At 35.8% G+C, this 72,089-nt stretch overlaps 1 protein-coding gene across 1 annotated transcript; it reads right to left on the bottom strand.

Annotated features, from left to right (window-relative positions):
• Positions 1–38,080: 38,080 nt before the first annotated feature.
• On the bottom strand, positions 38,081–55,558 carry FGF6 (fibroblast growth factor 6). Its single transcript, XM_051961062.1, has 3 exons — positions 55,181–55,558; positions 53,000–53,103; positions 38,081–41,264 (listed from the first exon to the last, which is right to left on the bottom strand). Exons 1-3 carry the CDS (start codon positions 55,527–55,529, stop codon positions 41,088–41,090), a joined length of 630 nt encoding a protein of 209 aa, XP_051817022.1. The 5' UTR covers positions 55,530–55,558; the 3' UTR covers positions 38,081–41,087.
• Between the last annotated feature and the right edge of the window lie 16,531 nt (positions 55,559–72,089).

Below are 72,089 nucleotides of genomic sequence, written 5' to 3'. Positions count from 1 at the left end.
AAGTAGGAAACTTCTAGAAAATTAGAATAGTAAAAAGAAACTCGGTGTCTATAATACAATAAGAAACATTAAAAACAAATCAAAACATCAGGGCTTGGGGGTGGGGGGAGGACCAACTGAAAATGTAAGGTATCTATTATTAAGAACAACTTACCTGAAAAATAGACCAAGGAGAAAATAAACAGACTGTATTTCAAGAAATCAGAAGTGAAAGCTGCACAGATTTGCTAGAACCAGAAAGCAAAATTTAACAAAATCCATAGTCACCTCTTGAAAGAAACCTCCATATGAAAACTTCTAGTAATGTCATAACCAAAATCTAGAATTTGTAGGTCCGAGCAAAAGAGACAGCCAGAAAGAATTAAATACCAAAGAACCAGTCATATTCATACAAGATTTGTCAACAATCATCTTAGAGGAGAGAAAGTTTTAGAATACACGATTTCACAAAGCAAAGCATAAAATCATACAAGCAAGAATAATTTACTTTGTAAGACTGAGTATAATTTTATAGAAGGAAAAAATCAAAGGGTCTTTATTAGAATAGAGAACTTTCTAGAATTTGTGAGGAAAAGATCATAGCTGAATAGGCAGACATACAGATAGATAGAAAGAATAAAGCATTTTACATTTGTATTATGTGTGCTCAGCATTTCGCTAATTTCTAAGGAGGAAAAGCAAACACAAAAACAAAACCTAGGAAAAAACGAGATTGTCTTTACATTTGAGGAACATATATCAAGAAGGCCACAAGGTGGCCTCATGCTTGGGGTCTGGGGGGAGGAGAAGGGAGCTGGTAATGCAGCTAAGTTTGAAATACAACAGACCAAAAAAAAAAAAAATTAAAATTAAAATTAAAAAAAAAAAAGAAATACAACAGACCAGAAAGAGTGGGTCAGGAGGAATTATAAAAACTTCGAATTGTAAATATAGAAATCAAGAAAAATTTAAAAAGGTATATCTGTTATTGTTCAGTTTCAGTCATAGCTGACTCTTCATGACTAGAATGGTTTTCCATTTCCTTCTAGTACTCATTGTACATATGAAGAAACTGAGTCAAGGAGAGTTAAATAATATGCCTGAGTTCACACAACTAGTAAGTGTCTGAGGCCATATTAAAACTCATCTTTCTGTCCTTCAGTGCCTCAAGCTTCCTCAAGAAAGATAATGACATTTGAAGAATTGGAAGGGATTAAATGATAATGACATATTTATAATCCAATTGGAAGAAAAAAGGCAAAAGTCAGTTCAAAATCCTAATATTCAAGGATCAAAGAAGAAAAGACCAGCAGAGATCTACTGATAGTTTTCTTTTGTTTTCATAGTCTTGAAAAGGGATAAAAAGGAATAAACTGGGGGGGAGGTGGATGAAAAAGAAAAGAGTAGAACATACTATATGTAATAATTAGGGTCCATGAAAAGAAGAATATGTATAAGGAAAAGATTGAAGGAGTAATTAACCAGGACCTAATCTCTTTTTTCTTTAGGTTAAACATGAACAATCATTTTAAAATATATTTCCATATTTGTTATGTTGTACAGGAAAAATCAGACCAAAGGGGGTAAAAACAGGAGGAAGAAAAAACAAATAAACAAAAAAATAGTGAAAATACGCTGCTTTGATCCACATAGAGTTCTCTCTCTGCATGTAAGTGGCATTTTTCATTCCAAGTCTATTGGAATTGTCTTGGATCGCTGCATTGCTGAGAAGAACTAAGTCTATTATCGTTGATCATCATATAATCTTGCTGTTACTGTGTACAGTGTTCTGATTCTACTCACTTCCCTCTGCATAAGTCCATGTAAGTCTTTTCAGACTTTTTTGAAATCAGCCTGCTCATCATTTCTTTCTTTCTTTTTTTTTTTAATATCTTTTTATTGATAGAACACATTCCAGGGTAATTTTTTACAGCATTATCCCTTGCATTCATTTCTGTTCCGATTTTTCCCCTCCCTCCCTCCACCCCTTCCCCCAGATGGCAAGCAGTCCTTTACATGTTGAACAGGTTGCAGTATATCCTGGATACAATATATGTGTGCAGAACCGAACAATTTTCTTGTTGCACAGGGAGAATTGAATTCAGAAGGTATAAATAACCCGGGAAGAAAAACAAAAATGCAAGCACTTTATATTCATTTCCCAGTGTTCTTTCTCTGGGTGTAGCTGCTTCTGTCCATCTTTGATCAATTAAGGCTCTCTTTATCGAAGAGATCCACTTCCATCAGAATACATCCTCAAACAGTATCGTTGTTGAGGTATATGATGATCTCCTGGTCCTGCTCATTTCACTCAGCATCAATTCATGTAAGTCTCGCCAGTCCTCTCTGTATTCATCCTGCTGGTCATTCCTTACAGAACAATAATATTCCATAACATTCACATACTACAATTTACTCAACCATTCTCCAATTGATGGGCATCCATTCATTTTCCAGCTTCTAGCCACTACAAACAGGGCTGCCACAAACATTTTGGCACATACAGGTCCCTTTCCTTTCTTTAGTATCTCTTTGGGGTATAAGCTCAGTAGAAACACTGCTGGATCAAAGGGTATGCACAGTTTGATAACTTTTTGCTGCTCATCATTTCTTATAGAACAATAATATTCCATTACATTCATATACCATAACTTATTCAACCATTCCCCAAATGACGGTCATTTGTTCAATTTCCAATTCCATGCCACTACCAAAAAGAGCTACTACAAACATTTTTGTACATATGGGTAAGGAATCAAAGGTTTATCTGAATAGATTAACAGGAGGGTTGAACACTATACATAAATATTGTAAGATATTAAACTCCAAAAGGAAAGGGAGAAATTTAAGATGGAGGAAGGTAATAATCACAAAGCAAACTTCTACCTTAGAGAATGCGTCACAAATTGGAAATTAAAATAGAAAGTAAACCACTGATTGGGATCTAGATGAGGGGAAGGGAAGAAGGTAAACGCAATGGAAACAAATTATGTTATTTTCAGATCACTGATGTTGATCACATTCCTATTCTTGTGAAGCAGGATCATAAGACCAAAAAAGCAGGGGGGGGAGGGAGTTGATAAGGGAATATTATGGAGGGAAATATAAAATCATGACTATGAATAGGATAAAATGGAATAGCAAAATGGATTTAAAAACACAGTAGAATTCAACAATATTTTGTTTACAAGAAATATATTTTAAAATATGAAAAATTCACAGAACTAAAATAAGTGATTACATCAGAATATATCATGCTTCAAGTGAACTAAAAAAATGAATAAGGATACTAATAATGATTTTAGACAAGGAAACAATAAAGATAAACCTGACCTAAAGATAAAAAAAGAGAAACTACACTATATTTTAAGGCACAATTAATAACAAAATAATATCAGGACTTAATACATAAACCTTGAATGACATAGCATCTAAACATTAAAAGGAAAAGTTGACTGATTTTTAGGAAACATACTTTCCATAATTAAAATTATAATAGTTGGGTACCCTCAACATGTCCTAGTGGGGCTTAGACAAAACTAAGAAATAAGAATGAAGTTAAGAACCTGAATAGAATATCAGAAAAGTTAAATACAACATATCTCTACTAATTACAGAATGGCAACATAAAAGAATATATACTTATTTTCTTAGCTGTGCATAGCACCTCTATAAAAATCACCCACATATTATAGAAATCTGATAAGCAAATGCATAAGCTTGTGCCAGAGTAGGAAAGGTATGGCAAATCTGGGTTAGCATATTAAAAAGCAGAGATATCACCTTTCTGACAAAGGTCTATAAAGTCAAAGCTATGATTTTCCTACTAATAATGTATGGCTATGAGAATAGGAGTCTAAGAAAAGCTGAGCGCTGCAGAATTGATGCTTTTGAGTTGTGGTTCTTAAGAAGGCTTTTGAGAGTCCCTTAGGGAGCAAGGAAATAAAATCAATTAATATTTAAAGAATTAATTCAGACTGTTTATTGGAAGGTCAAATACTAAAGCAGATGCTTAAATATTTTGGCTACATCATAAGAAGACAGGAGTGTGGCAAAGATTGATGTTGGGAAAAATTGAAAGCAAAAGGAGAAGGGAATGGCAGAGGATGAGATGGATATATAGAGTAATAGAAGCAATAAATATGAGTCTCAACAGACTTTGGGAGAAGGATAGAAGGATCTGGCATACTATGATTCATGGGATCACAAAAAGTTAGACATAATGGAATGACTGAACAGTAATGACAATAACAGGCAAATGCAGAAAAGCAGAAATATTAAACATCCTTTACACACCATAACAAAATTAAATTAAAACTAGTAAAGGACTTTTGAAAAATAATTCAAATTTAAACACAGACCAATTAATTTAATCCAAAGAATTGGTTAATTGAAGAAGAAAGCATAGAAATAATAGGAAATTTCATCAAAAATTACAATAATAAGATGATTTCATAAATCTTTTGGGATGCAAGCAAAGAAGTCTTTCAGGGGAAGTCGATATCCTTAAAACAAAGAGAAAAATAACATATCAATGAATTGATCATGCAATTAAAAGAATTAGAAGAGTAACAACAAAAGCAACAATAGCAACAACAACAATAAAAACCAAACTAAACAATAAATACAAATCCTGAAAATCAAAAAAGAAAAACAGAAGACCAAAAAGCCCATGATTTACAAATACAATTAAAAGTCAATCTTTTGAAAACAATAAGGACAATGAAATATTTAAACAATTAGCTAACCTGATTTTTAAGCAAAAAGAACCCCAATTTTCAATGTCAGAAATAGCAAAGGAGAATTCACAACAAATGAAGACAAAATAAAAGAAATTATTAGAAGCAGTTTTGTCGAATTATAGTCCAAAATAAATAACAAGTGAAAAAATATAAATATTTGAAAATAAAGTAAAATACACAGGTTAACAGAACAAGAAATAGCGGATTAAGATACCATCTCAGAAGAAGACACTAAAAAAATTCAGAAATTGTTACTCAAATGAAAAACAACAACAACCACTTCAGGATCCTATGAGTTAATAATTTAATTAAAAATATTCAGAGAATAATTAATGCCAACATTACATCAAAATATTAGGAAAAATAAGAAGAGATAGTGCCAAGTTTTTCTGTAGTATGAATACATAAAATGAAAAGTGAAAGATAAGAGAAATGAAAGTATTGACTAATATAATAAATATCCTCTCCATTTACTCTCTTTAATTCTCTGCAATCTGGCTTTCAACCTTTTTATTTAAATGAAACTACTCTCTCCAAAGTTATCAATCATTTCTCAAATTGGCAAATCTAACAATTTTTATTCTAATCCTCATCCTTCTAGATCTCTCTGCAGTCTTTGACACTTTAGAAACAAATAGAAACAACTTCTACAAGCAGCATATTGACATAGCACACTACACATTAACATTAGTTATGTTATATTGTATTTTAATTTTATTTATTTTATTAAACATTTCCCAATTACATTTCCATCTGGTTCAAGTGCAGGGGAGTCTTTCAGGTCACGTGCTTGTGCAATTGACACCTCTGTCATAGATCACATTCCCCATATTCATTTGTAGTCCTCTCCTGGTTTTCCTCTCACTTGTCTGACCATCCATTATTAGACTTATTTTCTGGATTTTCATCCAAGTCCTGCCTCCTATTCATAGGTGTCTTCCACAAAAGTCTGACTGGGTTTTCTTTTTTTCCTCCCTTTTTCTAATTACACATAAAGATAGTTTCAAGATTTACTTTTATAAGGTGTTGATTTCCATTTTTTTCTTTCTTCTTCCCTTCCCTCCCCCTCCTCCAAGGCAGCAGGCAATCTATTATATTTGTACAATTATATTAAATACATTTCCACATTAGTTATGTTGTGAAAGAAGAATCAAAACAAAAATGGAAAAACTATGAGAAAAAAAGAAAAACAAAAATCATGTGTTTCAATCTGCATTCAGACTCTATCATTTTTCATACTTTTTTTTGAATTATCTTAGATCATTGTATTGCTGAGAAGACCTAAATCCATCAAAGTCTATCATTGCACAATGTTGTTGTTACCATGTACAATGTCCTCCTAATTCTGCTTGCTTCACTCAACATCAATTTATATAAGTCCAGGTTTTTCTGAATTCCACCTGCTTATCAATTTCTTGTAGAACAATAGTATTCCATTATATTTATATAACACAACTTGTTCAGCCATTTTCTTGATTTCCAATTCTTTGCCACCACAAAGGGAGCTGCTATAAATATTTCTGCAATGTGGGTCCTTTCCCCTTTTTTATGATCTTTTTGGAATACAGACCTAATAGTGATATTGCTGGATCAAAGGATATACCAGCTTTATAGCTCTTTGGGCATCATTCCAAATTGCTGCTCAGAATGGTTGGATTAGTTCACAGTTCTATCAGCAATGCATTAGTGTTTCAACTTTCTTACATCCTTTCCAACATTTATCATTTATCATTTTCCATTTTTGTCACATTAGTCAATCTAATAGGTGTGAAGTGGTACCTCAGAGTTGTTTTATTTCATTTCTCTAATCAGTAGTAATTTAGATAAGCCCTTTTGATTCTACCTTCATAACAAATCTCTAATATATCCTTTCCTATCTTCTAACACTGCCATCATCATATCTCTCTCTCTCTCTCTATATATCTATTATCTATCTATCTACTCTATAAAAAAGTTTTACATTTTATATTTGTGATTTCTTTATTCTTGTGCTGTTCTTATTTGTATATGCAAAAAATAGGTTGTGTAAGTAATTTTTTCTTGTCTGAATATTCACATCACTCTAGATGTTACCTTTTTTGATTCTAATTTGTAGCATAAAACCTCTCTATAAAATCTATGGTAAGTAGTTCTTTGGATGCTCCTTGACAACTTCCAATATAATGAGAACATATCACTTATCAAAGCATTGACAGCATTTTAAGGTCTGTAGAGTTATTGACATATGTGATACCATTTGATCCTAGTGACAACCTTATAAAATAGGGGATATTATTATGATTATTTTACAGGTGGAAAAAACTGAGTTTAACTAAATTTCCCAGGATCAAAATTGAACATAATATCTTCTCATTCACATTTTATTTTACTCCTCTAATTTGGTTTTGATTTTGGCCTTTTCTTTAAAATGTTAGTGATATAACTAGACACTGACATCTATTTGAGACATGACTCTTATTGTGGTAACAGTGATTTCTTGTTTAATAAAATATAAAGTCATTGCAAATAGGGAGTTATTCCTTTCTTTGTGTTTGTACCCCCAGTCTGTATTGCCCTCCCCAAGTTAAGCAGTCTTATTCAGTTGGAGATCTTGGTCAAATCACCTTCCATTGAATCTTTTGGGGATGGCCTGGATCCCCTTCAGGAAATTCACAGACTTTTTTATGGGAGAGTTCGTCCCATTCACATTCATAGTTAAAATGACTAATTCTATATTTCCTGCCATCTTATTTACCCCAAGTTATGCTTTTCTCTTTTCTTTTCTCCTTTCCTTCCTCTCCAGTATTTTGCTTTTAACCACCACCTCCCTCAAACAGCCCTCCCCTTTTATAGTCCCTCCTCTTTCTTATACCTTTTCCCTACTACTTCTCTTTTCCCTTCTATTAGCATTTTCCTTTCCTTTCCCCTTTCCGCTCTCACTTTTTTATAAGATGGAGAAGTTTCTCTGTAAAAACAAATATGTCTGATATTCTCTTTTTGAGTGAAATCTGATGAGAGTAAGATTCACACAATGCTCATTCCCCTTCCTTTCTTTCCCCTCAATTATAATAGTCTTCTTTGCCTCTTCATGACATGTAATTTCCCTCATTTTACCTTCATTTTCCTCTTTTTCCAATACAATCCCCTTTCTACCTCCAGTTTCTTTTTCATATTATGACAATAAAGTCAAATTGTAATCTTTAAGTATACCCATAACAAAGATGTAGTTCTCAAGAGTTCTTTCCTTTTTACCTTTTTTTTTTGCTGAAGCAATTAGGGTTAGATGACTTGCCCAGGATCACACAGCTAGGAAGTGTTAAATGTTCCTTTTTACCTTTTTATGCTTCTCTTGAGTTCTATATTGGGAGATCAAATATTTTGTTAAGCTCTAGTCTTTTCATCAGAAATAAATGAAATTCACCTGTATCATTGAATGTTCATCTTCTTCCCTGAAAGATAATACTCAATTTAGCTCATAGATAATTCTTTGCTGCTATCCAAATTCCTTTGCCTTTCAGAATATCAGATTCCAGGCCTTCGATCCTTTAAGATGGAAACTGCTAGGTCTTGAGCAAGCCTGATTGTGGCTCCTTGATATTTGAATTGTTTCTTTCTGGCTGCCTACAATGTTTTTTCCTTGATCCGATAATTCTGAAATTTAGCTACAATATTCCTTGGAGTTTTCATTTTTGGGTCTTTTTCAGGAGGTGCTTGATGGATCCTTCCTTCCTTCCTTCCTTCCTTCCTTCCTTCCTTCCTTCCTTCCTTCCTTCCTTCCTTTCTTTCTTTTTTCTTTCTTTCTTTCTTTCTTTCTTTCTATCTTTCTTTCTTTCTTTCTTTCTTTCTTTCTTTCTTTCTTTCTTTCTTTCTTTCTTTTTTCTTTCTTTCTGGTGAGGCAGTTAAGGTTAAGTGACTTGCTTAGGGTCACACAGCTAGGAAGTATTAAGTGTCTGAGGCCAAGTTTGAATTCAGGTCCTCCTGACTTCAGAGCTGATGCTCTATCCACTGTGACACCTAGATGCCCTCCGTGAATTCTTTCAATGACTATTTTACCTTCTGGTTCTAAACATCAGGGCAGTTTTTCTTGACAATTTCCTGAAAGATGATGTCTAGGCTCTTTTTTTCATCATGGTTTACAGGAAGTTCCAATAATCTTTAGCTTGTCTCTCCTAGATCTATTTTCCAGCTCAGTTGTTTTTCCAATGAGGTATTTTACATTTTCTTCTATTTTTTCTTTTTTCTTTTGGTTTTGTTTGACTGATTTTTGATATCTCATTGAATTATTCATTTCCATTTGTTACATTCTAATTTTTAGTGAATTAGTCAGTTATCTTTTTTACTTCCTTTTGTATTTGGCCAATTGAATTTTTAACGAGTTGTTTTGTTCATTTTTTTTTTTTTTCATTTCACAAATTCTGTTTTTCAGTGAATTGGTTTCTTTTTCATATACATTTTGTAAGGAGTTTTCTTTAGATAGTTTTTGGTTTTCCTTCTCCATACCATCTTGCAAAGATCTCATTTCCTTTCCCCATTTTTCTTCTAATCCTCTTTTAAGATCCTTTTGGAATTCTTCCAAGAGAGCCTTGTGAAATGGGGACCAACTCATATCATCCTTTGGGACTTCATCTGGAGCTGGTTTTCCTTTAGGAATTTCAGGGTTTGAGGTCTGTTCTTCTCTCTCTCTCTCCATAAAAGCTGTCTATGGTCAGAGTTCTTTTAGTTTTTTTGCTCATTTTTTAAAAAAAGGTTGATGTTTGCTCTTGAGGCAAAGGAGTGACAGCTTCTTTAGTTTGCTCTGGGGCCAGTGTTTCTTTTATTATTATTATTATAGCTTTTTATTTACAAAATATATGCACAGGTAATTTTTCAGTATTGACAATTGCAAAACCTTTTGTTCCAATTTTTCCCCTCCTTTCTCCCACCCCCCTCCCTGAGATGGCAGCTTGACCAATACATGTTAAATATGTTAAAGTTTAAGTTAAATACAATATATGTATACATGTCCATACAGTTATTTGCTGTACAAAAAGAATAGGACTTTGAAATAGTGTACAATTAACCTGTAAAGGAAATAAAAAATGCAGGCGGACTAAAATAGAGGGATTGGGAATTCTATGTAGTGGTTCACAAGTAACCTCCCAGAGTTCTTTCACTGGTTGTAGCTGATTCAATTAATTACTGCTCTATTGGAACTGATTTGGTTCATCACCTTGTTGAAGACAGCCATGTTCATCAGAATTGATCATCATATAGTATTGTTGAAGTATATAATGATTTCCTGGTCCTGCTCATTTCACTCAGCATCAGTTCATGTAAGCCTCTCCAGGCTTTCTGAAATCATCCTGTTGGTCATTTCTTACAGAACAATAATATTCCATAATATTCTTTTTTTTTCTTTTTATATTCCATAATATTCATATACCACAATATATTCAACCATTCTCCAATTGATGGGCATCCCCTCAGATTCCAGTTTCTGGCCACTACAAAGAGGGCTGCTACAAACATTCTTGCACATACAGGTCTCTTTCTCTTCTTTAAAATCTTTTTGGGACATAAGCCCAGTAGTAACACTGCTGGATCAAAGGGTATGCACAGTTTGCTAACTTTTTGAACATAATTTCAAATTGCTCTCCAGAATGGCTGGATTTATTCACAATTCCACCAACAATGCATCAATATCCCAGTTTTCCCAATCCCCTCCAGCATTCCACATTATCTTTCCCTGTCATTCTAGCCAATCTGACAGGTGTGTAGTGGTATCTCAGTGTTGTCTTAATTTGCATTTCTCTGATTAATAATGACTTGGAGCATCTTTTCATATGGCTAGAAATAGTTTCAATATCTTCATCTGAGAATTGTCTGTTCATATTCTTTGACCATTTAGCAATTGGGGCCAGTGTTTCTAATCGACTTCCAATGCTGGATAATTGTGGTCAGGTGGCTAGGTCCCACATTCTTCCAGGGCTCAGTGGCTTACAATTTACTTTTTGTATTTGCTTTTTGGTGTCTCATAGCAAATCTGCTAAACCACCAGCTTGCAATCAACACACAGTAGCAAGATTCCCTGGTGCACTGACACTGCAATGTTCTGGCTCCCTGTCCCAGCTCTTTGCCCCAGACTCCCTGTACTTCAGATTGGTCTCGGTAACTTCTCTCCTTGCCCAATTGAAACAGATGTTTCCTGAAATTCTTCCAAAGTATGTTCTTCTGGAAATTTGTTATATTCCAGATATTTGTGGGTTCTGTTACTTCAAAACCAGGCTTAATCTACTGTTGATTTAAGGGAAGGTCGAAGGAGGTTACATAAAGCCATGTCTGCTCTCTGCCATCTTGGCTCTGCCCCACTATGTTAAGTAATAATGCAAATAATTGTTATCCTTGCTTTATCCTAATATTATTGGAAAATCCTTTATCTTATTCCAATTACATACAAGTCTAGCTCTTTGTTTAGAGAGATTCTATTTACTTGAGGAAAGATTTATTTATTTCTATGCTTTCTAATGTTTTTGAACAGAAATAGTTACTTTTTCTCTATTTAGTTGCTATATTCATGTGTTTTATTGTTTTTCTTATTAATATGGACTTTTGTATTTATGGTTTTAATAATATTGCATTCCTAGTTTGACTCCTATCTGATCATACCATGTATTCTTTTTGATGTATTGTTGTGTCCTCCTTGCTAATATTTCATTCATTTTTTTGCATTAATATTCATTATGAATACTTGTCCACTGCTTTTCTATCTGACTTGTTTCTCTCTAGGTATCAAAATCTTAGAAAAGGATTTGGCATGATCCTTTCTTTTCAAAGTTTTGTAAACATTTCATGTAACATTGGGATTGATTTTTGAATATTTGATAGAAATAAATTGCAAATTCACCTTCTATGGAGACTTTTTCTCTTTAGGAGTTCATTTATATCTTATTTAATTTCTTTTTCTGAGATGGAGCTATTTAAGTTCTTTACTTCTTTTTCTATTTAGTTATTTTGTACTTTATTTTTTAGCTACTTACCTGCTTCATTTAAATTTTCTTTTCTTTTCTTTTTTCTTTCCTTTCCCTTTTCTAGGTCAACATTGGGTATAATACTCTTCCCTGTGAGTGCTCTACAAAGGAATGTAAATTTTGATCACTGAAACTTCAAAAGATTTCTTGGGGTTTATGGGCTAGATTTCTTTCTTAAGGATCATATCTTAAATCCAAATCACTCTGGTTCTCTTTGATTGACCAATAATATACTCTAATCTAAACCCTATTTGGTCATTGTGTAGACCCAGTTTGTCTTGGAGTGAATATAATAAATAGCAATTGTTTTGTTTTGGCTAGAAACCCTAAAGTTCTTCCTTTTTCAGACTGATTTTTTTTTTTTTGACTAGGTAAAAGAGGCCATTCTCTGTCTCATTTCTTACCTACAGTAATCTCTGATTGGATGTTGTCTCTGTCAAACTGAGACCTGTTAAAGACCTTAGCTTAAAAATACCAAGGTCTTGCCTGGCATCCACAGCCATTTCCACTCATCCTGATTCATCATCATAGATAGACCATATCTGTATATCTTGTCACTGGACTCAGGTGGCTCCAGAGAGAAAGGGAGGCTGATGACTTTTCATAGCCCTCTCTCACTTCAATCCAATTCACTGGAATGTCATAGCATCACTTCCCTGATGTCATGATTCTCCAACTTTCTCCCTCCCCTAGTTAGCCCTGTCAATTCTCCACCCAGGAGTTTAGATTCTGAGAATTCCCAGAGAGCTATGGAGCTATGTCTAAAAGTGGGAAGTGTCCTTGGCACAATAATGAAAAAGAGAGACCAGTTTATGGAAATCTTTACTTGCTAAACTGAGTAGAAGACTCTCAGTTATCCATACGAATAAAGGGAAATTATGATATAAATAAAGCAGAATGACAGATAAACTTTGGACAAAGCAGAATGGCAAATAAAATCACTTCTACTGGATTCCAAATACAACATGACATTTTTTTCTCCAGGAGAAAAATTTAGTCTTCTTAGAAAAAAGCAACTGACAACAAAAGGATGCATACTACTAAAGTGAACATAGCATGTATTCAATAATTGTTTCTTACACAAATGAGGCTTTATATAAAAGGCCAAAAAAGTAAGTTTTACAAATTTATTGAAGAATCAGTAAAAATTAGGCATTTGGAATCACTGTTTCAAATTTGTATAGCTTTACAGTTTGCAAAACACCTTCCCATACATAGGAAAGGTAATTATAATTCCAATTTTATAGCTGTAGAAATTGAAGTTCATTAAGTGATCCAAAGCAATCCCAATAGTTTTTGTTTGTTGTTGTTTTTGTTTTTTGCTGAGGCAATTGGGGTTAATTGGGGTCACATAGCTAGGAAGTGTCAAATGTCTGAGACCAGATTTGAACTCAGGTCCTCCTGACTTCAGAGCACAGGGCTGGTGCTCTATCCACTGCACCACCTACCTGCCCCTAAAAATAAATTTTAAAAATTATCCAAATTAAAAAAAAATCCTCTAAGGCTGGGGAAAGATATCTGTTTTCTTTTCAATATTAATCAAAATAAGTAATATAGTGATTGACATAAGAAAAGTATTTGATAACTGTTAATCAAATGAATGGAAGATAGTTTATAAAAATTAGCAATAGCAACACAGTTGAATGAAATAAAATGCTATTTATCTATCTTTCCTTATCATCTATCAATCTATGTAGTTGTCTATCAATTCATGTCTTGAAGCATTTGGTTAATTATTTCTTTCTCCCTCTTCCTTACAATATGGAATGTCATTATTAGAAACTTTGCAGGATTGCATTTGCCTTATACCTTATACCTTAACAGTAACCTCATTACTTCTCTCTACCCCTATCCCCCTTGGAGAGCAGAGCAAAAATCTCCCAATAGGGCCTTTCACCATCTCATTGCTCTCTTTTAGATACTGTCTAGCTCATCTAAGTCGTTTCTTAATAATGTATAATCCATCAAAGAACTGGAAATTGAGGGGATGCCCATTAATTGAGGAACTGCTGAACAAGTTGTGGCATATGATTGTTATTTGAGTACTGGTGTGCTATAAGAATGACAAGCAGGATGGTTTCAGAAAAACCTGGGGAAAACATATGAGCTAATGCAAAGTGAAGTGAACAGAACCAGGTGAACATTGTACACTGTAAAATAGTAATATTTTCAGAATGATCAATTGTGAAAGACTTAGCTACTCTGATCAAGACAATAATCCAAGACAATTCAAAAAGACTCTTGATGAAAAATGATATCTACCTCCAGAGAGAGTGAGAACTGATAAAAGCTGGATGCAGATTGAAGCACACTTTTTAAAACTTTCTATATTTGTTTGATTTGTGTGTGTATTTTCTTTTGAAACATGATTCATATGGAATTAAAATTTTAATATCTTCACATGTATAATTAATTTCATATAGCTTGCTTTCTCAGAGGGTAAGGGAAGGATAGAAGGGAGGAAGAAAATTTGGAACTTAATTTTTTTTTCAAATGAATGTTAACTTTTTTTTACATGTAATTGGGAAATATTTTATGATATAAATAAAATTTAAAAAAATATGTTGTCCAGAAATATGTGCTTCAGAAGCAGTTTTCTTAGGGTAGCAAATTCATTAATGGAAAAGAACATGAATTTGTTATGTAGCAAGTGTAAAGGATAAGATGAATTAGCCTGAATGTTGAACTGATAAACATAAAGTGCAGTTGGGTAAATCTTCTGGAGAGAATTTCCAAGAAGCCAAGAATGGACAAGTATCCCTTGGGATGAAAAGGCATGGATAAACAACTATCTGTTGCAAGGAGTCAAAAATCCTTGGTCTTTGACTTAATGGTAGCAATACCACAACTTGCCTCTTATCATTCCTTCACTATTCTCAATATTTTCCAAGATTTCTGGAATTTCAAGTTAGTTATTGGGAATCAGAATGGAAAATGCAAATGGGTATAAATATTCCCAGATTTAAAAAGACAGTCTGCACTCAGAAATAGGGGACAAGGGAATGGAATTAAATGGTCCTAATTTAATGGGTGCAGGAACTAGGTATCTTACATAGAACTCAAATTATTATAGTTTCAGCTACTTAGGTAGCCCTTTTGTGTGCTATCCAGGGTAGGCTGTGGGGCCAGGTAAGAAAAGAGTTAATGTGTTAAATAGCATGTTGTTTCAAATAGTCTTTCTCTAAAAGAGTGATTGCATTTTTTTGGATAAGCAGAATCAATGGATGATAGTCATGAAGGCAGAATGAAGTAACAGAATGGAACATCTCTTCATCATCAGTGAATAGTATCCACTGAATAAAGATACTGTGAAATTTGGATTAGAGAAGTAGCAAGGGGCCATAGTCAATCACAGGAAGATGGAACTGTGAGAACCTAGACCTGAGAGACATGATAACTGAGAAGCTCTAATAATTCTTTGCTTTCAAGCATGATTTTCCTAGGTATTAGTTTAGAGAAAAGGTTATATACCCATTAGTTTGTGAATCTCTTTGAAAATTATTCATTTCTGCAAGGAGAAGAGAATGATTGTATTGCTTAATATCCCTCTATATTTTGTTTTATGGTTTTCCTTCAGTTAATTACTTTCTTTTATTTGTGGTTCCTTCCTGGTATGTTAGTAGAGTAAGCACTTGATCAAAGTTCAAGACAAGTATTATCTCTAATTGAATCCAGTAATACACAGAATGCCAGAATTACTGGAAATACATGCTAAAAAACATTTTTTTTTTGCAGTTGTATTCTTAAGATTATTCTTTTTAAAAATTATTTATTTTTAACATTTTTTTAAAATTTTGAGTTCTAAATTCTCTGTTTGTTCAGTGCATCTCCTTACCCCTGCATTTAGAAGACAAGCAATATGATATCAACTACACATATTAAATCTTGCAATATATATTTCCATATTAACCATATCATAGCTTTTTATTTTGAAGGGATCTTAGGAATCTAATGTAGTACAAAGTCCTTATTTCAGTAGCAAGGGCTAGAATAAGAAACCAGGTCTTATGATGACCTTATATCAAATACTCTTTGAGGAAACTGAGGCTTAGAAAATTTAATGTAATGCTAGAATGAGGATATGAATCCAAATTTCATCTCTCCTGACTTTCAACTCTTTCCATTAAACCATAGTGGGTACAATAATGACATACCTGGTATTCACTGTGACCTGTAAAATCCCATCTTGATACCTTTTATCAACATTATCCCCTTTTCTAGAGTGTCTTCCCCTTTATGTATGGGAATCTATGGATTCCCATCCATCTTTGAAGGCCTATTTCAGGTTGTATCTTCATCATGAACCCTTTCATGATCAACTCAACCTACAAGAACTGTTTCTTCTTTTGACCCTACTACATGGCCTTGTAATAAAATTTCTTCTGTTTGTTACTAAACTTTTTATTGTAATCCAAAAATACTCATGTGTATGACCCTCAACTAGAGTTTAAGCTTACTGAGGGCAGGTTTATTTATAAGAATTACTATGAACTCATTCAAGAGCTAGGCTCCAAATATGCTCATTAAATACTAGTTTTATGGCTAAATCAGTGAATTAATGGTACTTTTTTTTTCCCATTTTTGCTATGAAAGATGAAAAAGACACCAAAAATATTCTCTTAACAAATAATTTATTGAGTTTGGGTTTTTTTGGCATGCTGTACTTTCTCCTAGTTCTTCATAAAGTTTTATTTTTTATTTTTATTTCATTTTATTTTTTGGTAGATTTTTGAAATTTATTTAAAACTAAATATAAAGTAAGAAAAAACAAAGTAGAAAAAGACAGAAAAAGGAAAAACAAAAACAAAAACAAAACATTGTCATGTACCCTACCAGGAAGGATTCAAAATATGTAACAATAAATTCCCATTTCAAGAAAGCACATATAATTATAGAAAACATATTTATAACTGTCCATCTTTTCTTTGCTTTCTTGTAGGTTTTTCTTTTGTTTTCTGCTATGAAGTTTTAAATTTATTCTTTTTTCCCCTTTTGATCCCCTTACTGTCCTTAAGCAGGCTACAGTTAAGCAAGGACATATTTATACACACACACACACACACACACACACACACACACACATACACACACACATACACATACACACAGGTTCACACTCACCCTCCCTCCAATACATATATCTATATGCACACACACATATACCTATATGCATACATATACACATATTTACACATATAGATATACACAAGCATTTATACATACATAGACATACATTTAAAGCAATTTTAATATTGCTGAGATATAATGCAGATTTCTCTCTTGATTGAATCTTTAAGTTTGACTTTGAGATCAATGATTACTAACTCTACTTTTTTTCTAAGTTCTACTCTTAATGCTTGTTATGTTTGTGTATATTTGTTATTTCCTATCCCTGCTACTTCAGTTCTACTCCTTAACTTACCTTGCTGTTATTTAACCTCCTCCACTCATGGATCCCTCCTTTATTTCCCCACCCACCCACCCACCCACCCTTTCCCTCTCTCTTTATTTTTTTTCCATTAATCTATACACTTTGTCCACTTCAATAAATCTATACATATTTCTATTGTCCCTCTTATCCTATTTCTTCCCCCCCCTTTTTTTAATAGTTTGTAGGGTGCTATGCCCTTCATGGAATCTATATCTATATCTATATCTATCTATCTATATTTCCTCCCCTCTCATTATCTTTAACCTGTTCCTGATGAGTAGATTTGCAGAACAACCAGGCCTTCTCCCCTATTTAATGCCTCTGTTTCATTTCTTCCCCTGCATTTCATTCATATGGCACAATTATATTCTAATTATAGTTCCAGCATATTTGAATTTTTGTTGTTGTTGTTTGTTTTGTTTTATTTCTTGTAAAATTTTCTCTTTGATCTGGAGTTTTGAAATTTGGCAATAATGTTCCTATGTGTTTTCCTTAGAATTTCTTTGAGGTGGTGATTGGTGGATTTTTTTTCTATTTCTACTTTCTTGTATTATTGTGTCAAAGTTCTTTTTTTCATCATAGCTTTCAGGTAGTCCAATTATATTTTATATAATTTTCTCTTATATATTTTCTCTTATTGATCTGTTTTTCATATCTGTTGTTTTTATTATAAGATGTTTCACATTCTCTTCTATTTTTTCATTCTTTATATTTTGTTTTGTTATTTCTTGATCTATTATGCCTTCACTGGCTTCCTCTTGCCCAATTCCAATTTTCAAAGAATATTTTTCTTCTTCAAGAATCTATATCTTCTTTTCTAATTGGTTGACTTTCTTTTCATAATCTTCTTGTTTTTCTTGGATGGTTTTTATTTGTTTATTCATTAATTTACTTATTTTTTCCTCAATCTCTCTCACTTGATTTCTAAAGTCTTTTTTTTTTTGAGTTTTTCTGTAAATTCTTTCTGAGCAGTTAGCCATTTTATATTACTCTTTGGGATAGGAGAAGTGTTTTTTTTTTTTTAACAGCCTTGCTTTTTTGAAGATGAATCCTTGTCTCCCCTATTCCCATAGTAAGTTTTTATGGTTGCATTCTTTCTCCTTTGCCTGCTCATTAAAAAAAAAAGAGAGAGAGAACTTATTAGTTTTAAGAAACTCTAATCCTGGAGGAGTGCCTCTAGCTTCACTTCAGGTCTTACCTCAGACCTGGAACCCCAAGTGCCCACATCCCCGCCCCACTGTTTCTGTATTCTCTAGGTGTACTTATTTCTTCTTGCTCCAGGTCTACATCTCTGCAGCACAGCAGGGCTTGGCTTTAGATTCTTTCAATCTTCCTAGAGTTAGAACCTCAACTCCCCTCACTTTCCAGGAAGTGCAAATTCCTATGGCTTAGGCTGAGACTGCCTTCCAGCTAGCCCTAGGGTTTTCTGCTTGCTATTTCCTCAGAGATAGTGGGAAGGTTCATACTAGTTAAATCCTTGTCCTGAGGTCTTTTGAATCTTCTTGGGTTGTGCCAGGGGGATCCCTATTCTGCCCCAAGTCCTATTTGTTTTTCACTAATCCATGTCCACCCTAAGGTACAATTTTGTTTTGTTTGTGGGAGAAATCTGAGGAGTTTGAATTTTCTGACCTAATCTGTCATCTTCCCAGATTCTTCCTCTCTTCATAAAGTTTTAGAGCTATATAGAATCTTAGAGATGATCAAGTCCCAATCCTTGATTTTACACATGATAAAACTGAGACCAAGTGATTTTATCAAAGTCTCACAGCTCGTAAATGGCAAAACTGGAATGAGAACCTAGGTTTCCTGATGAAAATTCATTCATTTTTTCAATTAATTTAGCTAAAAAAGGACTTTATAAAATTTTCATAAATTTATTACATTAAGCATCTACTGTATGGAAAATATGATGCTTGGACCTGGGGTTGATACAAAATTTATAGAAGACATGATTTATTCCCGTCATGACATTTCCAGGCAAGAAATAAATTAAATTGCAAACATAGATAATGATACTATACAACATCACATGATAAGAGCAACTGAGAAATATAAAAAACAATGTCATATTATGTTTGTGGGAGGTCATTACTAACCAGGAGATGAAGAAGGGTTTTATGTGGGAGATGGCATTTCAGTTGGGCTCCAAGGATGGAAAGTTTTCAATAGGTTTAAGGTTATGTTCTTTCTACCACACTACACCATTCTCAAATCACTCATGCATTAAATGTCCACAGAATACACATTACTTTACTAAAAACTATAGATTTATCTGCAGCCCCTATTCTCATGGAACTTGTGATCTACATCATAGAATGTCCCCAGAATTGAACAGGGAAGTCAGAATCATCATCTCTCAGAGTTACAAAGAAGAAATGCAAAAGCCTTCCAGCTCTACATAAACCTCTACCTTTTGTAATATTTTTAACAAGTGGTCATCCAGAATCCTCTTAAAGTCCACAAGAAAAGGGGAATCCACACCTCTTGGTGCAGCAATTCAATTCTTGAATAGCTTTAATTGTTAAGAAATTTTTCTTTATCTGAGCTTAAATCTGCTCCTCTGCAACTTCCTTTATTTTAATTTCTGCCCTCTGGGACCAAGCAAAACAAATCTAATTCATCTTCTAGCATAACTCTTAAAATATTTTATAGACAGCTATTATAACTTCTAACTCATCTCTTCATGAGGATAAAAATTCCTATTTCTTTTTATTTTTTTCTCATAAAGCATGATTTGCCATCTTCATCAAGATGTTCTCTTGGAAATAAATTCAGTACTCCAGGTGTTGTTTTCAAGGTATAAGGTATCAATGAGCTACATTTCTTTTATTCAGACACATTCAAGACACATCCCAATGTTTACTCTGGTCACATTAAATTCAGCCTATTCAGTATTATAATCTGGCAAGACCTTTTTGAATTTTTATTCTGTCATTCTACATGTAAGCTACATTTCCTTTGTGCCATGAGCAAATTTGATTACATGTCATTTATGTCTTCATCCAAGACCTTGACAAAAATGTTAAATAGTGTAGGACCAAGGACAGATCCCTGGGATACTCCAGTGGAGACCTTATCTAAGTTGATAGATTTTTAATGATCACTCTTTGGACCAGGTTACTCAACTGGTCCTAAATCTATCTGATATTGTCTAGTCCACATCTCTCTATCTTATTCACAAAAGCATAAAAAATCTAGCAAACTGTATAATTGCAAATCTAGGAAACTATATAAACTATTATATAACTATAGCATTCTTCTGATTTCTGAAATGAGGAAATCTAGGGGGAAAATAAATAAGTTTAGTCTGACATGAACTGTGTAACCTTCAGAAATCAATACTTATTTGATTCTGCCTGAAGGTAGGATAAAACCATTAATATAGCAGGCATGAACTACAGGAGTTTGAATGGCAGATCAAGAAATCTAGTGCTACACCTCTCAGATTGGTTAAAATGACAGGAAAAAATAATGACGAATTTGAAAGGGATGTGGGAAAACTGGGACACTAATACATCATTGGTGGAGTTGTGAAGTGATCCAACTTCTGGAGAGCAATTTGGAACTATGCCCAAAGGGATATCAAACTGTGAATACTCTTTGATCTAGCAGTGTTTCTACTAGACTTGGATCCCAAATAGATCATAAAGGAGAGAAAGAGACCTACCTATACAAAAATGTTTGTGGCAGCCTTTTTTGTAGTGGCAAGAACCTGGAAATGGAATGGATGCCTATCATTTGGAGAATGGCTGAAAAAAGTTATGGTATATGAATGTTATGGAATATAATTGTTGTGACCAGCAGGATGAATACAGAGAGGCCTGGAGAGACTTACATGAACTGATGCTGAGTGAAATAAGTAGAACCAGGAGATCATTATACACAGTAACAACAAGATTATATGATGATCAATTCTGATGGACATGGCTCTCTTCAGCAATGAGATTACTCAGGTCAGTTTCAATGATCTTGTGATAAAGAGAGCTATCTGCATCCAGAGAGAGGACTATGGGGACTGAGTATGGATCACAACAGTATTTTCACTCTTTTTGTGGTTGTTTGCTTGCCCATTTTTTCCTTTTTGATCTGATTTTTCTTGTACAACATGATATTTGTAGAAATATATATAGTAGAATTGTACATGTTTAACATATATTAGATTACTTGCCATCTAGGGGAGGAAGTGGACGGAAGGGAGGAAAAAAATTTGGAACACAAGATTTTGCAAGGGTAAATATTGAAAATTGTCCACATATATATTTTGAAAATAAAAAGCTTTAATTAAAAAAACTGAAACCTAGTTCTAATGTTCCTAATTACATAAGTAACCTTGGAAAAATCACAAATCACTTTATTTCTCTGTATCTCAGTTTTCTTTTAAGAAAAGTGAGTGAATTGGACTAAAAGATCTCTAAGGATCTTTCTGGTCTCTTTCTTTTTTCACTTTCTACTTCTTTGAATAACATTTATTTGTTTCAAAGAAGCTACCCTTCTCTGCCTAAATAGATTGTATACTCCATGAGAGTAGAGTCATTGATTTAATGCTACAAGGGATCTTAAAGATTCTTAATTTCTAAATTTGACTTAACTTCAAATAAGTTAAATGACTTACCCATGATCACTCAGATAAATAGTAAATAAGACCTTGAGAATCAAGGTCAAAAAATTTGAGCAAATTCAGCATTCTTACAACTGCATCACACTAACACTTATACTTCTTTAGTTCTCTCAGATTTTGTCACAAATGTTTCATACCATAGTACAAATTCAGTGAAGTACTTGTTGACTTACTATTTGCTGTAATGCTAGTTCTGAATTCAGTAGCTAATATATATGTATATTAAGAGATTCACTAAGCTCAACAACTCTATGCAATAAATACTGAGTTGTTCTTGCCCTCTGTGGCTGAGAAGTCTGGAGACAATTGCCACTTGGCTTCATGAAGCCAGGCTGTGCTGGCATGGCCTGTCCTATCATTGTACTCTAGACCCACCTCATTATAACAGACCTCTCCTGCCAACCTTCCAAGCTGCCTTTGGATGAAAAACTATCATAAATAGAAGGAAGATTAGACTTCATCTAGTCCAATTCCTTTCCTCCCATCTTCCCCCTCAAGTTTATTATTCTTTTGGTTTTTCATCACATTTCATCACTCTTTTCATCATAATTCATTCCTGAATATATTTCACTTCACCCTAGCAAGACTTGTCTTGTGCAAAAGTTAACCAAAAAATCAGCAAAACCAGTCAACATCATCTATATTGTAGACAAATGCAACATCCCAGGCTTATAGTTGCCCCCTCTTCTCTCACCATGAGGGGAGAATTGGGTATTTCTCAATTTCTCCAGGAACAAGATTGCCCATTAAAATTTCAATGTTTAGTTTATTTTTATTTATATTCTTATCTAATTGTTCTAGTCATCATGTATGGTGTATTGTTTATCTGGATCTGCTCATTTAATTATGTATCACTTCCTGTAAGTCACTCATGCTTTTCCTGGATTCTTCTTATTCTTTGTTTCATACAGTACAATACTATTTTATTACATTTCCATGCTACAGGTCGATTAGTCATACCACAGGTGATGAGTATCCACCCAATGTTCAGTTCTTTGCTCTTATAAAAACTGCTATTATAAAAATTTTTTTCCACAAAATTCCACATTGGTTTTTTTCATAATGTCATTCCTCTTATTTTATTGAGGTTGAAAGTAAGATCCAGGGAGAAAAACCAACTTATATCAGGACACATAGTAAATGGAAAAACTCAAACTAAAATATAGGTCTTCTCTTTTAAAATCTAATGGTCTTAGCTCCCCTTCCCCTAACCCCAGCCCCAATTTGCTCCATCAATACTCTCCATATTTTTTCAAGGTCAGAGCATATTGTACAGCTAGACTCAGTTTTGATTGCTTCTTTTAAGGAATTAAACTTTGGTCATTTACTTTTTAATACACTGATAATACCTTGGGGAAAAAAATCTAGTGGTTTTTCCATTCTACCATCCAGAATTTAAATGAACCAAACTTTGCTGGGCGTGAGTTTCCTCTTCTGTAGAATGAGGGAGTAATACTGGATATTGTCTTAAGAGCCCTTTCAGGTCCTGAAACAAAGTGAATTGATTTGAAATGGACTTAAGTTTCAAAAGAAGGAATTTCAGTTAGGCATGGGGATGAATTCTATTTAAAACTGCTGTCACAAAATACAAGATATCACTATGTCTTAGAGATATGTCCCAGAAATTTTTTAAAAATTTAAAAAATCTAAAGGATTTGCACTAAGAGCAACTGGTAGAGGTTGTTGGGAGAACAGCAGCAACTTTGGCTGTAAGCTTTCTTAGGAAGGGTCCATACTGACCTACTTGAGAGTTGGTGACCTTTAATCTGCTTTATAGAAATTGATGAGGTTATAGAGAGATAAAAGAAAATGACCTTTGGAAGTTCTCAGCTTTAAAGATGTAGAAGGAGAAGAAGAGAAATTTGAATGAAAGATTTTCACCATCTCTTCATTAATAAACACAACACTAAAAGATATTTTCAGTGCTATTAACTTCTGTATTTTTTCTTGTTAAATATTTGCTCAAAATGCTTCATTTAGATGTTTTTATATTAGTATATGTATTAATTAATTGAGTTACTTCTATATAGACTATTCTGTATAAGGATCTTAACTGGGATAAATGCATCTTGACTGTCAAATTTGGCTACATAAATGAGTGAACCTTAGTTTTATATTTGGCCTGGGAATCTGGGATCTTTGGACTGTTTTCATTTTTGACGGTGGTCATTTTCTGTTAACTTTATGTAAATGAAAATTACCTCAAAGTTTACATAGTACACTAAAAAAATCATACTTTAGAAATGGTCATGAGTGACCAAAATGGAATATGTGCAGAAAGATTTGTCTGTATAATTTCTACATGGTAAGATCTGTATAATTTTAATTTGGCCTATTACAAAGCCAGATATGATTTCTCAGTCAACATGGCTTTTAATATGTGTATATTCATATCTATATATGTGTGTGTCTGTCTATAGCTGTATCTATCTTATCTACACACATGTGTAGTTACTGATTAGGACTCCATTTATCAATATTTTTCTTTAACCTACACTGCCAAAATGTAAAAATTTATTTTTGGTTAAAATAAATCAATCATTATATTTTAAAAATTTATAGTATATCTTAATACAAATGAAGACACATGTAACAAATAAAACCTCTATTATTTTATTAAGCAAAAAAAGGAAACACACAAAAAAGAATTGGTTTAGGATTAAGTCCATCTCGTCTCAAGATAGGGGAATGGAACTGTTGACTTCTGAAGATTCCTTCCAGTTCTAGGATTCAGGAATTCTTTGATTCCTAGAATTGTTGGCTGGAAGAGTCATGCTTACAATAAATTGTTGTATGTAGGGAACTAAAGGTAACAGGAATCATGTTTTTGGCTTGATGTTTATCTTGTTGGCTAGCCAGAGACAGCTGTCTGTTTGCCAACATCTCATCAGCTGCCCGTGCTTTCTCTTCTCCACTTCCTTTGCCGTTTCTCAAAACTACAGTAAATTGGCAATGAGGAAGTGAAGGCACAATGGGCCAGGGATTTGGCCAGATCCCTACATCAGTGTAGAGACCAAATGGAAGACAATGTCCCTCCTGCCTGGGAAGCCACTGCTGCCTTTTTGTCTGTGACCCCTAACCCAGCAGAGACAGTGAGTACAGTGAAGGACAAAGAACACTGGATCTGTTTGAAGGCTCTGCTGCTCAACTACCAATGGGACTTTGGCCAAATCACTTCATTCCCTGACTTTGCTTTTCTCATTTATAAAATGATGGGGCACTACTCCTCTGAGATCTTTTTCCTCCACTACAGTCTATGATATAGGAATTCTTTTTTTCCCCCTTCCTATATATTTAGTAAATAATTTTAATAGCCCACTATGTACATAGTATGGAGCTCAGTTCCAAAATACTAGCTGTGTCTGAATTATTTATTTTCCCTTCAAATTGGCCTTATGGGTCTCTAGTCAACAAAATAAAAAATGTTCTGGTAGAAACAGGCCATAAACAATAAAAGAAGAAAACAGGATAACTGATTTAGAGTTAGAAGAGACCACAAATGCTTAAATGGAGTGGTCACTTCTTCCCAGGGTTCTCATCATTTTCAGCTCAGCAACCAGCTCTTCTCTTAGTAAAATTGAGATATAAAATTGAATTCCTACTTTTTTGGTCCCTCTATCTTTGGAGGGTGAAATTATCCTAAGAAATGTCAAGGATTTATTTGTTGTTGTTGTTGTTGTTGTTGTTTTTGGATACTTACTATATGCTCATCACTATGCTAGACAATTTAGTTATTAGGATAAAAATAAATAATTTTTGCTTTTAAGAAGGTTATTTTCTATTGTAGGTGGTAATTTACATCCAAAAGTATATAAAAATAAATATGTGCAGAATAAACACAAAATAAATGCAAGGTAGTTAAACACAAAAGGAGGATACTAGCAATTGAAGTGGTTTTGTGTAAGAGAGATCTATGTCTTGAGGGAAGTGGGGGATTCATTGACACAAGGGCAAGGAGGGAATATTCCAGGCAAAGGAAAGAGTCGATGATATGTGAAATGACACATGAAATGTGAAAAGGCATATGTGAAAAACAGCAAGTTTGGCTGTGCCATTGAAACAGACAAAAAAGAGAGAAGCAAGCAAGAATTTGCTAAGTACCTACTCGTTGCCAGGCACTGTGCTAAGCACTTTGTAAATATTATTTTATTTGACCCTCACAATAACCTTGTGAGACAAGTGCTATTATTAATCCCATTTTACAATTGAGAAAATTGCGACAGAGGTTAAGTGATTTGCCCAAAGTCACACTGCCAAAAAAGTCACCTAAAGTCATCTTTAGACTCAGATCCTCCTTACTCCATACCCAATGCTCTATCTACTGTGCCACCTGGCTTAGAAAACAGGAAGATGGATTGGGGGGGGTGGAGAGTGTCAAGTTTTGAAGAGCTTTGAAAGCCAACCAATAGAGCTTATGTTTTGTCCTAAAGGAAATAGAAGGTCATAGGAATTTTTTAAAATTGAAAACATTTTGTCCAGTGAAAAAGTATTTTTTTTCTTTCCCTCTCATTTCCTCTAGTCCCATTGAAAAATAAAAGGGAAAAAAGTCTTCTAACAAATATAGATTATTACTATGCCCAAAGGGCTATCAAATCATGTATACCCTTTGATTCAGCAGTGTTTCTACTGGGCTTATATCCCAAAGAGATCAAAAAGGAGGGAAAAGGACCCACATGTGCAATAGTGTTTGTGGCAGCCCTTTTTATAGTGGCTAGAAACTGGAAACTGAATGGATACCTATCAGTTGGGGAATGGCTGAATAAGTTATGGTCTATGAATGTTATGAAATATTGTTCTATAAGAAATGATCAGCAGGATGATTTCAAAGAGGCCTGAAGAAACTTACATGAACTGACACTAAGTGAAGTGAGCAGAACCATGAACTCATTTTTCATGGCAACAATAATATTATATGACAATCAATTCTGATAGATGACTCTTTTCAGCAAGGAAATTATTCAGGCTAGTTCCAATGGTGTTGCGATGAAGAGAGCCATCTGCACCCAGAGAGAGAACTGTGGGGACTAAGTGTGAATCACACTATAGTATTTTCACTCTTCTTGTTGTTTGCTTGCATTTTGTTTTCTTCTTCATTTTTTTTTCTTTTTGTTCTGATTTTTCTTGAACAATATGATAATTGTGGAAATATGTATAGATAAACTACACATGTTTAATATATGTTGGATTACTTGTCCTCTAGGGGAGGGGTTGGAGAAAAGGGATTGAAAAAATTGGGCACAAGAGTTTGCAAGGGTAAATGTTGAAAATTATTCATACATATGTTTTGAGAATAAAAAGCTTTAACAAAAAATAAAAACAAACCAAAAAACCAAATATACATCATTAAGCATGTCCAAAAAAATGTATGATACATTCAGTGTCTTGAGTCCATCACTTCTTTAGAAGGTGAGTAACATCTTTCATTGTAGTTGGCCACTACATTGATCAGAGTCCTTAAGTCTTCTGGAGTTGTTTTTACAATGTTGTCATTGTATAAATTATTTTCCTCATTTTCCTACTTCAATCTATATCATGTCAGACAGCTTCCCAAAAGTATTCCTTTTTACATTTCTTTCTTTTTTTGCTGAGGCAATTGGGTTTAAGTGACATAGCCAGGGTCACACAGCCAGGAAGTGTTAAGTGTCTAAGGCCAGATTTGAACTTAGGTTTTCCTGACTTCAGGGCTGGTGCTCTATCCACCCTTTTGACATTTCTAATGTAAAAATAGTATTCCATTGCATTTACATAGCATAATCTTTTCAATCATTCCCCAACTTATGGGTACCCTTTAATTTCCAGTTTTTCACCCTTACAGAAAGAATTGTTATAAATATTTTCATACATATGATTACTCCCTCTCTCTGTATAGTCTTAGTATTAGTATCAAAAACTAAATAGTGCTCTATCCACTTTGCCATCTAGCTGCCCCCAAAATGCTTTTCCTTAAGGAGACACTTGATTAAATCATTTCCCTACTGAATAAATTCCACTGAGAAAAATAAAAAATGACAGATGCTGGAGGTGCTGCAAAATAGACACATTGATGCATTGTTGATGGAATTGTGAATTGATTCAGTCATTATGGAAACCAGTTTGGATCTATATATGCCCCTAAAGTTACTAAAATGGTGTGTATTGCGAGTTGATGGAAATTACTATTGATTAATTGATATAATAATCGATTAATAATAACCATTAAAATAGAAAGCAAGAAGACATATGAAACTCTCTTTTGTAGGTTTGCGATTTGAGCAGTTGTAACTTCTCTGTTTTTAATCATCATTTTTCCATCTGTTCCCAGCAAGAAACTTGTTCCTTCTTTGATTCTCTTTTTTCCTAATTATGTGAAGGTCTCTATTTGGATGACAAAGGAGTTCCTAGGTGACTAGCAAACCTAATAAAAAGACTTAAAACTAAAAACAATTAAAGGTGGGGGTAAGGCAATGTATATTAACAAAGCTAGATACTATGAAGAATAGCCACAAAGAAGGCAGGAGAACAGATAGCTGAAATACCCAGAAATTCATCAGTTAACCCAAAAAAGGAACTGATAGTAACAGCCATTGTGATGGGAGTGAACCCTGAAATTGTTCCCCTTGACTTTGGCGGGGAAGCAATGAGGGTGAACTCTGAAACTGTGTCCCCTTTGATTTGTAAAAGAAAGGCGATTCGGAATCTCAGACTTCAAAAAGTCTGGGAAAGCATTTGTTCCCAGATAAATTAAGTGGCTTTATTCAATTGGAGATCTTGGTCAAATCATGCTCCATTAATCTTTTGGGGGTAGCCCAATCCTCTTCAGGAAATTCCAGGCTTTGGAAAAAAACCTTCAAAATGATTTAATTCAGTTGGAGATGTGGGCCTGTTGAGTGGCTTGAAACTCCAAGATAAGTATCTAGGCTTGGGGACACGGATTTTCTTTTCAACTGGAACCAAGCCACAGACCCCTAATAAAAAGATAGTTTTGAACCCTGAATCTTTGTATAAGTCTGAAGTAGGATTATGCTTTGCCAAGAGACCTCTCTTCTTGTCACAGCTGCCTACTAGGACTCTTGCCTACTGTGAAGACGTTCTTTTCTCAGTGATAACCTTTATTTCTTTGACAGGACCTCTTGCCATTGAGGAGTCTGTCTTCCTAGCAAAGCTGGCTTCTTAGCCAACAATAACCTGACTTTTGCCAGTCAGACTTTTTAGGTTCATGAATTCTTTCACATTGGACCTGTATCTCTGACCAGAGGGGATTCTCACATCAATTCTCTACCACTAGACCCGCATCAATTGCATCAAGTGACTATCTTAAATTTAAGTTAAGTTTAGGTGAGAAACAAGAACAACTAATGCAAAAAGACACATTTGATCCCATAGGTAGAACTGAAATTTATTAAGATAAAATTCATGACTGGAATAGGGCTCTTGATAGCTATATCTTAAGGAGAGGTGAAGAGAACTTTGTGTTTAACAAAGTATACTTGTGAGAGAAAATCCAAGAAGCATAGTGGAAAGACATGATACAGGGTATTTGGGTCAAAGGAGGGAATAATAGAAATCGTTTTGTTACTAGAAAACACCCAAACAGAATGAAGAAATAAACAAAAAGTTTGAGAAACATCATAAACCTCTCACAGAGGTATGAGGTGATGGGAACTTTAGTTATCCAGACATCTGCCAGAGATCTTTGCTAAAAGCAGAACAGCTAATAATTTCTTGACTTAGCTTAGAGAAAATTTCATAGTGAAAGGACCAACAGGGGTCATTCTATTATGGATATGACACTAACAAGGAGAAATTTATTGCTTGGGTAGAAATCATGGAAAACCCAGAGTAAAGTGACTCTTTAGTCCTAGAGTTGTGATACAAAAGAGGACATAGAAATGACTTGATATATACCCTAGCTTTGAGAAAAGCAGATTTTAAAAGACTAAGAGGAATGATAAGTAAAGTTATAATAAAAAGCTTCAAGAAAATTCAACCCAAGCAGTATAGATCTTCTTTAAAATAATATTCTGAAACCACAAAGAGACAATTCCAGTGAGGAAGAAAATTGGGAAATCAATGGAGATATACAAGGAATTCAACAACCAACTTAAATTTTTAAAAGAAATGTATAGAAGATGGAAGACCAATAACTGAGGATGGATGTAAGCTTGTGACACAGTCCTATGAAAACAATATCTGAAATGCTAAATTTAACATAAAGATGGAAAGTGAGGACAAATAAAAGGGGGTTTTAGCTATATTTGGGAGACAGGGGTCAAAGAAAGAACAAGTTCCTTTTTGGGAGTCAATGGGATAGTGATAATTAAAAACACAGAGAAGATAGAATTACTCAACTCTTAAATCCTAAAATGGAGAATGACCTTCACAATGGAAATGGTAGAACAAAAATGATACCTAATGCTTTTCTTTAATGCGGAGAGCTCCAATTCCATCCTGGTGTGATCTCCCCAATCTTAGCTGTCATCGCTCAGCATCCCCTTTCCACTTGACCACTTAACATCAATCAGCCTTTATAAAAGGATATTTACTTTGAGGAATATTTACTAGAAGTCTTAGATGAATTCAAGTCACAAAGTCTATAAGAACTGGTAGATATGATTCCTGAATAATATCTGTCAGTAATATCTGAAAGGTAATAGAAAACAGGAGTGGTATTAAAAGATTGGAAAAGGGCAAATATTGTCAAAAATTTTTTTTAAATGAGATCATTTTTAAAAGTGTTTAAAGTTTCTCTTGTTATAACTTCTTCTTGAACAATCAAGAGTTAAAGGAGTAGAGTCCATGTTTTTACAGTTTGTGGTTTACATCCTAGAGATTCAGCTCTATTTTCAATCTCCTATAGCCAGATTGGATATATTACTCTCTCAGGATTCTAAGAGTACTCCTAAGAAGTTGGAGTATTCTCTTCTAATGTTATCAGATCAAATCCCATCCTGATGTATTTTCCCTATTATTATTCTAATATCCTAGTTTCATTCAACTAGTTAACATCAATTTTTTTTTTTTTTTTTTACAAAAAGATAGTTCTTTTCAAGAAATAGAAAAAAGTATACTATTTTCTTCCCAACTCTTTGGGCGGGGGGGTACACATTCTCTCCTATTCCACTTTAGTCTCTGGGAAAGCTGACTCATACTTAATCCATAGCATTGGTCCCATCAAGTTCATATCCAAATGTAGCCTTGCTGTTGAATGAATCATGTTTTGGCTACTACTGGATAGGTCCTTAGGTAAAAGTCATCCCTCATTCCTCAAGGTCCTAAAACTTAACAAACTAATTTCAAATTCTCTCATGAACTCTACTTTTGAGTCTTTTGGTGGTTTGTTCTTCTAACCTTTCAAAACTCACAGTGAAGTCGACTCTGATTTACTTTGTCTATAACAAAAGAAGAAATGTTGTGGCAAAGAACCAAGACACATGTCATAGTCTACGTAAGACTTTGATAGAGTCTAAGGTCCAAGGCCTCCTCTTAATATTGTCTCTTTTCTCTTCCAAGAACACCACCAGACTAGAAGTCATATTCAGAGAAAAGCAAAATTCTGATCATCTAATGCCTTTTGAATACAAACCCAGAATCCTTTACATCACATGGCTAAGCAACTGGAACCAGTTACAGAATGTCTACACATGATAAGAAATCACCTGAGAATTCTATGCATGCTCATGCTTCATTGTTTCCTTTGAACAATACATAGAAGATGGATTTTTATTTGTTTATTATCTCCAGTTTATTCTGTATATATCTTATTTGTGCATAGTTGTTTGTATGTTTACCGGCCCCCCTTAGAATGAGTTCTTTGAGAGCAAAAATGATGAAATAATCTTTTGCCTTCCTTTGTAACCCTAGTGTCTGGCCAGACATGTAAAAGGCACTTAATAAGTGCTATTGATTAATCTTTTATTTCTCAAAATACATTGCTATCATTTGTTTAGTTTTACAAAGTACCCTTTTGGTTATTGTTTGTCCTTTGGTCTGAAAAAAAGACCAATGGCATCAAGAAGATGATGTCTTAACTTGCAAGTGAATTGCATTTAAGTGAGGAATGGCTGTGCAAAGTCATCAACCTCCCTCTCACCTCCAGTCTTTGGAGTCCAGTGGAAACACATAGATTAGGACAACAGGAGATATCCCTAAGTGCAGTGGGAGACTTTGGCCTTTTTAAGCTAAGGTTTTTCCCAGGTCTCAGTTTGTCAGAAATAACACCCATTTAGTGATTAAAGGCTAGGTAAGAATTGAGGTAAAAGAATTTGCTTTCCCAAAGAATCAATCTGAGAGGTGAAATCCCTCAAGATTTCAGGCCAGAACTGAAACAACTGCCATTTATATTCACTGTGAGCCATCAAAACCTAGACAAAGAGCAAGTGAGGTTTGGGCTGGGCCTATTATTGGCCAATCAGTGAGAGCTTTGGGTTTAAAGGAATAGTCAAGTAGCTCCATTTGAATGATTATGGGCTTTAACAGTCTGATTTTTTATAGCTATTTTTCCAGAAATCATAAATAAAAACTATATGAGGCAAAAGAACTAATTGTTCTGATTTAAGAAAAAAGGTATAGAACATATAAGTGGGGAAGAGGAAAAAAAACGAATAAAAGAAAAAAAATCTGTCCTTAGCATTTATTAAGTGTTTTTTTCGGTATATCTGGCACAATGCTAAGCACTAGGGCTACAAAGGAAGGCAAAAAATAGTTTCTGCTCTCAAAGAATTCACACTCTACGGGGGGAGAAAACATAAAGCAACTATGCACAAATAATATATATACAGAAAAATTGGAGATAATAAACAAAGGAAGACATTGGCTTTCAAAGGAAACAATGAAGTGTATTCATTGAGTGTGTGGGCTAGACAATGTGAACAGAGGGAGAGGAAGAGGTTGAAAGGAGGAGGCAGAATCTTAGGATTAGGTAGCATAATTGATAAAGTACATATAGTGTCTGTATAGTGAAAATATAAATTGATATAAATAGTATAAAAAATTTTATTACATAGGTAAGCTCTTACTAAAAATAGTGAATAGGTCTGCAATTTAATCCTTTATTTTTATAAAGAATGTTGTTTATTGTTACACTTTTTTTTTCAGTCATGTCATTCTCTTTGTGACCCCATTTAGGGTTTTCTTGACAAATATACTGGAATCAGCTCATTTTATAAATGAGGAAATTGAGGTCAACAAGGCTAAGTGACTTGCCCAGGGTCACACAGCTGGTAAGTGTCTGAGGACACTTTTGAACTTGTGAAAATGAGTCTGACTCCAAATCTGGCACTCTAACCACTGCCCCACAAAGAGTATGCTGTTGATATACTTATGTACATCTAGATGAGTTTTGTGAAACTTGCTCTCAAATGTTTAATGCATTTAAAAACTATTTTGAATGGAATTCCTTCATCTAGCTCTTTTTTGTTTTGTTTTATTTTGTTAGTGATATTCAGAATGGTTGGTGTTGTTTGTGAATTTATTTTGTCTCTTGTTATTTTGTTATATTTTAATCATTTTTATTGAATCTCTGTGTTCTTTAAGTAAATCACAATATTGTCTGCGAAGAAAGATATTTTCCTCTGTGCTTCTGCTAACTATTAATCCCACAGTTAATTATTTTTAAAAAATTTATTAGCATATTAAGCACTGTATCAATAATAGTGGAAATAATGGTCATCTGCACTTTAGCTTGATCTTATTAGGAAAGCTTCTAGTGCTTGTCCATAGCAACTAATGCTGATAATTGGTTTTAAGTACAAACTTTGGATCATACTTTAAAAAAATTCTTTCATTTCTATGCTGTGTTTATAACATAAAAGAGGGCTTCATTTTGTCAAAGGCTTTTCCTGAACCTATATAGAGATTTTTTTCCCATTTGTCTTGTGATTTCATGATAATCAAAACTTTCTTTTAAAATTAATTTTTCCCCCCAGAGCTTCCTTTAACAATATTGTTGATAATATTTAACATGTATAAGACTGCCTGCCATCTAGGAGAGGAGGTGGAGGGAGGGAAGGGAAAAGTCGAAACAGAAGTGAGAATAATGTTGTAAAAAAATTATCCATGCATGTGTTCTGTCAATAAAAAGTTATAATAAAAAATATTGTTGATACCTTCACTGCTACTTATTGTTCTATTTGCCTGAATATTAAAAGGTTAAGTTATTTGCCCCAAATCACACAGCTATTATAAGTCAGAGATGGAACTTGAAAGTGTTTCTTCCTGATTCTAATTCATAGTTACATGTTCTTTATTATTTTTGTTTGTTAACATATGTTGTGACATTTGTAGCTTTCCTGATGTTGAAACATTATTACAATAATGAATCCAATCAGATCATAGTGAATAACTTTTTAAAATGTTGCTGTAGTTTCTTTGTTCATATTTTAATATTTTATTCCAATAGTATTCAATCATAGCGGTCTACAATTTTCTTTTACTTTTTTTTTAATCTTTTACTTCTCACTGGTTCAGATATAAAGTATATTAATCCTATAGTTAGAATCTGGCAAGGCACTTTTTCCCTCTGCTTTTGTGAACACTTTATTTATCTTAGGCACTAATTGTCCTTATAATTTGTGTAGATTTTCTCACTACCATCCCCTCTTTGGTTTGCTCAATCTCTCTTTCTAAGCTCAGGTTGTTTAGATTCTCAATTTCCTTCTTTTTAAAATCTAGGCATTTTATATTCTTTTAAATATTCACCCAATTTATCTGTTTTCGTTTTTGTTTAGATACAATTCAAAAGAATGGTTTTTGTGTGGAAAGACCATTTTCTTTATTTTTGTGTGTTCTCTGTCCTACACTCTTTCATCTACATTACATGGTCATTAGGCAGGGATCAGTACCATGCTGAGAATATGACTGTAAACTCATTTCAATAGGTAAAGGAGGGGGAGAGCTTATTGAGTCCAGGATTATTCAATTAAGGGAATTACCACATTTGCTCCTCTCCACTCACATCTTTAATTATGAGATTTGGGGGCTTAGGGAGCAGATGTCGGGAAGAATAAGAAACATTTCTTCAGTAAATATTTCTTAAGTACCGCCTGTTTGCCAGAATCTCACTAAGATATTCCTCTCATGCCTCATTAGGGCATGGAGGTGACCCTGAGTTTTAAAGATCAGCAGGCATAAACTTTGGTGGTTATTTTTGAGAGAAAATAGGGTCATTCAGCTAGTATGTGTTAAGTGTCTGGGGCTGGATTTCAACTCAGGTCCTCCTGATTCTAGGCTGGGTACTCTATTCACTTCCCCATTTAGCTGCCCCATGGCATTAAGCTCTGGCAGGTGCCATTACCAAGCCAGAATGACTTCAAGCATAGATTCACTGAGTGATTATGTCTGAGAATCAGCTCATTACCAGAAGGTTAACTACAAGGTAATTTTTTTTTTTTTTGCCTCAACAACTCATGAAGTTTCTGTTCTTATTGTTTAGTTGTTTTTTTTTTTTTTGTTTGTTTGTTTGTTTGTTTGTTTTTTTTTTTTTTTGTTTTGTTTTGTTGTTGTATCTAATTCTTGGAATTTTCTTTGCAAAGATATTGGAATGGTTGCCATTTTCTTCTTCAGATCATTTTTTTGCAGATGGGGAAACTGAGGCACACAAAATTAAGTGACTTGCTCAGGGTCACACAGATAATAAGAGTCTGAGGCCAGTTTCAAGGCCCAGAACTCTGTGCTATGGTGTCACCTAACTGCCTATTAAAGCACACAACGGCAGCAATCTGTGTTAGTGGAGGAAGGATCAACATTATTGCAATCAAGGATTCTTGAATAATGTTCCAGGTACTGTCTTGTTCTAGGTGTGGGAATCTGTAAAGTCACTTATCCAGTAAGTTCAGAAGCATAGAGTGGGTCCTAAAGAAGCAGAGATGATGCTTTATTTGTGTGATTTTAGGTAAATTTCTGGGTCTTGTTTTCTCCATTTGGCACTTAAAACACATCACAATGTGACTTCAAGTTACCTTTCTTGGCTTATTACATATTACTTCTATTCCTATACTCTATGATCCAGCCAAAATGGCCTTCTTCTTTATATATATTGTCTCCTTTCTCTCACCTACCTTTCTTTCTTCAAATCCTAGCTCATGCCCTATTTCCTATGTGAGGTGTTTTTTGACACTTTTCTTCCAGTGCTTCCCTCCTGCACCCTGTCCCCACTCTACCTGAAGTAACATTTATTTTGTATGCATTTATATGCATGTTATCTCCATCAATAGAACATAAGCTCTGTAAAGGCAAGGAATTTTAACATTTTTGTCTTTGTATTCTGTACAATTCAGGCATGGTAGGCACTCTGATGAATACTTACTTGTCAGTGGTTGGATTCTCTCAACCTGCAAAATGAGGAGAATCATTCTGGTGCTTTCTGTTGTTGTTTGTCTTTCCTTCTGTTAAACCATAACATGCAAATGAATTGAATATGAATGAGGGAGGCTGTGCAAGGTCACCTGCCTCAATTTCCCCTCCAGAGAGGGACGAGGCTAGATATGAATTAGGACAACTGAAGATGGCCTTGGATACAATGGGAGACCTTGGCCCTTTTAAGTTAAGTTTTTTTTTGATTAGGACATGCCCAGACAGTGATAGAGATACATTAGTAAGACAAGCTCATGCTTCTTGAAGGAAAGATACAACTGCAACCCAAAGATTTATCATAGTTTTAATGGGGGGTGGGGAAAGGGAGAGGGGGAGACAGAGGAGTGATACAGGATGGAAATGGGAAAGAGAAGTTGGGGATTAAAACAGCTTAGAGAAATGTATAAAAAGACCGCTTTTTTTCCCACTGGTACATGAAATGATTTGTGCACAGCACATACATTCAAAACAGTACAGAAGCATCACATCTTTTACTAACATTTGACTGATCAGCTCCTGTTTTCTGACCTGTTGTACAAACCTCTAGAACTGTGAAGGCCTGATATGAGGTATATCTTAATTTAGAGGAAGAGAAAACATATCAGGATGCAACACTGTCCAGTTTTGTGCAAGAAGGAACGCCAAAAATGCGATTGTTCAATGAGGTATATCTCGGACAGGTGATGCAGGTGGGCAAATGAGGAGGGCCCAGAATTGAATAGGAGTAAAAGGGGGCAGAATCACATTTGGTAAATGTCTTAGCATTGTCAAAATGCTTGCTGCTACAAAAGCACATTTTTTTAGCACCAATATTTTTCCCAGTCATGCAGTGTGGCTATGAGCCATGGCACCTCTTGATCTCCAAAGAATCACAATTTTGAGTGAACCAAAGGAGCAAAGGAAAGAACCCTGATAGAAGTGAGCAGGCTGTACATTGCTAATGATGATTTATGCTTAAGTTGAATTTATCTACTCTCAAAGATACTAAGAACCACAGAATGAGAAGGGATGAATTGGTCATGGTGGACACCAATAGAGACAGTGGCCATACCAATGAGATCTCTGACCCATAAGAGCACAAACGATTGGTTTAAGGTGTCCAGGTGGTTAGGAAAAGGATACATCTGCAATTCACTTGGCCTCTGATTCACACAGTGGTTGGATGAGCATAGACGGCATATTAGGGACACTTGATACTTGCTATATAATGTCAAGCAACTCCTAATCCCTTTTCCTTTTTTCTTTTTAGAAGCTTGATTCCTCCAGACAGCAAGAAAGCATTTACATTCCTTGGGGGATGACAAGGATACACCAATGTACTGGACACTGCTAAATGATTTCCGTATCTGGAGAACTACAGATCCTCCAGATCTGAGTTGGTTGAATTTTTCTCATTCCCTACTCATTTTCCTCCATTTTTCTATTTGGTTTGAGACAAAAGAGTATCAAACAATCCAAATTACTTGATGGGGTAAGAAACATTCTCTCAGGAGCTTATTGCCCAGAGATCTAGGGGAAGAGCAGAGGTTTCTAGAAGATGGAAAGATGAATGAAAACTAATACCTGTGTTCATGTATAATAGGGCAAAGACCTATGTAACTTAAGGTCAGCTTGATATTCTAAGGTCTTAGAAGCCAGAAATAGAGCCCATATTACTTTGTAAGGAGATGGTATCCAAGGCAAAAAAGGGGGACAGCATTTAGACACTGGTGTATATAGGAAGTAAAAGTGAAGGCACATGAGTTCTTGCAGATAAATGTATCATCCACCATCATGAAAAGTAGATAGCGCTAGACTATAATAGAAGTGCTCCAGAAAGGAAATTATTCAATGCCCTAAACTTCTATAGACAAGAGTAATAAATCATTCCTCTTTAATGTGATAATATGATAATCTGAAAAAAAGAAGAGGAAATTATCCCTTTCTTAGATCACAATTCTAGGTAGAATTCAAAGGATGGGAGATGGGGAGGGAGAATGAATTTATACTTTTAAAAAAAACTAGTTGAAAGAGTTTCTACAAAAGAAACATGTATGAAGTAAGGAAACTCATAGGCGACATTGGAGAGGATGTGTGTGTGTGTGTGTGTGTGTGAAACATGACTGAGATATAATAATTTTTAAAAGGTAGAAAAGTTATTTGGTATTCTCACAATGAGTCTTCATAAAGATAGAAAGCCTTTAGACAATTCTTGAATTGTCTAGTAAGATTACCAATTCCCCAGCTCCCAGCTAAGGAAAAGTGTATCTATAATCAGAGTCAAGCATCCCCACAGTTTTGTTCTTTATACTATCTTGTGAGTCTAGAGAGGTAATAACACCACGTCCTTGTCCTCAGGGCTAGAAGAGAAGCCAACCAGCTCTGACGGGGGTCTGGAAGACTTCTTGAGAACTTAGGAAAGGTATGATCTAAATCATATTTCCCTAACTGACTGGACTTCTGCGGTAGAGAAGGAAAGTCATCCTTGGCTTTCCCTTCCTATGGCTGAGTCAGTCTTCTCAACAACCATTTTGGTTCTGTGGGACTGGCTAGGCTGGAATTAGGATGGTATATATAAAGAACAGATAGGTATGAGGATAGAGATACCCCTCATCTATTCCTGGGGTACCCATTCTTATCCCTCCACAATGATCTATCCTGAGGGAATTAGAGTGGGCTCAGGACCCTAAAGTCAGTACAGTCAATGTCAAAGAGTGACACACTTCCAATTTATGAATTACATGAGTTTCTAATTTCTCTCCCTCCTCTTAGTCATCATGTGACACATTTTTACCTTCACCAGAAAGAGGGGATGAAATTTAAATTGTCTGTTTTACTAAATTCAGTTAGTAGGGAGATGTGTAAACTTTTGACTATTAAAATGTGGTTGGGCTATTTGCAGATTACATTACAATTCCCCCAGGTAAACAAAGGTTGGCTGCAGGACTGCCTAACATATCTGAGGAAAGACAACTCATTAACCACTGCATCCTCTAGAGGACATTTTTCACTGGCCTCATTTTCAATCCATTCCTAGATTGGGAAAGGGAAGTTGATATCTCAAGCAGCTCCCAGTCAGGGTTTGAGTCATCCAATATGGATCCAATAACCAATGTCCTTGAATACAAGAGGATATAGAAGTAACTTTGGCTCTTATGGCACTCTCTAGAGTTTCTTTCCATTAAAGTCAAGTTTTTGCAAAAAGATAAAAAGACAGGAAATGATCTTTCCCTCTTTCCCTAACTGAGATGATCTACCACCTTTCCATGGAGCATTGTGCTGCCATTCTTTCATTTAGAATTCCAGTGCTCCCCGAACCCCAGATTTTGAATTCACATCTTAAGATCCCTAATAACGATGCTTTCTACCATCACTGACTTAATAATCTGGAAGATGCCCCCAGAAGTCATTTCACCCAGATCCCTGCCTCCAAACAGACCAGACACAAGGCTGCCTTTGGCATTTGACAGATAGGACTATAGCTAGCATAGATTTTTGCCTTTGGGTCCTGTAGAGCCATCTTTGGTCCACATACCCACTGCTCAGATCTATTTATAGATGGGAGCATCTACAAATAGAGAGGTATGCTGAGGTTGAAGGTATTTGCAACAGATGAGGGATTGTCTTGCGGTCGGGGGAGGGGTCAAGAAAATGGCGGCAGGGTGGGATATCAGATCATTCTGTAACTTTCTGGTTCACATATGCAGAGAATGTTTTGTACTTTGATACGGTTCAATCTGGTTTTAGATTTAGGAGTGCTTCAGCAGGGTAAGAATCTGATGGCTGAGAGTCAGTATTTATAGTTGATTTGGGGATCTCCACTTCAAAAGGCAGGGGATGTCATAGAATTCTAGCAAACAAGGGTTCAACTTAAGCTTGGCTGATGTCAGCAGCTCTTTTTTTTTTTTTTTTTTTTGTAAAATTAATATAACCCCTGGACCATGTGGGAAGACAGAACCTCTAGAGATTCATTCTACCAGCTCCAGGCTAACGACTCCAGAAATTGGTGCTGTTGCATAGTATTTGCACTTGTGTCCTGATATATGTCTATTTTTTCCAGCCCCTTTCTTGTTCCTTCAAAGGGGGTGACCATATGAGGCATCTTGCCTTCCCAGGTTAAAACGATATATTTCAACACAAAGAAGAATTACTGGCAGGAAGCCTTGTCCCTGCCTTTATTCTGAAGAGAGTCTTCCCAGTGAAAGGGACCTCTTTGGACCATCCAATTCACCCTTTGCCTGCAGGCAGGTCTGTTTCAACCATTCTAGGCAGCTGTTGTCCCCTTTTACTCTTAAAGAGATACCCCCAGCTCTCCTTAGCAATGCATTCCAGTGCCTTAGAGTCAAGAATCTTTGCGTGTCTAATCACCATTCCTCCTGTTCATAGTTGAAATCTCTTGCCTTGTACTCCGTGGACTTACAGGACAGCTGCTCCCTGCTTGCTGTGAAGTCACTGGCCTCTGAGTGGAGAGTTGAGAGAAGAGGTCATATCAGAGAGCATCCATCAATCCTGACCGTTTGACAAGTGACATACTTGTGGGTAGATTCCTGTAGCCATGAAGCCAGGAGAAATGAAATTCAATGCCTTGAAATGCCTCTGTTCTGTACATATAAGGACATATAAGTATGCATAAACATGCGCACACAAACACACACACGCCCCATGTGTGTACTTGTATCCCATGGCTGACATCTATACCTTCTATTACAGTATAAGATCACAGCAAAGACTCCATTGCCATTCTGGGAGACGGGGGCCCTCTTCCTGTGTCTAGAGGGTGACATTTCTAGGAAGCACCAGGAAAACCATATAATTGGGACAGAAGGAGCAGCAACAGGCAACCAAATGTTGTTAAGAAGGCTGAAATTTCCTGGTCACTTTCCTGATATACACATATCTGTGAACACTAAAAACACTTGATTCAAGGGACATCCATGGGGGTAGGAGTGGAAAAGGGATGCTTATTCATTTGTGCAAAATTCAGAGAAACTATCCTCTCCAGGTAAGCCTTCTTCCTGGTTTCTTCATATCCGGGGCAGAAAATGAGTGACAGTCATGGCGGGGGACACCTTATTGCCACGCTTTATTCGTCCATGCTTGCTCAGAGCGATGTAGGTCCCTCGGTACAGGTCCGATTCATAAGCATTATAATTGTTGGGCAGGAGCGTTTCTCGGAATTTGCATTCTTCTTGGAAACTGGGCTGGGGAGAAGAGGAGCAAAAAAAGTGGCATAATTGGCAGAGAAGGACTAATAGCAATCATAGTCATAGTCTAAATAGGACCATCTCCTCCCTCCCTGCCAAACCTGCCACATCTCCCAATCAAATAATCCAGTGCGAATCATAGAATGTAAGAGCTGGAAGAACCTTAAGCATCAGCTCATTTTACAGATTATAACAATAGCTAACATTTATAAATATATATACATATATGTTATATATGTATATATAAGCATATAATACTATACAATTTGAAAAGAATTTTAAATGTTATCACATTTGATCCTTAGAAACCCTTTGAAGTATTTTATTTTACAAGAGAGGAAATATAGAATAAGTCAGATTAAATGACTGTTTAGGGTCAAGTAGTGAGGGGCTAAGGCAGGATCTTAATTCAGGGTTTTCCTGACCCAAATTCTACAATCTACCCATTTCCCTATGAGGAAACTGAGGCACAGGGAGGTAAAGTAACTTGCACATAATCTCATAATGAATTATTATAATTGCTGAGATTAGAACTCTAAATCTACTTCTCTTTCCATGGCCATAATTGACAATGTTTTGTGCTATTCTGGAAGACATTTCAGTATTTGGGGGAGTTATACTTTATTAGTTGATGCAGTGGATAGAGCGGCAGGACTAGAATCAGAAAGATACACAAGTTCAAATCCAACCTCAAACATTACTAGCTGTATCAATTAATTCTTATTTGCTTCAGTTCTTTATCTATGAAATCGGGACACACTGGAGAAGGCAATAGCAAACAACTTTGTTACTTCTGCCAAGAAACCCCTATGGATAAAGTTTATGGGATCTTGTAGAGCTGGTCACTGGGTGAGTGAACAACAAATATTTTCACTGATCTCAGGATTACCAGCACCAGAGTAGAAGGGAATCTCTCTATAACTTGACAAATAGGCTCAGAGAATTACTGTAGCTGAAAGTCAAACTTTGTGGTTAGCCTCCTAATGAGCTTCTTAAAACACATCGTCTGGTCTTCAGACTATAGGCACATAGTTCATTAAATCAACTAGACTAAAAGTCTGACAAGTTCTAAAGGAACTACCAGGTATTATACTCCATAGCCATCAAGAACACAGAGTCATCTCTATGCGAGGATGAGGCATTAAAAGAGAACTCTAGGGGCAATATGGCTTAATAGATTGAATATGATATGATATGATATGATATGACATGATATGACATGTTATGGTATGGTATATAACATATAATAAATATAATATATTATGATATGACATGATATGGCACAATATATAATATAACATATAATTATGCTATAATATAATATGATCTAATCTAATCTAATATAACATAACATAATATAATGGAACTTGGAATCAAATAATTTGGTTTAGACCTTGACTCTGCTTTCTTGCCTATAAAATGATATGGATAAAACAAATGCCTCTAAGGTTCACCTTCAGATCTATATCTATGATCCTTTAAAACTAACACCATGAAGTTAGCTGATTTGCCTAAGGTTGTACAGCTAGGATTTAAATCCAGGTTCCATCTTATATAGCCAATATTCACTGTATCACATCTTTCAGTTTCCAATTGTAAAATTTCCATGATCATTTCCTGATTTTCAAAATGTGGGGTTTCCTTTTTGTGACTTATCTAAAGAAATGTTTCAGGTCTATTCAGGTCATTCCTATAATTTAAAGAGATCCACTCATAAGTTTTTAATGTAACTAATATCATCCCCCAGATAATAATTTTTGCAATAGTTGTTTTCTGCATTTTTTTATGCTTGTGTTAGGTCAGATGATGCCTGTACTCATATCTCGAGATCTCCAATACTCAGAGATGAATTCTGAGATTTCCCAGACAATTCAAACTAGGGGTAATAAAAAGCCATCATAGGGGCAGCTAGATAGTGCCAAAGTGCACAAAGCATTGCGTTTGGAATCAGGAAGATTGATATTCCTGAGTTCAAATCTGGCTTCAGATACTTAGTATCTGTGTGATCTTGGGCAAGTCATTTAACCTTGTTTGCCTCAGTTTCCTCATCTGTAAAATGACCTGGAGAAGGAAATGGCAAACCATTCCAGTATCTTTGTCAGGAAAACCCCAAATGGAGTCACAGAGAATTGGACACAGCATCAACAAACAACAATTTAGGATTGAATTTTGAATAAACCTAGAGTTTGGAATCCTAAGCTATGAGTTATATAGATACACTCACCATGAGATAAGTGTTGTGAGTATTTATTAGCTTTGATTTATACATGAGGAAACTGAAGTTGAGAATGAGCAAATGATTTATCCAAGATCACACATCTTCTGCCGAGAGGAAAGACTTAAATCTAAACATTCTGACTAAAAGTCCAAAGCTCTTTCCACCATCCCTTTCTGCTATGGGAGTATATGTACATGGTATTGTAGAGGACAGGAAACCCTCAAAACTAATAAAGGAGGAGAATAATTACTTTCTAAAGATCACAATATCATCCAATTTTATACTAATTTGTCAGAGAAAAGTAATGCTCAGATAATGGATGTTAGCTTTCTGTCATACATCAATAAGCTCTTCCCTGCTTCATCCTTCCCCCCCAAAAAAAAACACCCATTCCTAGAAAATAGTGGTCTCTGTTCTTGTCTAACAATTGCTCTTTGTCCTATGCCAGCAGTTGCTTGAAAGGTAAAAGAATTTTCCTATGCTATAGTTGGACATACAAATGGAATTTTGATGAGAGCCCATGACTTCCCAGGAACCCCTACAACCCAAAGAAACACATTTGCAAAAGAAAAACAACCCAGGTAACCATATTCTTCACTGCTTCTTGCCACAAAGGATCCTCAATTAGTTTACTTATTTACTTTTTCAACCAATGTTATCAATGCTTGTGATGTGTCATTTCATTTATGGCCAATTCCTTGTGACTCTATGTTAGGGTTTTGTTGGTAAAGATACTAGAGTAGTCTGCCGTTTCCTTCTCCAGCTCATTTTACAGATGAGGAAACTGAGGCAAAAATGTTAAATGACTTGCCCAGGGTCACATAAGTACTAAATGTCTGAGCTTAGATTTGAACTCCTCATTCTGAGTCCAGTGCTCTATCCTCTGCACCTTCTAGCTGCCCATTAGCAGCTATAATATAAAGGCCAGTTTAAGAAACACTGACTCAGAGATCTCAATTTTCCTTGCTTTAATTTATTGTCTACAAGCAGGCTTAGAGTTGGACAGAGATTAGTGTCCTCATTAGGAATACTGCCTTCCAGCATAGCTTAACTAACCAGTTTCCAAGACTGTGAACAATCAGGTTCATTCTGAGTGCATAATTTGGATTCTTTTTCCTTTAATAGTCTCATAGAAGCACTAAAGCCTAAAGCTGGGGAGAAAAAATAAATCAAGGGGTTGAGATAACTGAATTCTTAGCAAAAACAATTCATCAGTTTCCTAAGGGAAGAAAGTTATATTTGGTCAATCAACTTTCTATTAGTTTCATATAATTTGCATATTTAATTGTGGCAGATTTGGACTATAAATCTCCGAATCTGAATTGGGCACTAGGGAATATCTCTTTGGAAATTATAGATGAGATAACAGGAAAATCACTTTTAAAAAGTTCATCCTTCAAAAGAGATCTATCAAAAGATAATAAAAAGATGATGTTTGTAAAGTGCACAGTAGAGTGTCTATAGCACATAATAAGTATTTAATGAAGGCTTGTCTCCTGCCCCACCCCCCACCCCTTTTCTCCTTATTAATAGCAAGTCATTTTTTGAAGGAACAAGTGACTTGTTATCATTTTAACCTGTTCAGAGGGATTTCTATGTATATGTATATCTAGATACTAGCAAGAAGAGAAAATCAGCTTAAAATCATAGTTAAAATACCTTGTTCATAGGTCCTAGATGGTAAAGTCTTTATAGTGAATAATTCCACACATGATTTGAGTGGTGTGACATGTTCATTTTTGTCATATTCAAAAGTTTATAATTTTTTGTTACTCAAAAAAGGGTAGGTTTTTTTTTTTAGAAAAAAGTAAGTATTTGGGTAGTTTTCTGCCTCCTTACAACAGAAGTTTTCAACAAATATTGAAAATTTGTGAAAATGTGAATTTAGATGAAAATTATTGTTCTTTTAGTAAAGCAATTAATTTTTTAAATGCTAAAAATGATTTTTTCCTTAAAGCCTTTGATATCATAAACGTGAATGGAAAAGTTTTTACATGCATGATGGTATTGCTATGATGACAGGTCTTTTGATTGACTTAAAGCAGGGCTTTACACATGGAAAACTTAAGACATGATCATACCTTTTTAATTTGTTACTAAACAATAAATAAGTTTAATTAACTAACTAGCTAGCAAGCTAAACTATCAAGTACTATTAGATTGTAAACTCCCTAAACACAGGAATGATTCAGTTTGCTTTTTATTCTTTGTTTTTCTATAATTTATTTATAGTATCTTGATGCTACAGGGTAGTAAGTATTAAATAAATATTTGTTGACTTGAACTAAAATAAATAGCATTTATTCATTGGTGGATATGCGGAAATGATCAAAGTTGTTTGCTCTTAGCACCATCATATACTCAGCTATTACAGGTGGGCATTTCTTCCCTGTGTCAGTCAGTGAATAAACATTTCACTAAGCTTCTGTTGCATGCCAGATACTATGTTAAGCACAGACTAGATAAAGACAGTGGTTCCTATTTAATGGTTCTCAAATTCCTTGGGAGTTTGTGAAGATGATCCAAGAGGTTTGTGCTAAAATTTCTTTAATGGTGCCTTAAGCAGTAAATAATTTCCCAATCATGATATAATTAGAGTTTTATAATTTTGAAATTAGGATTTTCATGATAATAAAATTTTAAAGTTTATAATTTTAATTATATAATGCAAATTTTGATTTGGAGCTTTTGGGGGGCAAAAGGCATTAAATAAGTTACTGTGAACACAATGAATAATTCTAAAAGAATATTATGAGTATCATATTACTATAACAATACATTTTTATTGCTGCTGAAAGGGGTTTTTAGAAAAAAACCCACTGGGGACCACTGCTGTAGTATAAGGATGCATGACTTTATATTATTCCAACACCTACCTCAGAGCTCTGCTCATGATAAGAGTTTAATTAAGAGCTTGTTCCATTGAAATGAATGTAAGATCAAGTCCCTGTATTAGTTGTTAATTTACATGAATATCCAATGACAGGGAATGCTGGCTTCTCATCTCTGGCAAGAAAGAGTTCCAACCATGTGAATGCTATGTTAATAAAAGCAGCTACTGTATATTATTACTTTAACAAATGAAAATAATCCCATAGGATCACATATCCTGGGCCTGTCATGCCTCCAGCCCTGGGACTATATGGTCTTAAATTCTGTGCTGAGCTAATGGGACATATGTGCAATCTATCTCTCTAACACTTCTTTGCACTCAGAATGAAAAGAGACATTTTGCAGAGACAAATTAATAAATGTTTCAAGGTTTATTCTCTGGAGCAAAAATGCTCCTTAAAAATATGGGATTCCAACAGTGTCATGAAAGGTTGTCTCCTATGTTTTCTGTCTTAAACAGAGTTTTTATTTTTATATTTATTTATTTTTTTAATTTAAATTTTATTTTATTTAATAATAACTTTGTATTGACAGAATCCATGCCAGGGTAATTTTTTACAACATTATCCCTTGCACTCGCTTATGTTTCATTAAACAGAGTTTTATATTTAAACTAGCCCCAGAAAGAGAGGAGGGGACATTCTGATTTTAAAGACTTTCAGAGAAGAGGTCTTGCTCAGAACTTAGGGGACTTTGGTTTTATTCCTGGTTCTGCTGTAAAGGTAAAAGGGAACTTTTAAACTGAGATCTCTTCTTGATTTGTAAAAATGAAAGTGTTAAGAGAATTGATCTCCAGATAGATTCCAAAGGCTTTCTTGGCTATTTATTCCAAACTTCTCACAATCCTAGCTACTATAAAGTTCTTTCTGAATATCCTAAATCTCTCCTATTGCATCATGCTTCCTTTTCTAATTTCATTTTTAATGAATAAAGACCAAATGACTGAGGTCACTTCTTATTTTCCAATCACTCCTCAGTACCATTTATACTATATTGAGCTATACTTTTTTAGAAATGTTTTTAGAAAATGTTTTCTAGATTTTCTTCTCAATTCTATTTGTTTTGTCTTCCAGTTAGATTATTGTAAGCTCTGTGAGGAATTCAATCGTCTCTCTATGGCATCCACTAGGAGAGTTTATCCTGGAAGGATTGAACAAACAGCACCCACTTTCCATAGTCCTTAATATTAATTCCCTCCCTCCCTTCCCTGTCCCCAAGCCATGAATCCAATATTGTTAATGGAGGCATGGACTCCTGTTTTCCTCACCTCCTTACTCCATTAAAACTTATATGGATGATGTCCTATTCCCGTCAGAGCCATACTTCCTGATGGGAACCAACATCAGATGTTTTAGGTCACCAAATTACTTCCCTTCCTTATATCTTCCAAGATAATGCCTTTGATCACCAGTTCTCAAACTTTTGTTCTCGGTATTTTTATGTTATTAAAAATTATTGAGGATAGAGTCACATTTATGTGGATTATATTTATAGACATTTCCAAATTAGATATAAAAACTAATTTAGAATCTGTAGACCCTCTAAAATGGTTTCAGAGACCCCCAGGATTCTGTGGACACCACTTTGAGAACCATTGCACTTCAGAATCAGAGGATCCCAGAGTTGGTAGAGGCAACATAGGTCATCTAGACCAAACCTCTGCTTTGACAGTAATAATACTTCACATTTAATTTATTTATTGCTTTAGAGCTAAGGGTCTAACCTTGAAATCCATGAACTATTCTTTCTTTATTTATTTATTTTGCTCTATTTATTTATTTATTTTCCCTGATTATGCAGTACATTTTTTTTTAAAACACAATTCCTTATGCATCATGTTGGGAGAGAAAAATCAGAACAAAAGAATAAACCACAGGGGGAAAAAAAAACAGAAGAAAAAGGAGGGAAAAGTGAATATATTATGTGTTGATTTACATTAGTTCTCCCTCTGGATGCAGATAATATTTTCCATTCAAATTTTATTGAGATTGCCATGGATCACTGAACCATTGAGAAGAACCAAGTCTTTTTATAGTTGATCATTGCACAATCTTGCTATTATTGTGTACAATTATTCCTGGGTCTGCTTGTTTGGCTCAGCCTTAGTTTATGCAAATCTTTGCAGGCCTTTCTAAGACCAGCTTGTTCATCAATTAAAAAAAAAGAACAATAATATTCCATTACTTTCATATACCATAACTTATTCAGCCATTCCCCAATTGATGAGCAGCTACTCTTTTTTCAATTATGTACTATTAAATTTTTTTTGATAACTGTAGATCAATAAATGTATTTTGTTTGTAATCCTTTGATTATCATGGTGCCCTCTTCCAAAGACCCCTGGGAAGAGCTGGAGGCATGCTAAAAGTGGGAAAAGAGAGAAGACAGGAGACTGTGAAGATCAATAGCAAATTTTGCAATTTTACTCAGAACCAATATGGGGAAGGGGGTTACAAAAGGATATGAGGTTTTAAGATTTTAGGAAAAAAGGCTAAAGAAAAAAAGAAACTCAGAGAACATAAATGAAAAATGGAGTCAAACTATTGGGAATTTCTTTCTATTAGTTCATTAGTTAGAAAGAGTTTATAGGCTTCACATTGTGAAATCCTGATTCAAAGGCTACAAAACTCTACAATATTGCAGATTGATTAATGGTTATCTGGCTCCTAGATGAAATACTCCAGTTCTGAGAACTCATTATCTCCTGAGATAATCCATTTCACTTCTGGATATTTCCTAATGATAGGATCTAATGAAGTACAAGGAGAGAACTATTTCAAAATCAAATCCATAAATGCAGAGTATTAGTCATATTGGACATAGGTATAGCAATCTTAATACCAAAACAGTCCTGATGTCAAGAGGGGAAAAAACTTAGCTTTAATGAAATTTTTTGGAAGGAATATTCTTTGTTGGACTATCTAGTGGTACCTCCCACTCATCTTTCATTCTTTCCTTCTCTCCCTTCCCTCCTTCCCTCTCTCTTTCCTTCTTTCCTTTCTTCCTTTCTTCTTTTCTTCCTTCCTTCCTTCCTTCCTTCCTTCCTTCCTTCCTTCCTTCCTTCCTTCCTTCCTTCCTTGCCCTCATTTTCTATCCCCATCATCTCTTTCAGCTTTGGGGAGATCCCAGTCTTCATCATTTCAGAAGTATTTCCAAACTTCTGGGTAATTTAGGCTCTGGGTACAAACAGCAGTCTTTCTTGCTGAAAACTATGTTGCTGTTCCCGCTAAGAATTCAGAGTGAAGCAACTCTAGGAGCTTAAAGAGAAATAGCTTGAATGAAATCATCACCCAGCAGGAGCCTTCCTGGCTTGGAGCTCAGTTGGGCGATTGTTTTTTTAGATTGTGATAACAACCTCTGAGGCTCCTAGTTTGGTGCTGCTGGGTTAGGGAGGAGAAAAGGGGGGAAGGTTAAACAGACCACCTGGTCTCCTGCCACACCAACTGTCAGCTGCTGTCAGCACCCAGGACACAGGCTCCGTAAGGCCCACGCAGCTCTCCCATATAGCTGCTTAGAGTTCTGAGCAAAGGTGGGGGTTGGGAAGGAATCTCCTATATCAGAGAAGAGGCTTTGATGAACCAGTCTTTTTTCTGGCCAGATGCCACAGGGAGAGGAGAATTAGGGATTTGGAAATTCCCACAGGGATTCTCCCTTTTCCTCTGGAATTTAACCATTTAAGAATAATATGTTTTACAAATTTCTGTGTCCTTTTTAAAGTTACTTACCTCATGGTGTGCAATGAGGATAAGCTTTATATGTGCCTCTAATAGAAAGAAATTCCCAATAATTTGACTCCATTTTTCATTTGTGTTCTCTGAGTTTCTTTTTTTTTTCTTTAGCCTTTTTTCTTAAAATCTTAAAACCTCATATCCTTTTGCAACCCCCTTCCCCATATTGGTTCTGAGTAAATTGCAAAATTTGCTATTGATCTTCGCAGTCTCTTGTCTTCTCTTGTTTCCCACTTTTAGCATGCCTCCAGCTCTTCCCAGGTGTCTTTGGAAGAGGGCATCATGATATCTTATAGGAAATCATGTGTAATGTTCAATAGTAAGTAAATTCTCAATGAAGGTTTCATCTGATGATCTTAAAATGAAAAATTTTTAATAAAATTATTATCTGCAAGCTTCTACTTGAGAGACAACTTGGAATAGGGAATAGAAGATATTTTCATGTTAGAAAACCTGATTATAGATCTGATTTCAGACTTTTACTATTTGCATAATCATTCTTTGTCTGTAAAAATGTGGCATGCTTTCTAGCTCTCTTTCGCTATGGATAATAATGGTAAAACATTCTAGGATCCTTGAAATCATTTCCTAAAGGAGGTTTCCTACTCTGCCTACTAGTAAAGCTGAGGTTACTAGATGGCATCTTAAAGCACTGGGCTTGGAAACAGGAAGAACTGAGTTCAACTACAGTGTCAGACACTTTTATCTGTGGGAATAAATGATCCCACTTTTTGCCTCATTTTTCTCAACTATAAAATGAGGAAAGTAACAGCATCTACCTCACAATGTTGCAATGATCCAGTAAGAAAATACTTGTAAAGTGCTTGTCACAGTGTCTAACACAAAATCGACGCTATATACATGCTTATTCCCTTCCTTTATTCCTTACCTAAGTTTCTTGTACTAAGTCTTTTGGGAGACTCATGCATTAGGTCACTCTACTCCTCGAAAACAGGATAGGATTGTTTCATTTTTGTCTCGGTTCCTCCATTTCTTTGCAAAATGCCTGATACATAATAGGCTCTTAATAGATGCTTGTTGATTTGTTGCTTGATTGCTGAAACAATTCTGTCCCATGCTCACTGTCTTACCCTCCAAGATGGTTACCATATTTAAAAATTACTGTTTCAATATGTTCCATTTCTCTTTCTCTTTCTATCTTCCATTCATAATAGAAAATTTTCCAAAATAGATGACTTCCCTTATCTTCAGATAAGACTTCCCTAAAACCATCCTGGACATTTGAAAACCTGCATTTGGTCAAGTCCATTTTATCATTCACCAACCACATGTAACAAAATATCTTTTCCCAAATCCTCATTTAATTTCCCTTCTTAAGTTTCAAAACCACTTCCTCCTAGTCTATCTCCAGTGAAGGTGTAGAACTTATTTCTTGACACATACTAACAATTTATATTTCTTGAAAATTGTCTTTGTCCTCAGGATTAATAATGTCACTTTTTTTTTTTGAGGCAATTGGGGTTAAGTGACTTGCCCAGGGCCACACAGTCAGGAAGTGTCAAGTGTTTGAGGCCAAATTTGAACCCAGGTCCTCCTGACTTTAGGGCTGATGCTCTGTCAACTACACCAATTAGCTGTCTCTAGTAATGGCATTTTTTAGTCTTTCCTAACAAGGATTGTATTCCAGCAGCAAACTAACACAAATCAGTGGACAGGAGTGAGAACAGAATCCCCTTGGATTGGATTGTGAATATGGCAAGCGTAAATGCTAGAATCTCACAGAGAACTCAAAGTTCATAAAGCTCAACTCTCACCTGTAACATAAAGTAAATCTTTTTCTCTATGAAAGTGCTAAGTAATTCTTTCCTAAGAAATGATAGGTTTTTTTAAAAGCATTAATGCTAGAAATAATAAGAAGAATGATTTTACAGTCTGGTATCTAGTCTAGAAGAGAGAGTAGATTGGATTTGGGATCAAAGGATTTGGACCTGCGTTCAAATATGTTCACTTTCTACCTTAGTGTACTTAGTTGAATTATTTTCATTCTCTGGGCCTCAGTTTCCTCATTTGTAAAATGAGGGGGTTGGTATAGATGAACTCTGAGGCCCTTTCAACTCTAGATTTATTAAACTATGAAACCCGAAGAGGAAAAACATCTCATCTGGGTTGCAGAGAATTCTCCTCCTTAATACCCCAGATCCACTGGAATTCAACTCTCTACAACCACTCCCTGAGAGACTATAAGCTTCATCAATTCAAAAACTGTTTCATTTTTTTTCTTTTATATATCCAGCACATAGCACAGTGCCTGGTAATCAGTGGGTACTTAACAAATACTTGCTGATTGATTGTGGGGATCAAGAATTGCTGTATTCACCAGTCATTTTTTTGGGGGAGAAGCTGAATCACTTTAGATTATATCTGTAACTCTTTCATTAAGGGTAAGAAATAGCAACTCTTAGTCCCACAAACCCTATTCCTATTTTAGCTTAAGTGTGTTTCATCCAAAGCACCCTGGAAAAAGATTTTCTCCTCATTAATTCTTATAGATTCTGAAGGGAGAGAAAATTAAACAGAAGAAATAGAACCATTCTGTCAGTACTTAGACCCTAGAGCTGAGGTTTCAACCAAGAGTCCATGGGTGGAGGGTCCATGACTTTCTTGGGAAAAAGATTGGATAGCCTATTTTAACATAATCAGTTTCTTTTTATTGTGCATTAAAAACATTATTCTGAGAAGGGAATTATAGACTTCTCTAGACTGTCAAAGATTAAGATATAAGAAAGACATTTTAAAAAAATGATGACCTTCCCATCCCCATCCCCTACATATGCACACTAGACCTTCCTGAGAAACTTGCTTATCGTAATTCTTATTCATCTGCAGAGCTTCAGGAGAATGGGAACTATAAAGAAAAGGGTCCATGTACTCACTGTTCCATAAAGTCTTCCTTTACTATTCATGGCCACAAAAAGAGCACTCCTTACTCCAAATAGACTCACAACACCTCTGTCCACAGTTGAAATTTCCAGAAGACCTAAGTAAAAAGAAAGGCTGATAACATTAAGCTCTTAGAATGCCCTTAGGTCCCTAAGGGCACCCTGCTTCAGTGTCCTTATCTGAGTAAAAAGAAAATTCATATCTAATCAGAAGGAACAGCTTGCTCAAAGTAACAGAGTTGGGGACAAAATCAGAATGGGAACCAGAATAGCATCTCTGGACTGTTTACTTCCCACTGTACCTTTTTCTTTCCCTGGGGCTTGTGTTAAGCAAGAAGGCATTTTTCAGTGTCAAGGTCTGCTAAAAACTCTGAATTTAGGAACTTAAGGAGGACAGCTAATGCATGCTCCTGCCTTCAAAATTGATCTAAATTTCTGTCTTCCCGAAAAGTTGCATATGTTAATCATTTCCTTCCCCCAATCCTGCCCAGTCTCACCTCTTTTTCATACTGACTTCTGGGAAGAGACAGTGTGGAGTAGTGGATCAAGAGTGTGAGTTCCAGACCTACCTCTGATAGGTAATGCTGGGCAAATCCTGGGCAATAAAACTGAAGTATAAAGGAGGTATAGTCCTGCATTATTAGAAGGAATTTCCTCAAGGGAATTTCCAAGATAGATGGAATCATCAGTCCAGTTCCTACTTTAGCATTCTTACTGCCAGTTCTTTCCTGTGGCTCAAAACTCTTGATGATCCAAAAGTACTTTCTGGTGTCTAATCCAGATAGTTCAAATATCTAGTCGAATACCATCACTGCACTTAATTTAATTTGTGCCCAAACAAAATTAATTCTTACTAGGAGAGCACCCACCAGTAGGAGAATGGGTCAAAATGACTGAGTCTCTGCCCACTTCATTTACATTTAAAATCTAGCATCTCCTAAGGCATTACCCAATCACAAACAGCCCTTTTTCTGAATCTGTGTAATATAGGAGAAAGATCACTGAAATGAACCAGGAGCCAAGACTTGCCAAGCAAGTCACTTGTTTCTGGATCTCAGTTTTCTCATTCCTAAAATAAGGAAGTTAGACTACATAGCTAAAGTTTCTTTATAGAGATTTACAAGATTTAGAACTGGAGGGGACCTTAGACATCATCTACTCTATTCTCTCACTTTACAGGTGAGCAAACTGAGGTCAAGAGGGATAAAGTGACTTTCTGGACACAAGTGGGTAGTAGTCAGTGACAGTTTCTAACCCCAAGGTTCTGTGGATTCACTGGTCTGATCTCAGACTGTCATAATTCTTAAACGCTAACTTGGTTTCCTCAGTCTGTTCCCCTCCCCCTTCCCGGGTCCTGGAATCAGCATAGTTGTCCCTTTCTCTCTCCCACATCTACCACAAGCAGAACATTTTAGAAAGGAGAAAGAGGTAAGAAAAGAGGAAGGGGTGGGATAGGGATTTTGGAAAACCTTTCCAAGGCTAGAAATTGCAAAAGCTGCTTTTCTTTCCTTCTCTGTGGAGCAAAACTTTTAAAAAAAAATAAGCTAGATTCTGTTTGGTCCAAGTATTACTGACACATATTCCCTCATGGTTTCCAGAACTGAAGGAGCTCCAGGGATCTTAATAAAGTAATAGATAGGACTATGCTAATCCTGTGGAGGTAATTAGCGATAATAAGAATAAAAAAATGACTCATATGGTGCTTTACAAAGCACATCCCTAACAACCACTCTCTGAGATAAGTAGTGCAAGCAACATTATCCTTATTTTGAACTCAGTTGAGTAAACTGAAGGTTTGCAGTTATGCAGCTAGTAAGTGTGGGAGCCAAGATTCGATTGCAGTCTGTGCCCTTCCAGGCTCAGGCCATTATTTCTCCTGTACTACTCTGTCCCTCAGGTGCTCAGAGAGATGATGGTGAGAGGCTGTGAGGATTTTTAGCCAATCACCTGCCAACACAAAGGTTCAGTCTCGAATGGGGGGCAATGAGAAAGAAAGGGGAGGTGGAATGAAGAGGAAAACCCCTTCTCTTTTAGAAGAGATCTGTTTTCCAGATTTCCAGACTCCTGCAAGCTTTCTTCCCTTGTCCCACCATGAGAGCATGCTTATTCCCCCCCTCCCACCTCTCTCCCTTCTCTCTCAGGGTCCTTATTCCCCAACCACCCCACTGTACTTACTGTAGGGATTCTCATCATGGGTCCCACTGATCCTGCCATCTGGGGGCACCTGGAGGTGAAAGCCAATGCCCACGTTGCAATATAGTCTCCTCTGCCTCTTGATCCCCAGCAAGTAGCCACTCTCCCAGTTACTGCTGGATAGCCCACCAGGCAGTCCAGCCTGGGGCTGGGAGCCCAGCAGTGTCCCCCAGCCCCTTTCCAAGAGCACAGGGTTGGCCAAGCCACCCACCAGTGGCCAGGGTACCAGCATGCCAGCCAGAACACCCAAGAAGATGAAAGCCCACAGCGTGCCCCCGAGGCAACCTCCTCCTGCAGGCATAGTGATGAGCAGCTTCTGTGGGAAGGCCATCCACCTTGCCTCTCAGGCACGTGGTCAGAATTAATGGCCCTAAAAATACCGCCCTTCTTGTTTTTCTCCCCTCAGCATGGCTGCTTATTTTTGGAAGGCAGACTACAGCTCCTGACATGAAACCAAAACCTGCCGCAGGCACTCGGGTTGGGAGCAGAGAGACCCTGGCTGAGCCTCTGAGGATGGTGGAGACCATGGCTCAGGGACTGTCTCCGGCTCCCTTACTCTATCCAGCTGGGAGCTCAATTATATTTTATTTGACCTATCTTTAGAGTTCAGAAACCCAGCCCTCCTCTATACCCATCATCACCCTGACGTCAACTGGCCGAGGTCACTTATCCAGAGCTGTAACATTAACCTGCTCCTCGGCCCTGGCTCCCACCACCTTTCCCTCCCCCAAGGGATGTTGAGAGCCAACAGACACTGTCATGCATGTGAACTATGAGGCTGGAATGAAGCATGAAGGAGCATCCCTGGAAAGGAGATAGTTGGGAGGGGGGGTGGGGAGGGTTTGATAATCAGGAAGAGAAAGGAGCTGCAAAAGACTGAAATTGGGTAACTGGACAAAATCTGATTGTTTATTTTGAGGTGAAAGGATCTAAATGAGGGTTAGAGCTCAGCCATGGGAAGGCCGGTGATGGCTGGAGCCCAGAGTAAGGCATCAATGAAGAGTTTTCATTACCGAAGTTGGGAGGGACTGGAGAAAGATGTCTATGACTTAAATTATCCATGTTCCAGAAGAATATCTAAAGATCCTGAAGAACCAAATTTGCAGTGCAGAGAAAAGTAGGATCTTCAGTGGAAAGAGACATTTCTGAGAACAGAGGGATATATGTCTAATGATCTATGAAGAAACAGACTTTTTTTTTTTAATGGAAGGAGGGACACTATTAATTTGGGATATTCTGTTAAGTGGCTTGAATTTATGGTAACTTTGTCCAGCATAATTTACAATCCCCTGATAAACTAGAATAATCATTCTTTAATGTTCTAATCTAGCTCACTCTCTTAGTTACTTAATACAACTAGATGACTGTGTCTATATCCTAAGTCTCTTTGCTTCATACTACAGGTAATAGTCCCAAATCCTTTTTTCTTCAGATTTCTTCCCATTCCACTTCCCTGAAGATCTATCTTGGTCTTACCTAAGCCCAAAATCCACTATTCCCTACTTATATTTCTCAAATATTCTTTGGAATAAACTTAACAAAAAATCATTTTCTTAAGATGGAAGCATCTTAATAGACAACTCAGATAAAGTTAGACTGCCTGATTAGTAGAAAAAGCATTGGACGAGGAGTTAGAAGTCCTAGGTTCTCAGTTGATCTTTTACTAACTAGCTACGTGACTTTAGGCAAGCTATTTAATTTCTCTGGGCCTCAGTTTTTTCAGCTAAAAATGGAAGGAAGGACTGGAAACTAACTAGGAATAAATGCTTATACAATCAGTCAGTAAACATTTATCAAGGGTCTGTTGTGCTAAGTAGTGAAGACACCAAGAAAAGACAGTTCCTACTCTTGAGGAACTTCAATCTAATGAGGGATAACCTAAAAAGAACTGTACAAACAAGCTATATGTGGGATAAGTATGAAATAATCAGTAAAAGGAAGACATAAGAATTTAGAGGGATAGGGAAGGGTTTCCTGTAGAAGGTGGGATTCTAGCTGGGACTTGAAAGAAAGTGATGGAGCAAAGTTTTCTGACTCCCACATCCAATTTCTTTTCCATTATCAAGGATTCTGAATCTAAGGTCCCTAATTTTAATATACATACATATATATGTTTATAACTTTATTTTAACATGCCTGGTTTCTTTTGTTATTGTGTATGCTTTATTTATGCATTCAAAAGCATTCTCAGAAGTGTCCATTGACATGCCTTAAAAGGTTAAGAATCCCTGCCTTTACACAATGGCCTCTGAAATTTCTATTAAATTAAAGTTTAATAGATTTTCAAATGTTATGAACTGATGAAAGAAAAAGGGAGGCAGAGAGAGTGATAGCCTTCAAGCCAAAAGAAAAGGAGGAAACGAATATAAAATAATAAAAAACATTTATTAAGGGTTTATTAGGTAAAAGGCACTATGCTTAGCACAAAGGATACAAAACGAAAAAGGCTATTTAATTTTTTAAAATAGCATTTCTCCTCCAATAGATGTGGAAATGGTTTTCAACATTCACTTTTGTAAAACTTTGCATTCCAAATTTTTTCTTCTTCCCACTTTTATTTCCCCCCTCTCTAGGACAGCAAGTAATCTGATATAGATTAAATATGTACAATTCTTTAAAAAGTACTTCCATATTTCGTGGAATATGGAATATTCTATATTCTATGCAAGAAAAGTCAGACCAAAGGGGAAAAAAATCATAAGATGGAAATAAACAAACAAAAGTGAAAATATTATGTTGCAATCCACATTCGGTCTCCATAGTTCTTTCTCTGGATGCAGGTTCTTTCCATCACAGTCTTTTGGAATTGCCTTGAATACATCACCTTGTTGACAAAAGCCAAGTCCATCACAGTTGATCATCTCATAATCTTTTTTATTCTTAATATAATAGCTTTTATTTTCAAAATACATACAAAGATAGTTTTCAACATTCATCCTTGAAAAATCTTATGTTTCATTTTTTTCTCCCTCCATTTCCCTCATTCTCCATCCCTAGACAGCAAGTAATCCAATATAAATTATACATAGGTTATGCAAGACATGAAATTCTTCTAAATATATTTCCACATTTATCATACTGCCCAAGAAAAATTAGATAAAAAATGAAAAATGAGAACAGGAATAAAAACAAGCAGACAACAACAACAACAAAAGCCAAGTCCATCACAGGTGATCACATAATCTTGTTGTTGCTGTGTACAATGTTCTCTTGATTCTATTCAACTTAGCATCAATTCATGTCAGTCTTTCTATGTGTTTCTGAAATCATCCTGTTGATCATTTCTTATAGAACAATAATATTCCATATGCCATAACTTATTCAGACATTCTCCAACTGATGGGCATCCACTCAGTTTTCAGTCACTACAAAAAGGGCTGCCACAAACATTTTTGCAAAAGTGGGCCCTTTTCTCTTTTTAGATTATCATATAGTCTTGCTGTTACTATGCACATTATTGTCCTGGTTCTGCTCATTTCATTCAGCATCAGTTAAATCTTTATAGGTTTTTCTGAAATCAGTCTGCTCATCAATTCTTATAGAACAATAATATTCCATTACATTCATATATCATAGCTTATTCAGCCATTTCCCAAGAGATCAGCATCCACTCAATTTCCAGTTCCTTGCCACTATAAAAAGAGTTGCTACAAATATTTTTGTACATGTAGGTCCTTTTTCCATTTTTTATGGTCTCTCTGGGATACAGACCCAGTAGTGGCTCTGCTGGATCAAAAGGTATGCACAGTTTTATGGCCATTTGGGGCATAATTCCGAATTGCTCTCCAGAATGGTTGGATCATTTTATAATTCCACCAACAATACATGTTTTCCCACCTCTCCTCCAACATTTATAATTATTTTTTTTCTGTCATCTTAGCCAATCTGAGAGGCATGAAGTAGTACCTCAAAGTTATCTTAATGTGCATTTCTTTAATCAATAGTGATTTAGAGCATTTTGAACAGCGTATTCTTAAAAACTTACATTTTAACAGAGGAATATCAATCTCATAGGGAAAGAGTGGCCACACATGCAAGACTGATTTGATTTGGGAAGTCCCTAGCACCTGAAGTAGATCTAGAAGACAATTGATTGACTTCTTTTCTCCCTGGAAGATCTTATTTGATTACTACTCTCAGATTCGGGGTAGAGACATGAATGAGTCTGAGGATGCCCTATAGTTAAGAAATTTCTGATCTGAGGGAGAGACCTACCATGAAGTTGACTTGAGAGCAGTCATGGAGGTGATCTAGGACTCAGATTCATATTTTATTCATTTGGATCATTTAGAAGCTGACTTTTCATAAGATATGTAATGTTTCAATTTGATTGTGAGTTTTGTGAAAGATGATTTCACTCTCACATCTAACAAGATGCTTCTGCCTAAGTCTTTCCCAAATGATATTTGCATTAAATAAATTCCAACTTCACTATGTAATAGAACTAATACTAGACCTTGAATGAGAAAAGTTGGGTCCTATTATTGACTCTGTCACTGATTAGCCTTGGAATCTTATGCAAGTCATATTATAAATTTAGAGCTTTGAAGATAGCAATCTTACTTTAATATTCTCATTATCCAAATGAAAAAAGTGAATCCCCAAAATGGGAAGTGACTTGGGTAGATTACACAATAGGAAGTTATAGAGCTAGAAGTAAAACCCAAGTCTTTTGTGCTCATTCCAATGCTTATTCTATTACTGGCTGACTAAGTTTCTCATCTCCTCACTTTCTTTATTTGTAAAATGGGAAGATGAAGAAGGAGACAGAGTTCTGGATCTGGATTCAGGGAGATCTAAGTTCAAATTTAGCCTCAGGCTACCTGTGTGACCCCAATCTGTGTGCCTCAGTTTCCTCAACTGTAAAAAAAGGAACATTATCACCTACCCAATAGGATTGTCATGAGAATAAAATTGAAAGAATATTTGTAAAGCTTTTAGCACAGTGCCTAGAATATAATAAGTCCTTAATAAATGCTCTTCTCTCTTTCCTCTCCTCCTTGACAGCATCTAATAGGGTTGTTGTAAGCAAAATGCATTGTAAAAATTTGCCGGCTATGTAAGTACTACTACTAATTAGGTTCCATTGGTCATATCTTAGGCATTTTTGCATATGTATTATCCAATTTAATTTGCATGCCCTCTTGATAAGAGACTTATCAAGCTGTTTAAAGTCCATTGTGATAGACTAAACTTCTGACTAGCATGGTCTTTGCCTTGGCTATGGTCCATATGTAAGTGACCTCATAGAATCCTAGTTCCAGGATAATAGATTTAGAGATGGAAAGGGTCTTAGAGTTGAACTTATTAAGGACCAACTTTGATGAGAAAGCTAAAGAATAGAGTGGTTTATTGGCTTTTCAAGGTTACTGTGCATCCTTGATCACATAGCTATTAAATGGCTGAGTCAGGATTAGAACTCAGTTCTTCCTTGCTTCAGTTCTATGACTTCATCCCTATTCCAACATGTATGTCAAAGCTTAGAAAACATATAGTTCAACTTTCTCATTTCACACTTGAGAAAACCAAAATCTAAAGACTGCAAATGATTTCTTTAAGGTCATATAGCTAGTTAGATAAGGAACAGAGACACAAATGGAACCTAAATCTCATTATTATTTATGTTTATCTTATGCTTTTTTTTTTTTTTGGAATTTTCCCTTCATTCCCTTGTTTATTCTTCATAATAGAACAAATAAGTTCTTGAAAAACATGGCCTTTGAAGCCAAAAACAGCCTTTAAATTTTACCCTATTGGGCATGAATTGTCAGGGCTAGATGGCCTGATCAGTTGAATCAGTGTATGGCTACTTCTTTCCCCTGCAAATTTTTACAAAGATGATATTATTTAAAATGATTGAGGGAAGCCTTGAATAGAAACTGTAACCTAAGTATCAGGAACAATAGCAGAGAGAAGTATTAGCTGATGAAGAGGAGAGGTCACAGATGGCAACATGAAAGGCAAGGAAGAGGGAGAGAATTGTATTGTCAATCAAATGGCCATATCCTTGCCCTGTCCACTCTGCTTGGTGTTGACTAGGGTTGGGAGAGGAAAAGAGAGGGAGGTACGAAAGGGTGAGTTATGTGACCCTCCATAGTTTTTTTTTTTTAAATTTCTAATTGATTTGTATATTTTATTTCAGTTCAGTAAGATACTTCCCAATGAATACATTGTCAAACTTCTTTACATTGCTGATATAACCTTTGTTTTTAGCCCCAAAGAATGAATTTAGTCCTTGGGGAGTTATCTCTAATGAAAATGTTCAATCTCTTATTTTTCATACTTTTCAGTGTTAAACCCAGATTCTGATATCCTGGATATCATTTTACTGATGGCTTAGTAGATTTTGGTCTACATCTAGCAGCAAAAGATAGGAATAAAAAGGTACTTAATGCATAATATGCATCAATTGAGATAGGTAGTTTAGTCCTATACATAAAAGGAAACGCTCAATAGAAAAGACTCATAAGCGTATTTCTAACAAAAACTGAATTTAGAACATGGTTCCCTAACTTCACTTATAACTATTTTTACATTCTGCTATGAGTTTAATATTTAAACCTTATCAGGATATAAAATAATTTGCAAGATTGTTACTTAGATATTTTACTTGGTTCTGTATGGTTCAAAAACTCCTGGCACATGTCTTCTGATAAAACAATTAGGTTTGAGCCAATCATCTTGTAGGTGGTTTTCTTCTGTATAAGTACTATAATAGTGACTTGGCATTCGTTCCCTATCTTCATTAAACTTCAAATAATTCATATATGTTAATTTTCCTTGTATAAAGATCTGTTTCTGGGTTTTGCCAAAACTGAAATCACTCTCACACCTAGGAAAAATATGTTTCTTCAGAATAGTCTCTCAAGTTCTATTGATGTCAAATCCAACCTCATTATTTGGATAATGAAGAGTTGGCTGGGTGATACAATAGAGGAACATCGCATCCCAGTGACTTGGGAAGACCTGAGTTCAAACTGACCTCAGATACTTTGTTCCAAATTGTGTGACTCCACTATCTGCTTCAAGTTTCTTTTGTTGTAAAATGAGGATAATAATAGCATCCAGGATTGTTGTGAGGAAAAAATGAGATGTTTACAAAGCACTTTGAAAACCTTAAAGTGATATAAATGATGCTACTTCTTTATTCAAAATCCTTCAAGATTCTCTTTTGGGACAGCTAGGTGATGCAGTGGATAGAACACCAGCCCTGAAGTCAGGAGGACCTGAGTTCAAATGTGACTTCAGACACTTAATGTTTCCTAGCTGTGTGACCCTGGCCAAGGCACCTAACTTCAGTTGCCTCAGCCAAAAAAAAATTCTCTTTCATCTATAGATTAAAATTCTAAGTTCTTTACCTGGTGCTCAAGTTTGCCACAATCTGTCATCATCTTTCCTTTCTGATCTCATCTCAAACTATTTCTGCCTTGCACATTAAACTCCAGCTAAACTGGCCTATTCCTTTTTCCCTCTATATACCTCCTTCCTGACTCTTTGCCTTGACTCCTTATTCTTGGAGTAGTTTCCCCAAACCTTCCCTAAACCCTTTTCCCCTAGAATATCTGCCTATTCTTTAAAGACCAATTCAAATGCCATCTCCCAGAAGTCTTTTCTGATTTCTCCAATTAGACTTTTATTTTATTTTTTTAAATAATTTTTTATTGACAGAACCCATGCCAGGGTAATTTTTACAGCATTATCCTTTGCACTCACTTCTGTTCCGATTTTTCCCCTCCCTCCCTCTACCCCCTCCCCCAGATGGCAAGCAGCCCTTCACATGTTGAATAGGTTACAGTATATCCTAGATATAATATATGTGTGCAGAACTGAACAGTTCTCTTGTTGCACAGGGAGAATTGGATTCAGAAGGTATAAATAACCTGGGAAGAAAAACAAAAATGCAGGCAGTTTATATTCATTTCCCATACCTTATGATCATGAAGAAATCATAGGGAAAATTTCCCGAGAGATATCTTCTAACAAAGTAAGGGTGTAGCTGCTTCTGTCCATCCTTGATCAATTGAAACTGAATTAGATCTCTTTATCGAAGAGATCCACTTCCTTCAGAATACATCCTCAAACAGTATCATTGTTGAGGTATATAATGATCTCCTGGTTCTGCTCTCCAATTAGACTTTTAGATAGCACATAAAATTTTTCTTGCCCCTCTCTGATGTACGAAGAATAGAGATTGAACAAGAGAATATCTGATCAATTTTTTGAGTTACTTAAATAAACTTGATGAGATGAGAGGGGGTAAACATTACTTCAGGTATCTGAAGGACATTTACCAAGGAGTTGACACCTTACTAACTCTGACAAGGTCAGAGTTGCCTTCTAAGACTTGGTAGACTGAAGTTCAGGAGTATGAATTTTCATTGGAGGACCTTCCCTTCCTGTGGTCTCTAAGAGAATTTTGAAAAGACTCAACATTTTACCCCTTTCTTTTCTTGGATTTTCTCTCTCTTTGATTTCTTGACCAAAATAGGAAACAGATTTCTTTCTTATTTAGGGAAAAGAAAATGATGATTTTCAGGAGAAGGATGTGGTAAATTGACTTCTGTTTGTCTTGATGAGCTTAAAATGAGCATTTATAGATTGCCCTTTTATTGAGCACATATTAGAGACCAGGGATTCTAAGAATGGACATCTTCAAGATTACCTTATAGTTGGTTTTCTGGTGTGCAAGAGTAGAAGTTTAATGAGCTAATAATTATGAAAAAAGGAAACCTAACTCTTTTGATTAGAGGCAAACACCCCTAGGACTGAACTTCGTTCAACCGAATGTCTGAGGCCAGAGCAGATGCATCCCTTAGAGAAGAGAGTGTCCCTTGTGGATCCAGCAGCAGTTCCTCAATAATGAAGTAGAGTATCAAGAACTCTGGGTAACACATAGTGAAGGGAAATGCTTTGTGGTGAAGGAGTATTCTTAGTACTCTTCAAAGAACATCCTTAATTAGGTGATCATCTTTTCCACTTCCATGTAAGTTCATCACTGCCCTCTTATCCCCAGATATGCTTCTTCAAACCCACCTTCTGTTGGCATGATTGTGATGTTGGTAGGATAATAGGGTAGGTTGTCTCAGCTCTTATCATTGTCCCTATTACTATCAGCAGCTTCAACATCACCATTTTTTTTTATCAACATAACACATGATATTACAAGGTCTTGTAGATGGCTTCATGACATCCTCTTGACACCACCATAACTAAATTCTCTCTCATGATTATCTAAGAGACCTTGCTGATGGTATTCCAATTCTTTTTTTAATGACATCGTCAGGAACTAAAATGAAACTTCTCACTTTTGACTTCCGCAAGATACATGTGGAAAATCCCTCACCTGAACCAATCTAACAATATACCCCAGATCAAGAAGAGACCAAGTCCTTAAAAGGGGAAAGAAATCCATAAAAGCTGCTCCAGAGGGTCACATCCAGGCCCTCGAGGCTGCTGGGCATATGTTGTGATGATGGTTGTTAACATATGCCGGAGGAGGCAGCTCAGATTCCTAAGATATTCTGAAAACCAGTAATAGCTTCAGTGCTGTCCCCAGTTATGTCGTCCCTAGTTAAATATAAAACTTAAGTAATTTGTTCTATTAAAAAAGTCTGAGTCTTATTTTTATTGGGTGACATGGTAAAGCCCTGCTTTAAATCAACCACAAGACCTGTCACCATAGCAGTACCATCATGCATACACACACATACACATTCACAATCTCTCTCTCTCTCTCTCTCTCTCTCTCTCTCTCTCTCTCTCTCTCTCTCTCACACACACACACACACACACACACACACACACACTCACTTTTGAAAAATCTAATTAAGTATAAAACTGCTGAGGTTTCTTAATTGACTGGGTTTTCACTGGACTTTTCTCAAGTTGGGACTCAGTTGCCCCACTAAAAAGAAAATGCTGAAGGACCCAGGTGGGGTCCTCTCCTTAGTGCCTTCTTTCCTCTATCTTAACCTGCTGGTAGTTGTGACTTGTCAAACACTCACTCTTCCAGAATAAGTCAAGAACTGGAGCAGAAGAGTAGGGAAAAATATTGATTCTATAGGTTCTTTCTTTAGCCAGAGTCTCTTTTCTCAAAAGGTAAACCATTAGACTGCAATGACCAATTTTAGGACCCCAGAGGGGAGCAGGAATCTTCTCTCCTCTTCCCACCCAATTCTCCTTCCTCTTTATCTTTCTGTCAAAGAAAGGAGCCAATAATTTCTAATTGTCATGGGAAAAGGATTTCTGATTTTTTTTTAAATAAGAAATTGTTTTTGCTATTGTGATGTTGCTATGGGCAAAGCATGCATTTGGCAAGCATCCCAGGTGATATTTGCAATACTACAGAAGCTTGAACCTGGCTTCTTTCCTGTCCTGCTTTCTGCAAGACTACAGGAAATCAGCTGTTGCTTTAATTCCTTATTTAACCAGTGAAAGAGCTTTCTTCTATGTCTGTGTGCATGCAGCTAAACCTGCCCAATCTCAGCCTTGAAAGAAGATAGAAAGAAGGAAATCCTCACTGACCCAGGTTCCTACTTCTAAGAAAATGAAAATGAGATGCTCATTTCATAGGGACCTCCCCTTCTCAATCGTGACCTTCTATATTTATATTTTTACACAGTCAATTCTACTTTGTGAAACCACATGGTTTATTAAACACAGGAAAATTGTAAGAAGATTGTTTCATGTATAATTGATATCACACTGCTTGCCCTCTCAAGGAGTGGGGGAGGAAGGGAGAGAATTTGGAACTCAAATTTTTAAAACTAAAAGTTTAAATGTTTTAAATATATAATTGGGAGATATTTAAGAAATAAATCATATTTGTGTATATGTTTTAAAGAAAGAGAATTAAGTACTCTCTCTTCATGAAAAGCTCAGCCATCCATAGAGTAGGAGTAACATTTGGGCTCTACAAAGCTCAGGAGAGTTGAATGTGAAACAATTTTAATGAAATTGAGTTCTGGAAAGGACCATTAGAAAAGGAATTGAGCATTTATTAAGCCTTTCAATTGGGGAAGATGGAATAAGAAGTCATCTTCCATCTTTTCTCATGAGGGATTGGAGGAACAGTTCCAAATTACCTGCCCCAATACCTTAAGATCATGAAGAAATCATAGGGAAAATTTCCTGAGAGATATCTTCTAACAAAGTAAAATGAATAATAAATACATTGATCTCACTTGAAATTTCATGCAATATTTCCCATTCATATCACAAATCTTTCTACTTAGAATAATTAACAGATATTTATTTTTTACCCTTCTCATTTTTTGCATCATTGAAGGAAAAGAGAAAAATAAAACTTTCTGTAACAAATACGAATAGTCAAACAAAACAAATTCCCTCAAAATCTAATTGCTACTTGATGATTACTTTGGCTGGCCTAGGTTTGATGATAATTAAATTTTTATGTAGATAATGTCAAATTCAATACATCCAGTTCTAGTATGTTTTGCTTCTCTACTCTGTACCAACTGCCTAATGGACATTTCAAGTTGGATATCTATAGGCAGCTTAATCTAACATGCTTTCCCTAAACTCATTTTTCTTTGCTATTTCTGCTGAGGGCATCATCATCCTTTCAAACACTCAGGTTTATAAATTGTAGAGTCATTCTTAATTCCTTACTATCCTTCACATCACATATATACAATTAATCGCCAAATCTTGTTGATTCTACCTCCACATCTCTTATAATCATTTCTTTCTTTTTCCATTACCCTAATTCAGTTTCCTCAGAATCTTTCACTGAATTATTACAATATCCTTCTAACTGGTCTCTCTGTGTCAAGTTGTTTTCATTGTAAATCTAATCTCTATATACCTGCAAAATGATTTTCCTGAAATACAGTTCTGACATATCACTCCTCTACTATATTTAAATCTATTTATATTATATATATGCTATCTATCTATATTATAGGTATGCATGTATGTTACATATACGTGCATATATATAATATAGATAGATATTCCAGGATCAAATAAAAATTCTTCTATTTGGTATTTAAAAATCTTTATAATCTGGTCCCACCTTACCTTTACAGCCCTTTTGGACACTACTGTTCTAAAGCTGAAGCTCAACTACTTTGGCTAGATAATGAGAAGATGGATCTCATTGGAACAAACTCTGATGTTGGGAAAGATGGAAGGCAAATGAAGAAGCAGATGGCAGATAATGAGATGGATGGATAAGATCATGATCCTGGAAACAGTGGACATGAACTTGGACAGACTTTAAGAGGTAGTTGAGGATAGAAGGATCTGGCTTGCTATGGTCCACTGGGTCACAAAGAATTGAACAACATTGAACAACTGAACAACAACAACAACAAAAAAAAAAAACCCTCTATATTAGAACCTAATGGCAGTTAGAGCAGTAGATAGAATGCCCAGTCTAGAGTCAGGGAGACCCAAGTTCAAATGTGGCCTCAGATACTTACTAGCTTTTTGACCCTGAGCAAGTTATTTGACACTGTCTGCCTCAGTTTTCTCATCTGAAAAATGACCTGGAGAAAGAAATGTCAAATCATTCTGGTATCTTTGCCAAGAAAACCCCAATGGAGTCATGAAGAGTCAGACAACTGAAATGACTGAAAAACAACAAAACTGTAACCTAACTGAACTTATTTGTCTCTAATCTCTGCCTAGAGAGAGGCAGATTTGTGGGTAGAGCACCAGCCCTAAAGTAAGGAGGACCTGAGTGCAAATTTGGCTTTAAACACATAATATTTCTTAACTTTGTGACCCTGGGAAAGTCACTTAATCCCATTTGCCTCAGAAAAAAAAAAAAAAAAGAAACGCATGTCATTTCCAGATTATCCCTAAGAGTTCCTTGCTTCCTTCAAAACTCTTCTGAAGTGCCACCTTCTAAATTAAACCTTTTTTGATCCCCCCAGCTGCTAATGCTTTCCCTTCAAAATTATTTTGTATTTAATCAGTCGATTGATATATCAATATGACATATTGAGGAAATGACATAAACATTTATTAAACATCTACTATATGCTAGGCACCATGCTAAACACCGAAAATACAAACCTAACAAGATTTGTTTGGCACCCTGGGATTTATAGTTCAAAAGAGCAAACATTGCCTCTCTCAGGTAAGAGAGAGATTTGAGACTATCTTTGAACTAGAAGAGAGACTTGAATTATGCTCAGTAGTTCCTTTTTTTTCTCCTTTTAAAAAATATTTATTTTATTTTATTAAAGCTTTTTATTTACAAAACACATGCATGGGTAATTTTTCAACGCTGACCCTTGCAAAACTTTCTGTTCCTAATTTTTCCCTCTTCTCTCACCCCTTCCTCTAGATGGCAGGTAGTCCAATACATGTTAAATATGTTAAAATATATATTAAATCCAATATTATACAGTTATCTTGCTGCACAAGAAAAATCAAATCAAGAAGGAAAAAATCTGAGAAAGAAAACAAAATGCAAGCAAACAACAATAGAAAGAGTGAGGATGCTATGTTGTGAACCACATTCATTCCCACAGTCTTCTCTCTGGCTGTAGATGGCTCTCTTTATTATTGAACAATTAGAACTGGTTTGAATCATCTCATTGTTGAAGAGATATGCTCAAAAGTTCTTAAAGGGACTTTTACAATCTGAGAAGTATGTAATGTGGATTATTCAAGGAGAACTAGCGACATTGGTGTGAGAGCTTGCCTAGTTCTTTTCAGGACTATTTAACCACCTTTGGTGTCATCTAGAACTCAATTGTCACTTGTGGCTCCAAGAAGCTGTGTAGTTTGTGCAACCTGGATTAAACCAGGTTGAAGGGAATCAATGGGCTTCAAACTAGTCAGTGAATTAGGATGGGTGTCTACCCAAGTATGTGAAACTTTTTTTGGCTGAATGGGCCTATGAGAGCAATTTATTTCAGTGGCCATGAAGGAAGCTGAAGCAGGTGCTATGGAATTCCTAGAGCTTTCTCAGATATTGAAGATCCCACCAAGGTCATCCATTGCATTCTAGGCCATCTCTAGTCATCCTGACTTCTGTCCTTACTCCTGGATTTTGAAGACTCTGGGAGAGAGAAAGACTGAGAACTTTCTGCAACTATGTCTCACTTAAATCCAATTTATCACCCCATGATGTTGTTGAGGTTAGAAAAAGGGGAACCTAAAAGTTCCCCAAGCTGGTGTTGCGAGGTGTCTCCAAAGAATTTGCAGGTTTGAACCCTTCTCCTAGTCAAGGGGCAAAGTTTATTGAAAGTAATATACCACCATTACAAAGCAGACTGAATTGTAAGGAAATCTAGTAAAGAAAATAAAGCAAGGAGATACACTTATACAGCCTTCAATCATAGATATGCTAATTCTAAAGCTCAAAGTAGGAAGGAATGTTCTCCAGAAGGAGTGGTTCTCAGTTGATCAGATTATTACTGATAAGATTACCAGTCAGATTGGAGTGGTCTTATTCACTATTTTCTCAGGAGTTGGATCTGTGGGAGTTTCCTGAGGCTAGAAGCTATCTGGCCAAAGATGGTCAGAATCAGACAGATGAGGTGTGAGAGTTTCCTGAGGCAGATTCCAAAGCCAGAAGACCCAAGACCATTGACTCATTAGAATGGAAGCCCCCTAAGGTCAGGGGATCACAAAATCAATGACATTGGTCCTCTTTGAAAATGAAAGGTAAACAACACCAGTCTGTGAAATATAAATTTAGGAGCAGTTTGAAAGCTGAACAGCAATAGCACTAAGGAGACAGCAAGCATCCTCAGCCCTGGTTTTATGAGCAGAAGTAGAAAGGATTTCTGACAAGAAGGCAGCAGAAGAAAGGGAAGAAGAAAATAAAAAAGGGAAAAATGAAAATGAAAAGGGGTCTGAGATGCTGTGGGTAAAGTATCAGTAAAGGAAGATAATTGGGACCTTACAGGAATCTCAGAGGAGACTCAAGTCAAAATTATACTGGTAATTGTACATATCACTTCAAGGATTGAAGGAAATTCATTAAAAGATCCACTCTGACCCCAATTTTCCCTTTCTGTACCAATTTTGAAACAGACATTGGGGTATACTTTTTGCTTCTTTTAACGACATATTTCTTGTACCTTGATTTTTGCCTCCAAACATTTAGAGGTTAAGGGTGAGCTAAAGATAAACAAAAATTTAAATCAAAATAGAGACCCAGACCTCTATCTGAATGTTAGGAATTTTCATAAGGGGTGGGAGTTTATGAGCTATTGTGGTTGAATTAATAGCATTTCTTCTGATAAAAATAGACAAAGGGATGATGTGGATTTGGGGCATTTTATGAAGAGATCTGATTGTTGTAAGAGAGTGTAACTAAATAAGTCTTCTGAGAGAAAGGGGATAGGGAGGGAGGGTCTGTGTCTAGAAAATCTCATATCCTAAGATACTTTAAAAGAGAGAAAAAACCCCCAAACTTTTTGGATCTAGAAAGGATCTTTGTCCCTAATCACTGAGCAGGAGGGAGTACAGAAGATTAAGGATGTTACAAGTGCCTATACTACAATCCGCTCAGACAACCACAGGAATGATGTACACACACACACACACACACACACACACACACACACAATCTCTTACCTCATGGAGCTTACATTCTAAAGGGGGAAAGAATAAATACATACTTCCACATCATTATCCTGTGCCTGTTTTGTTGGTATATGCTTATACAAATGCTGTTTCATTTTTGTCTTTTGCAGAGTCTAGAACATAGTAAACAATCAATGCTTTTTGATTGATTGATGGCTTCTTTCCTATCTCTAGAGATGTTCAGGTACTGAGTGATGATTGAAACCAAAGAACATATACTGTGAGAACTTAGTCCTCTTCAAAACTGGTGGACAAAAGGAGGCATTAAAGACTGGTACAGCTGATGTGACCCTGTGGAAATCTGGGGCCAGGAGATATAATAATAATAATTAAAATAACAATAAGTTTATCTAGCACTTTAAAGTTTGAAAAGTTCTTTCTCATTTGATCCGTACTAGAAAAAAAATTTTTTTTTGAGACTGAGACCGATGAAGTGAATTGCTTAATTGCCCTGTCTGGGGCATGATTCAAACTTGGATGTTTCTAATTACAAGTCCAGTTGAGGAGAAAGGAATAATGATGTCATTAGGGACAGTTTTCATGCATAAAGTACATTGTGTACTCAAGGGATGAAAATTCCTCATATGTGGGAGAGGCTAAAGTGTCTGCTTCTGGGACAGTTGTGATGACAAATAATAGAAGGGCTTTGGAGAGACATTAGGGTATGCCTTCTGAAAATGGATTTTGTTAGCTAACCATGTGGTCAAACAGAAGACTCCTTGATTGACTGAAGAGGCAAAATGAACTAATTAGCTAAATCCTTGGCCACTTTACTCTTTGGTTGTTCTTTGGTGGTCTAATTCTTTTAAGGACAGCATCCAATAGAGAATGGAGAGAAGCATTGGGCTTTCTCCCATCTGAGGCCATGTGGCCACATGAAAATTTTTGGTGTTGTTCAGTTGCATCCACCTCTTTGTGGCCCTATTTGGTGATTTCTTTGCAAAGATATTGTCATGGTTTGCCATTTCCTTTTCCAGCTCATTTTTCAGTTGAGGAAATGGGCAAATGTTTAAATGACATAGTAAGTGTCTGAGGCCAGACTTGAATTCAGGAAGATGAGTTTTCTTGACCCTATGATCAGTACTTTAACCATTTTGCCATCTAGCTGCCCTCTCATGAAAATGGGCCTCAACATACGTTCTTCTGTTCTAGGTGAGGGAGATTAATCCAGAGCTCCAACCTTGTGAGTTTCAGAAAGTCAGGGGATCAAGTCATCAGGAACCTAGAAAATGGGTGGAGTACATGTTGGTGTTTGCAGCCAGCTTAGCACAATGTGCTAAGGAATAAGAAGAAGTCTTCATGAAGAACATCTGAGACT

Source organism: Antechinus flavipes, chromosome 5 (assembly GCF_016432865.1).
Source record: "Antechinus flavipes isolate AdamAnt ecotype Samford, QLD, Australia chromosome 5, AdamAnt_v2, whole genome shotgun sequence".
NCBI lineage: Eukaryota > Metazoa > Chordata > Mammalia > Dasyuromorphia > Dasyuridae > Antechinus > Antechinus flavipes.
Note: the sequence above shows the minus strand (reverse complement) of the source record. Positions and strands in the feature narration are given on the sequence as shown.

Excerpts from the sequence above, each read along its gene's own strand:
- FGF6 (XM_051961062.1), bottom strand. The coding sequence starts at position 55,529 with ATGGCCTTCCCACAGAAGCTGCTCATCACTATGCCTGCAGGAGGAGGT. Across the intron at positions 53,104-55,180 it reads CCATGATGAGAATCCCTACA|GTCTTCTGGAAATTTCAACT; the intron begins GTAAGTACAGTG and ends CTTTTTACTTAG. Across the intron at positions 41,265-52,999 it reads AAGGAAGACTTTATGGAACA|CCCAGTTTCCAAGAAGAATG; the intron begins GTGAGTACATGG and ends TCTTCTCCCCAG.